Genomic DNA, 72089 nt, shown 5'->3' on the forward strand with positions numbered 1-72089 from the left:
TTTCTATAAGCAATAGACACAAGTACATTACAAAAAAAACCATAGAACTGAAGTAATTGTATGTTATATATTGTTTTAATAACAAATAAGACATCTAAATTATTAGTGTTGGTGGCAAACAAAAGGAACCACTCTTTATTGACCAATCAATACGATAAGCGTTGCAGCACATTTCGTCCGTTGCTCCAACAACGACTGGTGGGTCTTGATTTTTATTTCGACATTGTTAATTTTTAAAATATAGTTAAACTTTTCCTATTATGTATTGTATTGTAATTAGTTAAAGGGTTGTAGATACTGTAATGACCAAGCGATGCGACAGCGACGCGATAACGATGCAGATTCACATGTGAAAGGATTGAGAAGTCTTTGTTGTAAATTGAATTGCTTTCATTAATGAAGATAATGCAAATGAAATGAGTCTCCGGAGCTTGTCTAAGCGTTACGACGGATTGTAGATATTATCCGACTTCAAGGGTTTAATCGGTAAAACTATTATATATACACTTAACTGTGTTTAAAGATATTTTACATTTTCATTTGTTCTATTTATTATATTAATCTCATTAAAAGCACTTATGCTTTAATTCAATGTTTAAGGAAAGGAAACGACGCTCATTGCTCTTATGAGAGCCATCTATATCCATATCCATAGCAAGTCAGCTGGGTGATGTATTCGCGATATCAAAGCGAATGGGCAGAGCCGTTCTCTGGATTTAACGAGAAGGCGAACCATAGTTTTTTTATGATTGTTCATTATGAGAAATATTTTTTTAATATTTTAACTAAATAATTTAAGAAACAATTTAATTAAAAGTATTGAATACTCATAATTTCATTTGAAATGCATTTATGTAAAACCTAAAATTAAACTAGAAATATCAATCACTTTATCTTCTAAAAAGCATTATACATTACAACCTCTTATATTATTATACGTGTTTGATTTTAAAAACTCATCAGGGTCCATTAATTCCAAGATCTCTATCACCTTACGCTGCAAACAAACAGACTAATGTACTCGTATGTAACGCTAAGAACTACTCAATAAACCGTTTCGACAACAAACTGGTGGACGAGGTTTGTTATGAGAATTATTACTCATATGCTAATAAGTTACCTATAATAATAACAAGTAAAGAAAGTACACCCCTAATTTTCCTTCAGTCTAGTGCAACATGCTACCTATTTTTACCTTTTGGTTCCTGTTTTAATCTATAAGCTTATAAATACTTGGACCTGAAGATCTTTTAATTCGTTTATATTTTTAATAATACTTTTTTTCCTGAACCATAACGCGATAATAAACAGATAACAAAAGAGTATGAGACAGAGGATGATACTGATGACGTTAATTCATAGATTTCAGTCATGAAATGTAATTCAGTGGGTTTGGTGATGCGGCTATCGCGTTTATTTGGGATAGCGCCCTATGTTCATGGTTCCGAATATGACGTGTCTCGAGCAATTGACATCTGTGGAAAAATAGTTTTGACATGCGCCAGTAAGAAACTATTATTAATTTAATCATATTAAATCAAATTTTCTATTTAAAAATACTTTTTTTTTCTATTATTATTGAACTCTAGCACCGCCTGTTTTGACACATTACTAAGATTTGTTGAAAGCAGATATCTGATGATGGAAAGTTAAAACCAAACGATATATTGGTATAGCATAGTGTTGTGATATGATTCTAAGCTCTGGGAGTTTTAATATTGCCGTCCTAACTCTTTTTACAAGCTTCACTATTTAGTGAAGTGGAAAATACGAATACTTTTTCCTTGATTTCATCTGTAACTCCTGGCAATTTGCATCAACATGTCATGGTTTACTATAAATAACATTTAAGGTATTCTCTCGCCCGCTGGTGTGATTTATAACAAATTTTATAACTTCGAACATCTGGGTCTGACCTTGGATATAACTCACGTCGCTTCTCGAGTTCTGGTTGGTATTATAGTTCTCACGGGGACATTCACCGCAGCGGGTAGAATAACACGCATAAGTCAGATCCTGAAACAACTCGAGCAGGTAAGGGCGTAAGGGTACGCACCATTAAACTGTAAGGCGGACGTGTCTTGGTTTAAATTTTTTGTATGAATTATGTAGAAAGCACTTTGTTATAAGATTTGATTAAGATTGATTCAATTACACAACATTTAAACATAATGTTTTTTTGATAGAAAACGAGTGAAAATAAAAGTTGAATTAGAATTTTTTTGTATCTTTTCAGATCGACTTAAATGTTTGTCTTCGTCGAAAAACGTCGATCAATCGAAAAATGTATTTTGTAGTATGGATATATATGACATCTGCATTCGTTTTACGATTCATATACATGTTACATATTATGGCAATCGATTACTCCAGTACGTATCGAAAGCTTAAATATAGATGAAATGGAACGCTTGAATTTCTAACGTGCTAGAGAAGGATAGCACGTATTCTTTACATCAGATTTATCTCCAAAATATTGTAAGCTGTGATGATCAAGTCACGGATGCATCGAATATCATTAATATTGTTTGTTAAAGAACTCAAAATAAAATGTCGCTGATTAAGATTGACGTGGATAATTTTTCACATATGTTCAGAATTAGTATATGAATATTTTGATGATGAAGTACTTACTGAGACAACAGTGCAATTAAATTTATCAGGATTAGATAGTTAATTAACAAATCATGTTTCCTGATATAGTAATGAATTCTTATGTAAACCGGACAATATAAAGTATACGAGAAGTGGTCAACACTTTGAAATAGGAACGTTCGATTGATAATTCCATACTCAACAGTTTGTTGCTTTCGTTTTTGATAAACAGGCTCCCTCATTTAGTTTCCTTTAAAATTTTGGCGTACCTTTCCTTTCTAACGAGTTAATTTGTAAATCTGATCGCTTAGCATTGTTGCGAGTGAATATGACCATAAACAAACATTTGTGACCAACATTGGCATTTCAACTAATTGAAATTCTTTTTAAATATCTTCTACATTTCAGATTATTTCTGGCCAGTACTTAATCTATTCGTATACCAGATTGAAAACTTTTTGGAAATGCAATTAATAACATTAGCTGCAAGAGTGCTGTTGACATTGGAGACGATCAACGTAAACTTGGAAGTTTTAATCCCGGCAAAATATTCAATCTGTCAGTAACTGTTCGATGGCTTTATATATCCACCAATTTTAATATACTATGAATAATTAGCAATTTGAGTCATAATTATCAACATACAGACTTGCTTATAATATACATCGTAACAATATATATTATCGTACAAGTGAACTGCAAAAATTCGTCACATAAAATTAAAACGGCTTTCGGCTTCATGAAAGACCTTTCATTATATACACAACTAAATTTTAGGAATACATTCAGTATTTGCTCACAAACGACATTGTAATAAAATAAATCATCGTCAAAAAATAATTAAAGTCATATACCAAATTTCTTTTAGCCATGCCGGATATAAGGCCCACTGTCCCAAGAGTTGCGTGGGAAAATATAGGTGATTTTAAAATGAATACCATGAAATTTGACAAGAAATCAAAAATATATCGCACAGGCGCCAAAGATAAATTTAATGCTGGTAAGATATATAGTGAAATACTAATACATTGTGTTATTTAAATAATTAAATCACATTATATGAAAGATTAATACCATATAAAGAGGTCATATGGCTATTCATGGCAATACTTATGATGTAGCTTTTCAAGCCGAATATAAAATCAAACCTAAGTAATGTTAATTGATACGACTTGAATCTTAACAGAATTTTTTAGTCAGTGCTGAATATACAAATGAGCCGAGATGTATCAGTGGTTCAAACCCGTGAATCTGAATGCAAGAACATATAATTTTATACAGTAGCAATGCAACCTACATTTGTGAGTTGCATTGCTTCTCCAATTATGGTGTAAAAAGCTAAAAAACTCCTCCTTGAAGACTCCCTCTAGGCTGTTACTTTACCTTTTTTCTTTTGAAGCCACAGAATGTTGTGGCTATTTGTAATCACAACTTTTCAGTTAAAATCAGCTGGAATTAATTTATTAATGTTATTAAAATTCGTTTTATTTTTACAGATTTATTAAATGCGAATGTTGCATTGACGATTCGTCAGTTGGCTACAAATTATTTCAAAATATGTGAAATAGTGAGAGCGATCACAAAAAAAGAGGGATACCTGATAATTTTGTTGTTTTTATATCATATGCTGCACTTGGAAGATAGCTGGTATAAAATTATAATTGGAATTTCAGCTTTTGAAGGTAATCGTATTCCTATTTATTGAGATAATTTTGGTATTTGGTATTGACTTAGTCTGTTTTGTGTCTCCTGGTATGATCAAAGCGACCGCTGGAAGTCATCACTTTGAAATTCTTGAAAATGTGCGAAGTCAGGCCATATATCTATTAAATGTCGATTCACTCCATCTCCTAAGTTCCTACTGATATTAAAGCCTTCTCATACATCTGAACACGTTTTATGAAGTTTCGCTTCCCCCGATTCAAGTTATCTTGCTTTTAAGTTGCATTTACAGTCTTAATCGGCGTTTCAAAGTCAACTTCATGCCGAGTAGTTCAAATTGTGTTTGATGAGATTATGTGACCCCAAAACCATGTGATTATGTTAATATCCTAAATATTATACTTATCTTTCTCCAAAACATTCGTTACTAAAGTTCACTCTCATAGCAATCATATGATGTAGAATTTATTTTGCGGCCGTTGATTGTGTTTATGACTTATTGACCAATATGTTTTATTCTTTCAGGTAAATATTATATGGTGATACCTTCTATCAGTCGTGGTATCATTGAAATGATTGCATTGATACTTTGCACGGAGCCATTTCATCAGACACATGTGCAGGTATCCCAATTACTTATAGAAACATATTTTCCAGTTTCATGAGGATTCCGTTTAGTTGTGTGGCTATTGCATTACCATAATCATTTTGTATTTATATTATATATATTGTTTTTATTAGAGAACGTAGTAATTTTGTTTATTTTTAGGTAAGAATCGATGGTAATGATAATATTAATTCATTGCCTTATATTTTGTTCTGTTTAACATTTTGAACAGATGGATCGAACACATCTGACTATAAATTATCTAAAATGTCGAAACCGTGATAACGAAGAAGTCAGCAACGAGCTGGAGACGTTCCTACGTCTGTTATTGCTGAACAAAACGACGTATTCGCCGCTGAGTGTGTGCACTTTGGCCAGGCCGCTGGTTGTTAAGGTTACTAGTAATTTTTTTCTCATACAAACCATTCATCAAATAAAATAAAAGTAATGACAAATTTATTCTAAAATCATGTTCACTTTGACATACGTATTATTCTGTACGTTTAACTCAGGTTATAGTAATAATATTTTGTTGCCGATTGTTTCCCTTTTTGGCTCAAGGACAAGCCAATTGTGCGAAAGTAATTATACTGCACAAGTGTGTGTGGTTCGGAAACGAGTGAAATATAATATTTCGCAAACACCATATCTAACGTCCATAGCCTGAGGGCACTCCATTAAGACCGTGAGCATTAGGACCGTGGCGTAGTCGATACGAAAATTTCGTCTTTCCTACCAACACCTTCAGCCTTTTTCCAATTCCGTGGAGCCTGCCGTTGAAGCAGGAGAATTGATATTTTATTTCAATTATATATTTTATTTGTCATAAAACAGGCTAAAACGAGCATCGGGCCGAAGCTCATCAACGCCGCTGCCGCCCTGGGACGCCTCCTACCAAATGTGGGAGGGCCGGGATCGCTATGTCGGCGACTATATGCCGGTGTAGTGAGGTCAATGGCGCTGTACGGTGCCCCGATTTGGATAGACGCCCTCACCGCTGGCAATCGGGCCCTCTTGCGGAAACCGCAGAGGGTCATAGCAGTGAGAGGTATAAGAGGGTACCGTACGGTGTCATGGACTGCGGCGACACTTCTCGCGGGTGATCCACCTTGGGAACTCCAAGCGGAGGTGCTCGCAGAGGTGTACCGGTTCCGGGCGGAGGCGAGGAACGGCGGCGACCGTCCAGGGTTGGCGGAGGTCGGGCGGATCAGGGCCATAGCCCAGCAAGCCCTGATCGCCCGATGGGAGGAGGATCTGGGGTCACCCGCGGCAGGCCTGGCGACAGTGGAGGCGGTTCGTCCCCACTTGAGTAGCTGGGTCAAGAGAAAGCGTGGCACGCTCACGTTCAGGATGACGCAGGTACTTACCGGGCACGGATGCTTCGGTAAGTACCTGCACGGGATAGCGCGGCGGGAGGTGTCACCCTCCTGCCATCAGTGTGGCGCGTCAGTGGACACGGCGTACCACAACCTGACTGAGTGTGCTGCGTGGGGGCCCCAGAGGCATTCCCTGGTGGCGTCTTTGGGCGGAGACCTCTCGCTGCCGAGCGTCATCAACGCAATGCTCGGTAGCGAGGCGTGCTGGTCAGAAATGCGCTCCTTCTGCGAAAACGTTATGTCGCAGAAGGAGGCAGCGGAACGGGAGCGGGAGGTGGACGCTGCTGCAGACCCGATCCGCCGAAGAAGACCGGGGAGGAGGAAACAACGCTACGCGCACCTTCTCCCCCCGCCTCAATAGGCGCCACAGGAGCTAGGAGGGTTCTCAGTACCCCGGGAATCCCCCCTAGGAATTGGAGGCCCGCATAGGTGGGCCGACCGTCAGGGCGTCACGGTAGTATGCGAAAGCGATCCCGTGGCGCCTACCGATGAGACGGAGAGGGTACCGCTGGTTTTTTAGTGGGTATTCCGGTGTGCCGCTAACATCTTGGGCCCACATACCCCCCCACTTCCACGTGGGGGAAACGCGTAACGCGTTTTTCCAGCGAAAAAAAAAAAAAAAAAGGCTAAAACGAGCATGATATTCTATAAATAGAAACTTTTCAACGTTTTCGCTAGAGATTATATTTTTATTGGATTTGATAATAATTTTTCAGTTGTATATTATTATTTACAGATTTTTGGCAGTCTCGTGACGTATCTTGTTATAATATTGACGTACGGGCCTGAAATGATCCACCCTACACTTGCAATTGCTAACGAGAAAGCATTCGCTTAGTTATATTATTATTTATTTAAAATGAAATAAATAATAGTTGACACTATTCATAATTTTATTGATATAAAAGTTCTGATATCACACCATTTTGAATGAGCACATTAAATTGATACGAATATTAAATGATTTGAGTGACGTGCTGTTTTTTATTTTCTAACCCAATGTAAGCCTATGAATGTCACATTTTATATTACAATTACCGTTAAATATTACAGTAATTCCTGGACGATACTAATATTATTAATGCAAAATATCTCTATCTGTCTGTCTGCCTTTTTTTCGCAGCCAAACCATTGAAGAGAATATGATAATTAATGGTATAAAGCAAACTTAAACGACCAACCCTTAAAACGCGAGCGAAACGAAGCATTAGACGATGTATTAATTTCTGGCTATAATGCTTGGAAAGGGTTATTATTGTCGTGTTTAATGCAAAATATATATGTACATAAATTGAGTGAGTATTTGGTTACAGCAAACGGTTATCAGATACATGTTAGATGCTAGCATGTGTGTGTAGCTTTATGCATAAAAAAAATATTTGCGCATTGATCAATAAAATGCACTACAAATAAAATTCAACCTAATATTGTTCCCTGCGAACGATCTTTATGACAATACTTAATTTGAAATAGTAACTATGATTATATTGTTAGTAAAATCATGTTTTTGTTCTTTTAAATCACATCAATTTAAGATAATTATTGTGATTAAATTAGAAGTTTTTTAAGAATAAAGTCAAAAATCAAATGAATCTTGCGATATCAAGCACTTGATCTGAAAAAAAAATTTAATGGCCACCATTTTTTTTCTCCCTATAATTATACGGCTCTGATGTTATACGAACGTGATCCTGTAATCAGTCTTATAATACATGGGTATTGACATTGCATTACATTTACATTAGTGCCTCCATTAATTCAGATCTGTATCAAATACCATTACCACCTAATGTGGTTTATTCTAAGCACGTATTCCAACTACCGGACTATTATTTTTTTAAATAACATACTTAGCTAGCTCCACGGGAAAATGGAGCACGTGATAGGTCACCACCGCCCACAGACGATGGTGTAGTGAGAAATCTTAACCTTCACCGCCAATGCACAACCAGCCTTATCTTACCTATGTAAATACCTATATTTTATTCTTAATTACAATTCTTGAATATGTACCCACACGTATACATGAATTTTGTGTATGTATATGGATAAGAGAAAGGGAAGCCAGACTGACTGGTGCGGTAACGCGTTACGTAACGAAGCGGTGTACCCTCTCATAAGAAGTTGTCAATTTATGGTAACACAATGGATATATACCATCTTAACACTTCTTCAAAAATAAAATTTGTGACAATAATAAGCAACATTCAATAAATATTTGACATATAGTTATTCTTTAATTAAACAAGGTATTCAAATTTATTGACTAACGATACTAAAAAAAACCTACCTGGTTTATATTTCAGTTAAATAAAATATCTTTAATGTTTTTCTATATTTCAAATTTTGTCTTACCAGTGATATTTGTTATCGGGTACCAGATTGCAATTTTGTTGGAAACGCAATAATAATATTAGCTGGAAGAGTCCCATTGACATTAGAGATGATCAATGACAATATTGAGGATGTGATCCCGGGAAAATATCCGATATATTAGTAACTGTTAGATGGTGTTCGATCGTTTTTTTATTTTTTATTACCTATTTACCTTTCAACAAAACAATTCTTATTGATTGTACTCAAGTAGTCGTAGTAAGTAAGTAGTAGTCAAGAAAGGTCTAATAATTAAGATGGTTTAATAATCTTGGCAAAGGACTCTCTTTGGTCTTTGGTGGATAAACAAATCTCAGAAATTACATTGACTCCAATATAATTTACTTAAAACGGTACGGTGGGAGATTAATTATTGCAAAAAAAAGCAGATAGCTCAGTTGATTTTGATTCGAGTTTGGCTCCGAAATCATCAGATAAAATCCACCTGGGTACCAATTCTAGGAATTTATCTTAGTTACGATACGTTTCCGATTTTATTTCGATTAAACTTCGCATTGATTATGCGAACTGAGGACCAATTCTAATTAGTTAAATCGCTTATGATATGATTCCCATTATATGCCGATCCAACTTCGACCAAACCGCAACTGGATCTTTGCATTAGTAGAATTGGCAAACGGCTGAACGGCAACGATAACGTTTCCATTCGCTTGCGATGTGCTATTTGAATTAGCGCCCTATTTGACAATAATATCGGTTAAGATAATGCGGTACTGTGTATCGTAACCTAAATAAAGCTAATTAAAAAAAATGTATTTAGTAATTATGTAAGGAAATTGTTTGTTCCTGCTTGGAGTGGAAAATTTGACAGTGTTACACCTTCGAAATCGTTGAAACTTATTAGTCCGAATCGGGAACCCCTTGCGGTCGAAGCGGATTGCCGTTCTATTGAATCATGAGGATGAGAAATTATAAAGTATTTGCGGATACATTTGCGCAATGCAATATTTTTTATGCAGTGAGCAACATCATCATCTTGAAAGAAAAATGTTTTTTTCTAACTTTAATGTTTTAACTATCATCTTCTTCTGCTGAATATAGTTATTACACTTTATATGAACTATCTTCTTAAATTCACCGCACAGAAAAAAATATTCTTGTTAAACTTATTTTAATTCCGATCTTTTAGAGAAATACTCATAATAAATTTCTTGTCCCCGAACACAATAATTTGCAGGATCAGATCAAATTTCTCAATTTACGAATGTTTCGTTTTTTTCGCAGTAGAAGTAGTTTGTAATGGCATAATTAGGCGGGCAACCAAATGGAGGATCTGATGGCAAGTGGTTACCACTACCTAGGGACCTAAAAATGTTACCTATTTTTAACATCACCATCGCTCTATCAATCATAGGAACTACTTTAGGTCCTTTGTACTTGTAGTTACATTTATGGTTATCATGTAGTAATATTTATGGGTTATCATTAGACCCCGGTCACATGAAAGTTTTTTTCTTCATCCAATATATTTTAAAGTTGCACATAAACTTTCTCTTACCACCTCCTACACTCTCTTTTATGAACAATAATATATAACGTTAACAACTAAAGTCCCACTTAACGTTAACTGACATTTGGGTAAAACCGACAAATTTATTACATATACTTTCATACTTTATTCATTACAAAGGCTTATAAGAGATGACAGACTAGATTAGATTGGTTTAGGAAAAGCGCTTTTTTTGTTAGTCGACCATTTCATTTTCTCTTCTAAATAACTCTTCGTCGAGAGAGACCAATACCGGATGGGATAATAAAATAAGAAAAGTAGAACTTTTTGGAGGTCATATTGACCTGAATGGGAAATGGGTCTGATGTTAAGTGGTCACCAGATTGACGCGGTAAGAATTATCAATCATTCCTGACAACACCAATGCGTCACCGACATTGGGAACTAAGATGTTAGATTCAAATCTATCACTTCCACTTTAAGTATTGCACTCATTGATCTATTGTCATTTATGAGATTAAAATTCAACTTAATAGTGTACCTCACAAAACTTTTTCTTTGAAAGATTCGTCCGATACCAAACACTGCATTAACGATTTTTCGATTGGCTATAAACTATTTCAATATCTGTGAAATAGTAGGAACGGTCACGACACGCGAGAAGTTTCTGATGATCCTGCTTATCTCACACCACATTCTGCACTTGGTTTTAGCTGCTTTAAAATAATAATCAGGGTTACAAGTTTTAAGAGTAACGTTATTGTTTTGTATAGTATATTGTGAATTTCCTTGTGTATATTGGAGCCTTGATACACGCGATAGAATAACTCAGAATCTTAAAAAAATCGATATTTGATCACGTTTTATTATGATGACAATTCGATGTTTTAGAATTTGTAAAAAAGAGTGACAACCCCTAATTATTTTGTTTTTCATGATATGACTAGTGGTCACCATCGCTCATACACATTGGTGCTGTAAAAAAATTACCTATCCTTACATCTTCAATACGCTACTAACCCCAGGAACTGAGATGTTATTTACCATGTGCCTGTAGTAGCCATTGCTTGGGTATAGACGTCCAACTCCAAGAGTATATTGCTTTGAACTATCATGGCACCATAACTACGTAATAACTTTTAAAACAGTAATAGAAATAGCCAGCCTACAAAGTTCTTAGAAAGCTATAAATAAAACAAAACATTTTTCAAAATAGGTATTCAGTTTTTGTTCCGACCGAAACAATATTTTTATCCTATAGTAAGTTATTTTTTGCAAGTCAATTTTATTATTATGCTCTTGTATTTACTGTATTCAGTTTTGTTTAAATTGTGTGTGTTTATAAGTACTTTAGATATATCAAATAAACATGTTAGACGTTCTGTAAGGAGCTCTGGATTAGTCACAAAAATCATGAGAGGTGGAGCACTATGCAAGCCCTTCTAGGTATGCATCATCACAGATGTCTTTCGACTTCAAATAGTGATTCTGTTGCATACGTTTGAAAGGTATAAGATCTTAGTTACTAAGGTTAGCAAAGCTTTGACACATAGTACATATCACAAATAAAATCGGTCCTAGTACACTGATCATTGTGGACTAACATTTGAATTTGATCTGTGATTGTATATTGTCTCCTGTCGTTATTATTAATCAATGTCGTTATTGTGTCTGTAAAAATACTGTTCTTATGATTAGGATAGAATCAAATAAAAGTATGTTTAAATTTGAAGGTTTCTATTTTATGATAATTTATTCTTCTTGAAATATCTAGAAAGTTTGAGAATCATAAATTTGCTTCAATTACATTCTTAGAAAATTAATCCTATAATGCCAAGCCATCTAATATCTTAAAAAGATTTAGTGGTTAATACTAATATGATATAATGATATAATGATATAGCTCTTTTTTTAGTATGATTGATTATGAAGGATGCAATGTGTAATAATTCATAAAGGTTTTGTGTAAATTAGCTCAAATTATTGAGCCAATTTACATGAAGATTTCGAAGTGAAAATCATTCAAACTGTGATTAACCAATATAGTTATTATATGGAATTTTAATGTAGATCTAATTCTACCCGTGGGAAGCCGGACGGGTAGTATTGAGTTACGACAAATTATAAAATTTAATATTGAATCGACGTAATATCATTGATTGACATCTTGAATGAAGCGTATGTTACTCATATGGTATTAATGAAATAATATGTTTTGTAAGTCGGTAAAGCTGTTATCGATAGTTTGGAAGTACAGTTAATTTATATGTTTAGTATTGTAAATCAAGATATAATGTCAATCAAGAACTGTTTCTAGTGCATAGTATAGCAGCTATTATCAAACCGCATATGTAAATCTAAGGCTTGAATAAGCCATAGATTGGACAACGACCTCTCATTATCTGCAGAAAATCGTACGAAAAATGTTAAAGTCAGCAGCTTGGCAGCTAAATGTACATCAAACATAGCCTTAAATATATGTATATAGTAATGAATGACTATTTATAAAGCCTAATTGCAAAAATAACTTATAGCAAAAGATTCATAATCAGTCCACTGCTGGAGTTAAACCTTCCCCAAGGCGTTCCACTGAGACCGATCTTCGGCCCTTCTCATTCACTTCCTACCAGCCACCTTCCGTACATCATTCCTCCACCGTGCAGGCCGTCCTACACTACACTTGCCGATTCGCAGTCTCCACATGACATATACAGATTTCTTTAGGATTTTCTTAATCCTTAACCATAAAAAAATCTTAATAACCCTTCTTAAACTTTCTTAACAAATTTTAAAAACAAATTAAATACATGAAATCTCTGTGGTGCTTGCGCGGGTTTGAACCTGCAATGCTTAGCTTAGTTTTTCGTTTTCTAGCCAGTGACCCAAGAAATCACTCAATTTAAGTTCTATTTTAAAAAGTGACACTCCCAATTGTGAAATATGTGGTGTATTAGAAGATGTTTCACAATAATTGTAATTGACAAGTGTTCGTAACTACAGTCTGAGAGAAACATTAAAATATGAATTTTTTTTTTAACATTGTTGCTTTTAATTTTATTTTTTAGTAAGCCTTCGAGTATTTCAGCACTAAAAAAAATATGAATTTGTTAGTAATTCTCTCAAACTAATTTAGTCTTAATTTTTGAAACATTTTTGATTTAAGTAAGCGTGTAACGATGGAGCTGACATATAGGCTGCCTATAAAAGCCCCTTAAAAATACAAGAATAAAAAAAATAAAAAAAGAAGTTCTATTTTAGGTACTTATTGCTTTTCTAAACGAATATTTTGTTAGTTATTGCAAAATAAACAGATAAATCTTACAAATTAAATATCAGACAGCCGAAAGATAAAACACAAAATACCCTTGATAAAATTTTAGTTAAATCATTTTAATATAAATTACGTTTAAAATTTAAGTTACAAAACAATACTATGTTTATACATACTTTAACCAAAGTATGTGAAAGCGCCATCTATGTTTTCTTTCTGGAACTTAAACGTTACAACTAACTGCCGCCGCGAACAAGAGGGAAGAGTTCGTGCTCCAATATATAGCTGGCCTAGCTGTCGTTTTATTAATATAAATTACTAATAATCCCTTTCCAATATGAGAAATTATAGTCATGAGTTCTGAGTTCAATCCCGTGTAAACAAATACAAAAAATAAGAAGAAATAAAATCTATACATATAATAAAATTAAAGTGTCTGTTTGTAATATTAAAATAACTTTTTACGAAATGCATATGTATGTACGGTACATATATCAAAATAACATCTTTTTCAATTTTTGTCTGTCTGTCTGTTTGTTCCGGCTCATCTCTGGAACGGCTAGACCGATTTTAATGGGACTTTCACTGGCAGATAGCTGATGTAATAAGGAGTAACTTAGGTTACAACAATAACTTTTTTGTTAAATTGAAACGCGAACGTAGTCGCGGGCACAGCTAGTCTTAAATAAAGGAAGGAGTCCGGATAAAAGCGAAATAAAGAGAATGATCGCAGGGAGGGCATAACGTTTTTTCTTTACGTGATGATTTCTGCCAGTTGACTCTACTGTAAGTCGCGCAAAAGAACTTTATAAAAAACGTGGACACAGTGATCGTTAATTTTCATTTAATAGACATACATTTAATTGTACCTGTATAATGAACTATGTATTTCTATTTAATAAAAAGCGAAACAATTTTTTTTTTGTCAGCTTTTGACGGTTCGAAATCATCACGTAAGGTTGGCTAGTATTTAGTCTTTTCCTACAATGAAATAACATAGGTTTTATTTTTTCCAACTCGGATTTTGGTCTTCGGATGCTGCAGCTTTAGAAGCCGTCAAATACCTATTTGTCCTCAGTTGTCGTGGCTTCATTCGCATTCATTCATTCAATACAGAGTACTGTTATTTGGCGGTTACTTTCGAATTGATAATATTAGTATAGTGTAAGAAATTTATATGTACCCACAAATTTTTACTAAAATATTGTTATGTTAAGTGTATAAAAAGAGCGGTCAAATCATTGTTAGGCAGTCGGTCGTTATGCTGCTTGTCGTAAGGTTCGATCCGTGAGAACCGTACATGTAAAAACGCGAATATAAAGTTGTTAAAAATTGTAGTTGTGAAGCGTAAGAGTGGAAACTATGTCCAATTTGTGAATTGTGTAAAACTACGTATTGTGTAATATAGTGTATTGTGGAAGTTTATTGTATTCAGTGAGTGATAATTTATGGAATGATTAAAAAGTGTTAAAGTGCAGTTGGTGTTTTTATTATAACCGCTACCCTTCTGAGATTATTTATCAATAGATTTAACATAATAACATTTCAGAACACCTATAGCTTAAATAATTTAATTTAACAATGGCACATGACTTATGTCTATTGTTGTCGAATAATCTATTCGTATTGTGATCAATTTAATATTTGAACTTGGAGTTAATCCTGGTTTCCGTTTCAACTTTATAATCGCCCCAGATCTGTATCAAACAATCGTAAGCTTGCATTAAGTTGTTTTGCGAATTGCTAAGTCTTGGTACTTAATCATTGTTAATCTCCTTGGTTATTGATTGCATTTAGCACTGGCAAGAAAGTTTCTTTTCCGTTCTTCTCGGTAGAAACTATGTTCTGATCGGTAATTTCACTTAGTGATGATTGTTGAGCAGAAAATTGCTTGCAAGAGCCTACCTGAATAAATAATATTTTGAGGTTATGTAATTATTATAATTAGTCGTTATTCCTTCCTTTTAAAACTCAAAGAGTTGGTTTGAAAACGCTAATCTCAGGATCTTAAGTCCGATTTGAAACAAACAGCAATACGCTGTATTGTTGTGTTCCGGTTTAAAGGTTGAACGAGTGTAAATACTGCCCGTTTGCAAGGGACATGACATCTTACTCCCAAATGTGACATACAAAAAAATATTTTATGTTAGACTGCCGTAGATCACTTTTTTTACGAGAGATGTGTATATTATTTACCAAAACGGGAAGTGTTGTCAAAAAAACAGAATCCCTCATCATTAGTTATTATTAGACTCAACTTATAACAATTAATACATTCGTTGCTATATCATAATTGAAACTTATTTGACAATAATTGAAACCTGAAACATTTTTATAATTTATATCAATTAAAGTATGTAACGTTACGGTGACATATGATACGCCATTTCAGGATCATGTTCGGTAGTGCGAGTTTATTGTTTCAGATGAGCTCTTCAGAGTTCCATCGTCGCTTTTCGATCGATAAAAGTGAAAGTATTTACACATAACAAATTCCAAAACATATTACAAATCGATATATCATAAGAAATTGTGTCAGAATTTTTTCCTAAGTTACGCGGTTCGTCCCCAGTGGGAAATCTTCGGAGGCACATCGGCGCGTAATATTATTTATCAAGGTGTAAATTGAGAATGTACCAATATTTCGTCATGTACCATTTAGTTTCGTTTTGGATAAAATACGTTGACTGCTCATGGAAGTTTGAACTCTTTTGCATTTCTTAGCCCACATCAAAATCGGTTTGTTCAATTGTTTCGTACTGCCCTCTATCGTCGGCTTTACTAATTAGATAATCATTGAAGAGTAATTCGAGACGTGTACGTGCTTATGTACTTATGTAATGTATCTAATGTATCATTACAGAGTATTGTTCAGTTGTGTTCCAGTTTCCAGTTTCCGGTGAGTGCGCCGGTAATTATAAAGAAGTTGCGTAATTCGTTTTTAGGATTGGTGACGCATAACCGTCCTTATAAGTGGTCACCACTTTCTATCAGGTGATACACTTGTCAGTTAAACACCATACTTTTAATCAGCTTAACCTAATCACATAAAAATCTTTATTATTCGAATAATTTTAAAGTTAAACAAAGAGCTACATTTGCATTGACGAATATTTTTTTGATTTTAAGTAAATTATGAGTATAAATACTATTTGTCTTTGTTTTACGTGGTAATTGTAACAAAATACTACCTTTTACACGGTGAAAACGAGATCCTATATAAGCTCCACCGAACTAAAGGTTAGCGTGATTCAGCATTATGTATGTTTCTTGATAAAAAAAATTAGTACAAAACCGTATTCTCTAAAATTCTAACGTGTCAGTAGATACTTTTGTAAGTTTCTATAACAAACGAACATTGTTATTTTTTATTAATATCCTGTAATTTCGTATTGAGTATGAAAACATTGCACCAAGTTATATATTTAATGTAGAAATTTCCTAAGACTACCTAAGTAATATTTCTTTTTTTCAACAACAAAAGACGACTATTAATATCTTTAAAAGTCAATAATTTGTATTTTGGTATCATTGGCAAAACATTAAACAACAAAAAACCAGCAACGTTTCATAATTTCCGAACTCGAACAGATGAAGTTCCATTGCATGTGTGCAAACTACAAATTCTTGACGTATTACTCGTTTCCATAATGTTATATATAAAAAGAAAACTCTTCGAAGTTTTCCTCGAGTTACGAGTATCATATTATTGAACATGTGAAAGAAAGTAAGCAAATATTACCAAGTTTTAATATCAGTATGTGACAAGTTATAAACACGAGCTCACGTGGTACCACATTTGGCCGTCAGCCAAAACTTCGCTACAATAATATTCTAAGCCAAGCCTTAGCTTGCCATAACGCGCTACATAATAACCAAAGTATTGCTCAATTTGAACCCTATATTGCCTTTCGTTTTATTCACAGGATTAGCTGACAGAGAAAACTCATTCGGTTTAAATATGTTTAGGTGATATTTATAATATTACTAGCAAAAATAATAAAGAAAAAATTCCTAGGGGATAATGTTGTAGCTAAAAGTACTACAACATAGTATAAAACAAAGACGGTTTCCGCCATCTTTATATACCCTTAGGTCTTTTAAACTACGCAACGTATTTTAATGAGGTTTTTATAAATAAGCGGAGTGGTTCAAGTGGAAGGTTTATATGTATTATAGATCCTATACAGATATTACAGTAGAGAAAAGGCCACAATCAACTTAGGAAGTTAAAAAAAAAACACAATAAAATTCTGAGAAAATCTTAGCTGGGACTAAGATTTAAGACTAAGACACTTTGAGTGTTTACAATCCCGTGCTCCGGGACCACGTGCAGCCGTTGCATCCAGCAACTGTCAACAACAAGTGTGAACTGTCCTGTGAACTCTTTCCGGTCATAGTGAATGTTATGGGAGTGAGAAAATATAGAGTCCTGTGTTTGAGCGCTATGATATGTCTCAAGAGAGAGAAGATAACTGCCCAAGATAAGAAGGTCATGGTCATCATCATCATAATCATTATAATAAAAACTCATCATTATTATGCGTATCACACATGCTTTTGGTTGAAGAATAATTTAGATAAGTAATATATATATATTTATATTTAAATCTACAATGCATAACTAATGTAAGCATTAAGCATTAGCATTAGCAGCCTGTAAATTTTCCCACTGCTGGGCTAAAAGCCTCCTCTCCCTTGAAGGAGAAGGTTTGGAGCATATTCCACCACGCTGCTTCAATGCGGGTTGGAGGAATACACATGTGGCAGATTTTTTTTTTTTTTGTTGGAATTAGACACATGCAGGTTTCCTCACAATGTTTTCCTTCACCGCCGAGCACGAGATGATTATAAACACAAATTAAGCACATGAAAATTCAGTGGTGCCTGCCTGGGTTTGAACCCGAAATCATCGGTTAAGATGCACGCGTTCTAACCACTGGGCCATCTCGGCTCAATTAAAAATTTTAACTAATGTAATAAGGAATAAAAATTAAACCAACATATATTTCATATTTTATTTTCTTAATTATTAACTGAATTATTAATTATTATAGTTACAAAAACTTAGTATAATTCAGATAACAACAATATTTTCATGTAAGGAAACATTTAATTATTTCATTTAAAAAAATATCATTTTCTGAGTGTATATTAAAATTAATTATAAAATAAAATTATATAAATTAATTTAAAAAAATAAATTATATACATAATTATTATTTACATTTACATCACATGTCTTTGGTGACGTGGATTTAATATTAATATATCAAGAGCATAAATTAAATTAAATTGTATTTAAATAATAAGCTGTAAAGTACAATAAATAAAAACTTTCACTTTAAAATAAAAGCCTCAATGAATGTCCTACTTTGCTAATCGGACATTTCGTGTTACAATCTTGACGTTTACCTTTGAGGAAAGTAGCCCTATTACATCGTATTACCTTAAAATTACTAATTTTATTTTGGATATAATAATTAGTTAGCAATTCCTGAACAAATCACTCCGTTTTGCACTTATAAAATGTTGACTTACGTTGATTCCTTGACATCCTCTTCAATGCGGTTTTCTATTTATTATAGTCGTAATTGACGCTCTGGTTTTTTAGAAACGCTTTTATTTTTTCTCACAGAATACAGATCCGCTCTTATTTTACGCCGTGATTGTGTACCTAAATCATCACAAAGGACTATCTTATGGATTTTTTTTAATCGGACTCACAGTTTCTGATATTAGCGTTTTCAATTATACAAAGTCTCCTGTTTTGTAATAATATAAGTATTGATATAAGTTAAATTATATATAGATATATATATATATATATATATATTCCAATGGCAGAAGAAGTTAAGATAAGCTAACTTTAAACTTGCTAATAGCTGTGCTATATATACTACAAAAAGTATTTAATGATTCATCTTTATTGATAATATAACGCTATTCCAGTTAACTAGTTATAACCAGTTTAATTTGATTTGCAAAATTTAACACCTTATAAAACTGCCATGGCTTATTTTAGACCTCAATTAATTATGTCATGTTAATTCAAAGTCAAAGTGTTCACGTATCTTCCATCCTTCTCTAATTGGAATAAGCTATAATTATGGTAATATTTGATAATTTATCACTAACACTGAATTATCACAATAGTCTAAGCACGCATGCTGAAAAAAGATGACTAGTTTTTTCTTAATGTTCGCAGCACGATGTTTCCTCGACACTCAGAATTTGTGTTCTCCTGTCGTTTCCTTCTTATTACTTTTCTTATCGGACTTAAATCCATCCTCTGTAATAAAGTATATAAATATTGAATTTCATTATTATGCAATAAAATCGGTTCTCGCTTTTAATAAATTACTTTTAATATAAGTACTATGTCTGAAATTTTAACTTGTCATATTTATAGTTTTATATTTCCCAGAATTTTGAAGGTTGACTGACACAGAATGCCTTCTGGAAGTCCGCCTTTTGTTCCATTTAATTTGTGGTGGTCAATAAAGTCTTTAAATAAATATGTATTGTTGGTAGGTTACTAGATTTTTTTATTACTAGCTCAATTTGTCTTTATATTTCTCTTACTTTTACGATTGATTTATTTACTGGATATTTACCTAGTGTAGCTTTGGGTTTGGGCTCGTTCCAATCCTGAACTTTTCCAGACATGAAGAGAATAAAGAACAGGTTACTTAAGAAATAAAACGCGACTGATATGAAGAACACTTTCCTCCAGTCCGCTGCGTTTGTCTGTAATATAGAATTAGTAGTTGTTAATGAGGTGACTTGTAACTTTATAGATTATAAAATGATTAAATAAACTGACGTCATTTAATTAGTTGAGTATTTATTTGAACGTAATTATTTAATAGACTGCTATTATAAATATGGTCAAATCAGCCATATTGAACTAGACAGACAAGGTTATAGCAATATCATACTTATCATTTAGCTATAAAAGTGATTTACATGCAAATTTTACAAGAACTTTCTTGTCGATACTTCTCAGTGCATATTCCACATAAAAGAGCTTTACGCTTAACTAATCTTTTAATTTTTATTTAAGAGTACTTCTAATAAACTACGTGTGTATAAAGTTTGTTTTGATTTTAGATTTATCGTGATCACTCTTGCGCTGTTTCCGATTCAATTTGTTTAATGGATTTTACATTTAGCTGGAATCGGCGTTAAATGATAATACCGATATATAAAATTCTCTGAGGTTATTTAATCTATAAAATAATTGCTATAACCTACCTCATCTTGAACAACAGCAGATACACTCAAGGGTGCCATGATAGAGAAGATGTTACCGCAGCCGTTAGTGATGCCCATCAAAGTGCTGGCAAAGTTTGGTGACAAGTCGATATGTGAGATCTAAAAAAAATAATTTCCATATTCAATATGATGCATTTTTTTGTTCTATATAATATTATTATGATATGTGTAATTTACGTTTAGCAGGACGCGTGTTGTGATGAATGTCACATTACACCTAACCATTTAAATAGATATAAATTTAAATACATTCGTTAAATCATATAAAAATAGCAAAAAAATGTAGGTATATTGCAAATAGTCCAACCATTACTGTAAGTAATAACATAATAAGGTCATAATAAATTAAATTTTTGCACATAAATGTCATAATATTAGGAAGTAAGTCCAGATCATATATCCTCATAGGGATATCATTATTGGAGTCTATTATATTAATTTTATAAATATATCTAATGTGCACTTACCAAGAAACCAACGTAATGAGCACCATTGAGTCCAACTGTGACGCAAAGTAATGCCACAGCCAAAGGTATATTACCAGTTGGAATGTATGACAGGCCCAATAGAGATATAGCAGGACCCCAAAACGCTACAACAAAGAAAAACTGTCAATCGAACTGGAATAGACACAGAATTGAAATAGAATATACTAATTCCAAAGACTTTGGTCAATTTATTTTTTATAATATATGGAGGTAGGATAGACTAGAATTTTACCAATAGTATTGAAGATTTTCCTCGTCGTGGCAAGAGTAGCAAGGTTTCTATTTACGAGGAAATCGGCGGTCCAACTGAATATAAAACTGAGGATGTACATCGCGACGTATGGCAGTGCTGATAGATAACCGCTCTGTAAGATAAAAAAAAAACTTAATGACAGTTATCACTGATACTATTTTACACGAACATCATCAGGTTACTGCAAAGTGTAAGATGCATGAAAGAAGTGCAATAATATCCCTCTTTGGGACTACAGGTGGGTTTTTATCCTGCCTCCTAACGGATTGAATCGGAGTGAGCATATATCACATACTCAATTGATAAATGTATTTTTTCGATATTCTAGTGAATCATCGCTAATGCAAATTTGAATTAGAATTGCCGACGCAATTCTTGTAATAATACTCATTTTATATTTTAGAATTAAGATTTAAAAATAAGTTTATTTTGTTACTAATAATACTCACACTCTTTATATCGACTCCTAAAACTTTGTCCATGTATGAGGGCATCTCAGTTAGTAACGTCCAGAAACCAAGACTTTGTCCGCTGTGAGCGAGCAGAATAGACCAGAAAGGTAAAGACGTCCAAATACCTTTCCACGGGACGGGCATTTTCTGAAATTTAGACAATTTTTCCGGTACAAAATTTTAGTCAAGCGATCATTTGTATTTTGATGGATTTTATAACCCTTGAATTATTCAACGTAGTTACCATTTTTTATTTAAGATTTTAAATTATTTATAAAACATTAACAAGAAGTTGTACCTAACAATATTTTATACAATATAATATTGCAGATAATGATGCGTATTATACAAAGTGGGTACACTGTTATTAATCCTAAATAGACAGGTATTTATCTTAAAAATATATTCCAAGTCTCGTAGTTCGTACAATATAAATGGACAATAACACTGAAATATGGGATAGTAATATCACATTAAAATAGAAAACAACAATTAACCTTATGTTTATACTCTTTAATTAGGTAATGGTAATTATTACCTTTTGTTCGTTTGCGTCTGTGGGCCCGGTGTTACATTGGACGTATTTCATTTCTTCCTTTGTGATCCATCTGCTTTCACCGGGATTTGAAGCGCCAAATATGAACCAGAGAATGGACCAGCCCAGACAGGTCACCCCGGCGACATAGAACACCGAAGGCCAGCCCCACTGACTTTCAGATAACACTCCAGCAATCGTCATTTCGATAATCGTACCCAATATTGCACCTGATGACAAAACATAAAATGATTATTAGAAAATATAATTACTTGCGTTTTTGTTGTAAGTATATTAGTAAACAAGTGCATCTTGTTGATGGTTAGTTTTTAATGTTATAAAGGGTTCGTAGAAAAACATAAATCCAAATGAATTATTTACAAATTACATTTTAATACAATATGTAACACAATGAGTTTATCAAACTTCCTAGGAAACCTCAGCTGATGATGTAAGATATTACCTGAATATACGATGGTGCCCATTCGACTTCTTTCTGTGATCGGTGCCCATTGACCTAACAGACCGTGTAGACTTGGGTAAAGCAAACCCTGAAATAATCCCATTGCTATTCTGCACCCGATGACTGCCTTCCAATCTCCCTAAAAAATAAACAAAGTCAATAGGACACTCATTACTTGCCGTAAGCGTGTATATAAAAAATGGATCGTATTTGTTGTAAGAATAGAATAGAAGTCTCCATATATTAATTTTTATCATTGAAATAAGAATATTCGTCAACCTTTTGAAATTTTCAATGAAATAATTTCCATGTAAACCTCTCTGGCTTTTATTCGTGAATCAGTGAACAGCGAGGATGTAGTTCTTGTAGCAGGTAAAGCCTTAAATATAACATTTTACTGATTCAAGATAATAGTATTTTCGGGATTTTTAAAAGTCCTTCAGAAAATCTTATTGCTGTCTTTTACTGTTTTAAGTTAAAGGATTGATTGCGTATAACAAGAAGGGTAGTAATTTAAAAGGGTTGATGGAAAGTCTATTTAACAAATTATACGAATTTGTCTTGATCACTCGCTGCTACGTCTAATGGTATTAAATGTTTTTTTTTCCACGATTAAATTGATTGGAGTTTTAAATGAAGGTTTAAAGAATAAGTCTTCCAATAAACTTTATTCAGGATATAATAAATATCGTAGATGCAATGTTATTACTGAATACTTGGACTAAATAATTTTTTCAATTCAAGGTTTAAAGTCTAGCTATTTTTAATATTACATCTCATTCAGACGCAGTCTATATTATGTTTTAATTATTTATTCAATAAATTGAGCAGATAAGACGAAACGAATGCCTTAAGGCAATGGATAAGACTTATAGTATTCAAGTTCTTAGTTATTTTCGGTATCACATCATCCTCGCCATGATCTATAACCATCGAAGCTAATTGTCAGGGTATAAAAGTTATGCGTTGCCTATTATGTATGATTGCAAATTCAGTATCGATTTTGTGTTGCAATAATACGATTTTACAACAATAGGAGCAGCTGATGATGTTCTGATTTATACTGGGTTTGCGTTAATTCTGTGGGTCATAGAGTTCCAAGTTCAACAGATCTTCACGTTTAATAGTCCGACAATGAGAAGCCAAATGTTAAGTAAATAAATATGTAAAATTGTATTCGTTGCTTTTAATGCTTATAATAACTAATTATTTTTAATGTATAATTTAATTCTTCTTTTAAAATCATACGTGATAAAATTCAAACATCAAGAACTCGTTATTGTCAAAATGGGAATTCCCTAACAAAATTAAGATCAATTAGGGTTTCGTGAGCAACGAAAATAGGAACCGTTGTCTCAAAACAAATAACTGGAAAAGTGCGAATCGAACTCGCCCACTAAGGGTTCTGTACAATTTGCATATGGATTTAATATAATATCATAAAAATAATTATCATAAAAATAGATATCATAAAAATAGATATCTGTTTAAGCTTATGCCAATGAAGCACCTTCATACGATACTCTACATGACACGGTTAACAATATTCTAAATTGGGACCGCCATTCCTGGTAAAAAACCCTGTTTTTTATGATTTAGACGGTATTACTTGCCTAGAGGTACGGTACCTTAAAAATATAAAAATATCCATTTGTTTGGTAATGAACAATATTATTATTTAGTACAGATATAGTTAAGTATTGTACAGTATGACCATGAACTTCAAATAATATTTCGTCGGTTTTTAAGAGTCTAGATATTTTCTCTTCCAAACCGATGACATTTTAATTCAATAGATATTCGTCTTCCATGTTGAATAAAAAAAAATACTATAGTTTTAACATAAATCAGCAAGAAAATTAAACCAAAAAAGACTATATTTTTAAAAGTAAAAAAAGGAAAGTAAACAACTTGTAAATGACCCATGGCTGGGCTTAGATCTCCTCTCCTCTTAAGAAGATGGTTTGGCTAATTCCACCACGCTTCTCTAATGAAGGTTGATTAAGCACATGCAAGTGTCCTCACGATGTTTTCTTCCACCACCGAAATCGATATAATTTATATATTAAATTGAGTGGTCCTTGTCTGGGTTTAAACCTGCAATCCTCGGTTATGTTGCACGCGTTATAACCACTCTACCATCTCTGCTCACGGTATAATCTCGACAGGTGTGATGCTTCATTAATTATTATTTAATCAAAGATTTTGAATTTTTAAAACGTGCACAGTAAACATTCCATAAAGGTGTGTAGTAAAGATACATAAACAAATATTTAAAAGAATGAATCATAATTTGTAATGCGCGATATTAAGCAAATATACACAACCTCTGATCATCCAAACAAATTAAGTCAATATTAGTAGTGTTAATGTTAAGGTCAAGAATTTTTTAAATGCATGTTTAGCAAAAGTCAAGCACTCGTTAGATAGAACACGTAGATCTAAACCGAATGTCGTGGTTTTAAAGCCGGGTAAGTACCGCTGAGTTTTTATAAGTTTAATTTGTTTATTCACAATATATCGTGATCGGTGATTAATAAAAAAAACTTAGGAAGAGGCAATACATGTTGAATATTAAATCGATGTTAATATTGTAAATGTAAATTCTACGCCCACGATCTGAATATTTATGAACGCTAAAATCAAACCATTTTGATGAACTGCATCCTGTATCCCAATTAAAAAAGTAAAATATCTTTTTAAAAGCGAATATTAGGCTAGAATGAATAAAACATTATCAGCCATAATAATATATGTGAAGGTACTTTTCATTATATTGTTTAAAAAACCTCCCTACGTAACCAATATACATAATACCTATAACAGAAGACGCAGCGCATTTTGGACAAGATTTAGGTTTGATCCGCTTTAAAATTAAACGAATCTCGTGACAGGCCTGTAGTCCTGGTTATTGTAATTTAATGTACAAATTGTCCATAATACGTAGTACACTTTGAAACATTACATATTTTAAATAAGATAGATAATAACTAAATAATGTAACGTAGTAAAAAACTCGCAACGGTAGTTGACTTTAGTAGTCTTACTAACCTCGAAACCATAGAAAGTAAAACTTTGTCCCATAATTGTATAATTTATTTAAATTGAAAATTGTTTAGGTTACAGTATCAATATGTACTTTATTCAAGTACGCTCTATATGTTATATACAATTTTAAAACTTCATTTCTCAAGAATACACATAACACTATCACCATAACGTAGATTAATAATTACCACAAGAAATTATTTTCTAAATCGTTGTCCTTTTGATTACAGTATTTTAATCAAGTAGGCCTTTACAGAATTGTATTAGACGTAGCCACCGGTTCGAATTAATTAGTTTTGCCGAGTTATAGAAATCAATCAATTATAGATATCAATTTATTAATTATTATAAGTTATTACTCCCTTCGGGTTGCAGAAGGTTCACCTTAATAGGCAAAGCATCTAATCCTATATTATTAAAACAAAATATTAACGTTTACTTGGTATCATTACTTCTAACGAATCTAGGTAAAAAAAATAAAAAAAAACAGATAGTTTCACAGTTTAGGTTATACCAAGTAAACAGGCAAGAAACTCAGAAGATACATTTTTTTTGCTAATCAAATAAAATAGTTATTTTAACAAAATACAAACAACAATTATATTTATGTATATATCCGCTTGAAACCAACAGTTACTAAGTTCACAACTTACCACATTCGCAGTAAATGGTACGATAAGGTTAAGGAGACCGGTCGCAGCCATGGAAACGAAGATAAGCAGCCTTCCACCGAAACGTCCAGTCAGCATACCAGCTGGTATCTGCAGCATTATGTATCCCCAGAAGAAGGACGAGAGTATCATATCCCTGATACTTTGACTCCAGTCGAAGACCTGGAAATAGACATGTTTTTATGATTATTCCTTATTATAAAAAGTTCTTCTGAGCCGTTGTATTTCGAGTACTACCGAGAAGCGATCGAATTTTTTTTTATTAATTTAAAGATTATCTTAAGTATATATGCATGTACGTGTCTAATTTTGATACATACGAGTGTATATATTTATATTACGATATGCAGTGGGGCAGCACGGTGAAATAAAAGCTTCAAACGTTTTTGTTGACAAAGGAGGTCTTTACAGGAAACTTATTTCGACGATAACGAGATCAATGTTACCAAAAGATTGATTGAAGATACCAATATTGTTGTGCAAAAACCGAAATGAACCACCAAATAACTTACATTTTATTTGAAATTGGTGAAGTTAACGAAACACATTTTTTTTTTTATTTAAACCAAAAATATATAAAAATCTACGTGAATATTAATAAGTAAAGTTTATGTGAATTTATTGATTTTCCCAATATTAATAACACTCGCGAGATTGCCCTTTTCGACTGCTATGGATTAAAGTTCAGCCAATGGTAAAGATATTGATTGTTTCCAAAAAATACAAGAGCGAGTAATATTATGGATACTATTGTTGGCGATTAAAACATCAACCTTTATTTACTCTTCATTTTGCTTTTAAGAATACGTATCATGAAACATATAATTATTACGAATAAATGGATAGATTTATTCAACGGTAATCGTGTTAATTTTGTATCGAAAACATTGAATAATAATGCTAAGGTTTTTTTATGGCATTGGTTGGCGGACGAGCATATGGGCCACCTGATGGTAAGTGGTCACCACCGCCCATAGACAAAGGCGCTGTAAGAAATATTAACCATTCCATACATCACCTATGCGCCACCAACCTTGGGAACTAAGATGTTATGTCCCTTGTACCTGTGATTACACTGGCTCACTCACCCTTCTAACCGGAACACAACAATACAGAGTACTGTTATTTGGCGGTAGAATATCTGATGAGTGGGTGGAACCTACCCAAACAGGCTTGCACAAAGCCCTACCACCAAGTAAATATTACCAAGGTTGCAATAATTCTTTGAATTTTCTTTTATGCGATTCAAATATTCATAATGAAATTGGTATTTATGAATTTGTCACGTTAATTTAATTAATTGTGCTACAATTTATAATTCATAGCATGACCGATGAAATACTGCGACGTGTATACTTTTGGAGTATCGTGGTGGAATAGGCTCCAAACCAAATACCTCCACCCCAAAGGAAACATGCACAGAAATGGAAATATTAACATAATTCTAAATAATTTGTACTCAGATCCAATAACAATAGGGAGATGGTGCACACGGGATATTGTTTCGTTGTTTGAATTTGTATTTACTTGCTGCGTATTTCGTGCGGCCCATATTTTTTTTATAGTATGAAAAAATAATAGTTTAAAAAAAGTAAAAAACACGGTTTTAGCACGCACTGAAAATTACAAAAGCAAACTCTTTCATTTAATATCCATATAATGGGGGTGGATTTCAAACAGCCAGTCCGACATCTAGGAGATATTGGATTTGTAACGACGTTTCTTAGCTAGTCATGTATTGTCATCAGAACTCAGAGCGTGTGCAAAATTACATCCTAATCGAAGACCGGAAAGTGGGTCAAATTAAGATTTCAAGATTTTCTTACATACACAGTTACAAGTGAAGCTAATATAAGCGTGTTAATAAGTACAATAAAGATACCAAATTTATTTGATCCAGTAATTTTACCAAGAAACAAACACGTATTGTTTCAGTTTGTCCCGAAATTGTTGTTATGCAAAGTTTCATTTCACTCGTGTCATTTTATTGGCGATCGCTTATTTTGTTCGGAGAGCGAAAAAATTCAAATATTGTATCAGTTTCGCTGCAATACTTGCTATTCGGTCGCCTTTATTGTCCGGGGCTTGATTCAGATTATTTCGAGCCATTTTTTTTAAAGCAAACGTTCTAAATTTTATTTTTTTTAATTCCATTTGTATTTTACCGTCATATCTGTGCGCTTTTATATTGTAAATTAAGTGAATACTTCAAATTTTTTTTAAATTATAGCTTTAATGTACAATAACAACACACTTATTTAAACATAATTTATTTTTCCACCTTAAGCACGCACGTTTCATCAAGATGTATCATCGTCGCCGAACAAGTGATGAATTCTAAACACGTACTCGTATATAACACACGAAATTTACTTCAATGGGTTGAAGCCTGTATCATTAAACATCCCTTAAACATTAACACTAGGTAATGGCTCGTCTTTTCGGTTTGAAGGGTATTAACCTAAAGTTATTACAAATATAATGGAGATCTTAGATCACACAGTTAACGGGGCATTGAAGTTCTAAAAAGTAGATTTTTCAACTTTCACCTTCGACCTTTCGACCTTTAAACTATTTATAAATATGAAAAAACATATAACATACGCATGATATAAGATAAGCGGGTATAATTGAAACGGCTATAACATGAAATGTATACTCACAGGAAAACCGTATTGATTGGGTTTAGTCATTCCAAGGATGGTCACACTCATGCTAACCCTTGTAGCGTAGGAGATTGTCGTTGCCAAGAAAAGGAGGAACACTACGATGTGACGCATCCCGATAATTCTCTCTGAAACGAAATATATTAATTATAAAAATATATTATTAAATTATTTGTTATCGTAATAAAGTCTAGGCGGTGTTAACTCTAGCTTTTGATTCAGGTTAAACCTATAAATATATGTATATATAATTTAATTACGCGGAACTTGTTGTTAAAGGCATTAGAATTTTACGGGAAAATGGATTTGAAACGAATCAATCTCTTTGTTTTAAAAATAGTACGGAATATACAGCGAATGGATTAGCCGAGATGGCCCAGTGGTTAGAACGCGTGCATCTTAACCGATGATTTCGGGTTCAAACCCAGGCAGGCACCACTGAAATTTCATGTGCTTAATTTGTGTTTATAATTCATCTCGTGCTCGGCGGTGAAGGAAAACATCGTGAGGAAACCTGCATGTGTCTAATTTCAACGAAATTCAGCCACATGTGTATTCCGCCAACCCGCATTGGAGCAGCGTGGTGGAATATGCTCCAAACCTTCTCCTCAAAGGGAGAGGAGGCCTTTATCCCAGCAGTGGGACATTTACGGGCTGCTTATGTTATGTTTATGTTATACAGCGAATTCATAAGACATAAATCTAACATTAACACTGTGGAGTAATTAAGTTGACTCAAAAAATCAATAACATTAACGCCGATAAAAATTCATCAAACATTTTCAATGTACACTTAACGTGCGTCAAATGGATATTGAAAGTCGTAACCAAACCAGTCACGTACCCACGACCCATTACTGACGTATCGGCCACATGCACTACAACGCCCATTCATCTTGTATCTGTTACGAACATTAAACAGCGCTGTTATGACAGGAATTCGCTTATATTATTTGTTTCAGTAATCCTAACATATAATATAAACTCGAAAGTCAGTTTTTGTTGTCATTTACGTCTTTACTCATAGAGGCGTTCATAGAGGTACATCGCCTCTATGAATTTGAAATATTAAATGTCTGTTATTATGAATTTAAAATAAATTACAAAACGGACACCGGTTTACTTAAATTATTCGTTGTTTCCCCGGATTAACGTTCTGCTATGAGTCAAAGTCCAGTTGCTATAATACGTTGATCTAAACCTTAGACTATGGGTCCAAATCAGGGAAAAAAACCAATTAAATTTGCTCTTGTAAACAACGCTGAATCGTTATTAAACAATTATTCTTTAGTGATTTTTAAAGTTAAGTCAGAATGTATTGTTGATTCCGAGTAGAACCGGTCAGTAACTCAATAATTACTCTTTTATCAATCAATACTAATTATCTCAGATAAATAGCAATTAATCATTATCATTACATTGTATAAAACAAAGTCGCTAACCGCTGTTTGTCTGTCCCTGTGTATGCTTAGATCTTTAAAATTGCACAACGGACTTTGATGCGGTTTTTTTAACAGATAAGTGATTTAAGATGAAGGTTTTTTATGGATAATACAAGCACAATTTAGTAGAGAAACAGTGATCATTTTAGAGGTTTTTTTTGCACTTACACTGCAAACGCTGGCTGCTAGATAGATCAAAATAACGTGTGACCGTATTGTACACCTTAAAAAGTTCTACAAAAAAGTCCGTAAGAGATATAATGGCTTAGATTCGAAGCGATTTTAAGCAATACAGCATAATCTTTATAAAATTAAGTATCTTTAATTCATCATTCATTGTGCATTTAATAAAGATCAATATTACCCTTACCCTTTAAGGCATGTAATTTAAATGAACATTTTCGATTCGAACGCAGGGACATAGCGGTCTGTATAGTCTAATTTCCCAAAAGCTGTGAACTTTGTATATAAAGACATACTGTAATATATATAGTATTAGCATTGCACCTATGCGAAGCCGGGAAGATATTATTTTTTAGTTATATTTTTACTTTTAAGCCAGGTTGAGTAGTGGCAAAAATTAGCTATTATTTACTATATAGCTATTATTAGGTAAGGCTTTTTGCAACACATCAACAATTTTTATAACATCTGTATACCGTCTACTCAAAAAATATTCCAACACCAAACATAGTAATAAATAAATGAGTATTGCTGTGTTCCAGTTTGAAGAGTGAGTGAGCCAGTGTTGTCCCAAAAGTTTCTTAAAGTACCAATGTTAATGGTACTGCCCACCTGCCCCCTACTGTACCAATAACAGTAATGAACAAGTGTGTACATTGTACGTGTAATGTCAACTCCAGTTCTCAGTTATAAAACGAAATGAGATGTTAAACGTTAATGACTACATGAACCGAGCGAGGCGAAATTGTCTGTCGTATGTAACATATCTAACACATTTTTATAACGAAGTGTTCTTATCTACTTAAACGTCCTTGTGCTCGATGAATATGTACCACATCTGTGGCCATAATTCACATTCAATTTCTAAAACTATTCAAAAGAACAAAATACATTTGTGAAGCACTTTGTCAAATTTACAGGCTGTTGCTAAGATAAGTACATAATTATTTATTCATAGTTTAACCAAGAAGTATAGACGGTATATGTAATAGTCTTCTCAAGATAATAATAGTATATACGGTCTTTCATTAAGAAAAGTAAAGAAATATAACGTGAGATCACTTTTAATTTATTTTTTTGCACGCTGACAGTATAAAAGCGATCATTCAATTCGAGTAATTTTAATACTTGTGATTTTTTTCTACTGTAATTAGATATAAAGAAATTGTTACATAATTGCAGATGTACGCGTTTCCATATAATGAAAACTTCTCACGAACTAAACAATGCGGATAAACTTTATATAACATAAAATTACAATTATTCGAACAAAAACAATGTAATGATGATTCCGTTTCAATTAATCATGACGTACGTTATTCTGTAAGAAACTCAATTCTAAATACAATCGTGAAACGTCAGAATATGATATGACATTTTGGGAAATCTTTATAACATTTAAAAGCACAGTGTACATTTCAGGAATAAAATAAGAAGTTAGGTGAAGTTTTGTAATACAGATTCACCCTGACTGAACACAGAGAATCAAACAAACTTGGAGATACACAAGAGATATATACTGAGCACAAGTATGCACGCTATACACACACACATATGCACTAGACTTTCACTCTCATAATCCGATAGGATCGAGTCGATAAAGCGAAGTACCAACAGTGTTATGTGCTTTCCAAGGATATAAACATTGTCATCCTACTAACTTACTAACTCCAATCAGTCACTAAGAATATTCAGTCGGATAAACCCAAGAACTCACTAACAGTCCGATAAAGTATCAAAGTATAACCCTCATGAAAAGATCCGTACCTAATATGTTATATCTCTTGTGCCTGTACACTGACTCACTCACTCTTCAAACCGGAACACAACAATACTCAGTATCGCTGTTTGGCGGAAGAATATCTGATATATAGGTACCTATTCAGACGGGCATGCCCAAAGCCCTACCACCGAGTATATATTTACATATGGTATATAATATATTGTATTTAAATGGTATGGTATGGTACATACTTGTATTTAAATAAAGTTCAATAAATAAACAATCACACTGTTTTGGCGTTTGTTGTCAAAACATGGTGTTCCTAATATTTCAAACAGTGACAATAAAGAGAAATTGGTTGACCTTCAAGACTCTTAAAACTCAATAAATGTAATAAATAAAAACAATAATTAATTTATTATAAAATAAGAGCCGAGACGGTATCTCGGTAGACGGTAGATAGGATATGTAGAATCATAAAATAGGACCATGGATTCAAATCTGGGCCACAATTGTTGGTAGCGTTTGCAATCACCTAAAGGAGAACCGTAATGGGTTAAACCTTTTAAAAGAGAGGGCCTATTCTTAGTAAGATATTTTAGAGTTAAGGAATTATCTTTACCGTCAAAATTACTCTTCGGTTGATGTTTTCCTTTCAGTGTGTCATCCTCTTGAACTTTAATATTGTCATGTTTATGCCTATGTTTCGTTGTATACACCATATTTAAACTTTTAAAGACGAACAACGTGTCACGCAAACGAGTACCAAAATAATTACTGACTGAAATTGATAACAAAATTAACATTGCTATCTACAACATATTTTAATCCGTATCAATATACTATACTATCAATTGAATAGCGTCTGTATATTGTGAATTCATCAAAAAAATTAAGAGTGCAAATTCTAGTTTTAGAGTGAAATTTCTTTGAGTGCGCCGTTCTGTAACTTTTAAATATGAGGTTTCTGACGCATATATTTATCGTTGAAAAATAAACCGACTTTTATCTTAATGGTAATTGGTTAATGGCAACCGATGACGTAACTAACGACCAATCGGCGTTCAAAATTTAGTTAAATAGTGCAGCATTTCAGAAAATTTATGTTAGTTTTGTTAGTTTGTAGTCTTTCTGATTTACTTTTGGTCGTTTCAGATTTGCCGTTGACTCAGGTTATAAGAATGTGAGAACGGAGTACACGTATGTCCAGCACAATTATATGTCCAGCACAGTCAGCTAGTCTTCCTTAAGATTATTCCCTTGGCCGGAATCAGTCAGGACAGCACCATCATCGTCATCAGTTTACCGTTTGATTATATTTCAAGATATTAAAATTTTAACGTGAAAATTACACAGTTGAATATATATTTTTTGTAATAGTACTGATACAGGAAAGCGGTACAATAAAACATGTTTATCAAAAGATGACGTCACACAGAACATTGCAATATAATAAAGATTAGAACGATAAGAATCTGAATATATTATTTGGTAGTCAGTTTATCAGCATATACATTTCGCGGAAATTAAGCGATAGTGATAACATTTCGTTATCCCACTGCTGGGAATAATGGGACTGCACTACCAAGCTAATCGAATCCGGTTTAGGTGTAAATACGGTAGAATTTCAACTTATACCAACAACAACATAAACGGCCTGTAAATTTCCCACAGCTGGGCTAAGGCCTCCTCTCCCTTTGAGGAGAAGGTTAGGATCATATTCCACCACGCTGCTCGAATATTGGTTGATGGATTCAGACGTGGCACAATTTCGTTGAAATTAGACACATGCAGGTTTCCTCACGATGTTTTCCTTCAACGCCAAGCACGAGATGAATTATAAACACAAATTAAGCACGTAAAAATTCAGTGGTGCTTGCTTGGGTTTGAACCCGCAATCATTGGTTAGGATGTACGTGTTCCAACCACTAGGCCATCCCGGCTCTTCTTATACTTACTTATACTTACGTGTAGGTTTTATTCGAGATATTTTTTATCACCACCAATAATAAAATGTTTTTAATATAAACACAAATGAGGCACATGGAAAAAACAGTGGTTGCAGATACTCACTCATCTTGTACATTCAAGGCGATCGACTATTTTAGTTCAGAAAGATTTTATGAATTTAAGTATTTGTAAGCATTATAATCAATTTTAGAAAACTAATAAAAAAAAGGTCACAGAACAAATTATTGACATCACTTGCGTAGTTTTACTTACCTAAAAAATTATGACAACATTGTTGTAGACTATTACATATTGAATTACAACAATTACCTTATTTGAATTTAGTGTTTATATATTTATAATAAAAAACATAATTTTATTACATACGAGTAAAATAAAGAACACACTAATTAGAGGCATATAACATTATGTTTATGTCATTAAATATATAAAAATGTTTTAGGAAAACTCTCTTGGAACTTGTCCAATAGCTTTATAGTATATGAGATTTATTACCTCTTAATTATATTTAATGAATTACTAATAGAATTACGAAGTAACTTGACTTCGTTTGATGAATCTAACAGCTACGAAACATCAAATACTCTTAAATTATCAAATAGGTTATTTATACGATATCCTGTAGTATATTTTAACTTAACGATATATATAAACTTAACAGAGTAAGTTCAGTTTTGAATTTCACCATGGTTTTGTTAATTGGTGCAGTACCCAGCATTGGGGTCAGTTACCTTTCATAATATATAAAAAAAAAAAACAGTAACGTTTTAGTAGAATATAACAAAGCTAATAATTTAAATAATATATATCACTCAAAGTCGGATGCAAGTGTGCAATTAAAAATAATTAATTTATGTAAAATTAAGTTGAATATATTCGATATGTTTTTGGGAGACGACAGGAAGTCTTAGCCAGAAAGGCTAAGATAGTCACATGCTTCAATCGATATTGATGGAGACACACGTAAGCCATTCCTAATATCGTTAATGTGTTCGCTAACATGGAATCTAAGTGATCAACTCCATTGTTTTTGTTATTATTATTAGACATTCAATATCACAACGCAGACATTTTTACAATCATTTAGGCACTGCATTCAAATTTATTAATTAGGTTAATTAATATAAGTAAAATATTGTTGCATATCGATAGTCTACTATCAATACACTATACAGTATCGACAGTCTATCGATAGTATTGTCACGTGTCAATAATATCGATAGTATCGATAGTATTGTTTTCGAGGTCCCCTATCGATGGTCAAGCTATCGGTATCTCTGCAACGCTGAAGTAAAAGATATTCGCAAATAATATTTAAGTTTTGTTAGAATTAAGAGCAATTATTATATTATTTGATGGTAAACCGTGGTACAAAATCGGAATGGATATATAACACACACATATTAGGAGTGAGTGTGTGGTTTGAAGTGTGGAGAAAATGGAGCAGCTGTATAATCTATATGACTACATATTATACAGGCTGCTTGATTACTCAATCAACGCATCTAAACTTACTGATGATATAATTAATAACCGAGATCTTCTGTTAAGATTGAAGTAATCTCTCCAACGAGCGAGTTTATTTTTACAAATGTACGTCGGTCCTTGATTCTATTGATGTTGAAAATGAATTTATATTTCTTTGCTCTTCAATTGTTCGTTATCGTAAACGATATCTGCTCATCTAATACTCTGAACATTATAAACGATGCAATAACACTTGATTTTATCGAGATCGGCTTAATAGCAATTAACAAAACAAATAGCTCATATAATTTCACAAGATTGTAATCTTATGTTTTGTAAAGCTAATGCTAACCCGAAACCGAAAAAATGATATCGCGCTTGATTTCGACGCGAGAAACGCTAGTGAAGAGTTAGTTCCTAGAAATTCGGATATTCACTGATTATTCGTGATTGTTGTAAAGATTTAAGGAGTATAATTATGTTTGCGTATCGATACCAAACATTGTTTGTTTACCAGTCAACGTATGTCTTTCGTATTTTTCGAAACAAAACGGGACCGCGCAACATGAATACCACATACAATGTTGACAATGTCGCACTAAAAATACTTTTCCAACGAAAGTGATAGGATCTCATTTGCTAGTGGCGCCAATTGGTTCGACTAGAAACGATAACTCTTATTGTCAACAACAGACATCGAATAATTTCGGAAGTTATGCCAATGTCTTTTTGACATCATTCTCTATCGTCGTATCACAAACTTTAATATTTATAGTACTCGCTAATTTAAATTGTTCATTATTTTAATTTCCTGTTTGATTCTTTCGTCAAACTATCATTAATATTTCGTGACGGAAGGTCAATTGGTTCTAGCGTTCAATTGATATACACTTACAATTTATATTCAATTAAAATATTTTAAAATATTCTAGTCACTGAATTCGACCCTGACGCTTCGTATTAGAGCACTCGCAGCTTCGCATGCTGTCCGACGGGACATTGCTTTTTAATTTGTCCAGTCTATAAGTTGATAGTAAACGACCATAGTTCCTTAACTTCCGATTTTAGTGATATATAACCCAAGGTACTTGCGAGTGTGATTATTGTAATACCATGAATGTGTAGATATATTTTTAACCGATTGCCTAAGAGATGTTTAATATATAGATAAAAAATAAAACGAATTTCAAAATTAAGAGAAAATGCTCTAACAGTAAAAAATTATCATATTTATGTACTGCAAATCTTTATGAAATGAATAATATATGTTGATTTAAAACTGCATGGATCACGACTCTATTTCTCAAAATGAAACCTCAGAGGAATCGTAACAGGGAAATTTACAACGATTACTATGTGTTGTGTACACGATTCTAATTCAAATGATATCGATATCGGTTTTAGTTTGATTGCGATAAAGTGAAATTTTATTGTAGATTTGGTATCCGGCTACTCTTACTATAATCCATACAGTGTTAGTAAAAAACTTCATAATTTTAAGAAAGTAATATCATCAAATAAGGAGGAGAGACTAGTGTTTTTGAGCTAAGTAATAATTATGTCAAAATTGTTTTAAGTCAAGGAGGCTATCGTAGTAAATTCATAGATAAAGAGGTAAGGACAATTCTTTATTTTAGTATGTCTGCTGGATATACAGAGTATGCCTTTAAAATAAATATTATTAGTTGTAAAATGACTGTAGGAAAAAATATTACATCTTATTATTTTTTACGATTTTTAAACACTAGGTAGCAAATCATCCATATATCTATGTGATTATAATTTTTGTATCGCAATGTGCATATTAAATATGGGGAAGACTTCAACGCGCTCCTGAATTAAATCACTGCAAAATTTCTATCACGTGATACATAACGTAATAATTTATTCTTACACACACAGAAAGACACAAAAACATACCGGTGGTAGTTTTACGTTTAATAGAGTTAAAATGACGAATTAAAAGTGCTTGTAAAAACCAAGCCTAGTTGAATAAAGTACATTTTGATTTTGTTAGACCCACGAGAAAAATATCATATATTGAAAAGACGAAAAGTTATTTTTGTAGACCAGGGCTTGTTTTTAGAAAATAGATAGGAGGACAGGTATCAATGGTAAATATTTCTGATGACGTCATATAGACAATTGTCACCAGTCAGTATCAGGAATTCCATTTGCTAGTCCGCTGTAGTCAATTATAAAAAAAAAAAAAAACATACGTATTATCGTAGTTTTACAGACGGTTCTTATATAAAGTGTCTATATGTATTTATTATATAAAAAAATCACCAGACTGCATTGATATATAATTGTTACGAGCATGCCGTGTACACATGCTTAGGAATGTAATCTACCTGAAAATTGTGTAAGTCTGTATTTTTAATGTATGTTCTGATTGTATTCTGTTTGTGTACACATGAATAAATAAATAAATAAATATTCTGTAGTGCAAAAGTGTGTCTGAACTATTTGCAAAACTAACACATTTTATAGAGCAATGTTGCACTAATGATCTTATGCTCACTACCGAGTCAAGATAGATAATGTACTTGTAACTACGTATATATTTTTATTCTGACGTCTACAGGCGTGCACCTCTTGAACTTGTTAATCACCGCTTCACCTAATCTCGTAGTTAACAGAAACTGACCATAACCTATTTTGATATAACAGAGCAATGTATGCAATCAGAGCGATCGAGTGATCTAATCTGGATAAAAACACTCGAGATAGATTCTGTTCCTTATCTAATCTATATTTTACCGTTTAAGTGGTATGTTTGTCATTGTTAATATATGGCGCTAATCTTAGCGCTGAATAATTAAAATCCAGAAAAAATATCACTAGAACTAATATATATGCCGGTTCGAAATAGCTCAGATCTGAGCAGATGCCAGTCCGGAAAGCTGGGACCTGAGAGGAATCGGCGATCGAAACACAATACGATTATATTAGACAAGCAAAACTCAGCAGGCGTTGCTCTGTCTGTGTATACTAATTGAAAAATTACCTCCGTGTGCCTAAATTCATTCATGAAGCGAGGTCGAAGCCTAATAATCTTAAATAGCCTAATAATACCAACATTTATTTTTATATATTAATAATTGTAGCTCTGTTCTGCTCTCTGGCAACCAAGAGACGGCAAAAAAAGTGGAGGTCGTCAAGTTAGGAGATGGGAAGATGATTTGAAACAGATAGCGGGACCATTCTGGATGAGAATAGCAAAGGATAGGTCACATTGGAATGAATTGGAAGAGGCCTATGCCAAAAGGCACAAACTTAGGGACCTCTTCTAACCCCATACTTAGGAAGAAAAGGCTATTATTATTATTATAGTTGTAGCCCGTATCCTCCCCTGGAAATAAAGATTGTTTTATACCTAATTTAATAAACTTCAGTTCAGTGGTTTGGCTGTGAAAGAGCAACAGCACAAACAGACATTATAGATAGTCTAACTTGAGATTGAATGTTTCAAGAAATATATATACACAGACAAACCTGTCATATGTCTTTAGTATTAGATGATTTCCAATTTAATCGCTAAGCAGTTACGTTGACACGGCGACCGTGACACTGTCAAGGTTGGTCCGCACAATGCTGTGTTCATCCGAACAGAAATAAAACATCGTTACTACCGCGCTATAATCACGCAACATATTATTTTTATAAAACCTATTAATATATATTAATTGTAAAAAAATAATTGTTATTTATCAATTAAAAAAAAACATAATTTTTACATCAAATAAAAAAAAATTGAATTGAATTTCTCGTGTAGCATAAAAATTAACAATAATATTCAACAATAATAAACAATACAATAGATAAAAACTGCATGCACTCCATTACAGAAGTAACAAGTAGTATGACATTAATAGGCAATAAAATTGCATGCAATGTCAGCTTTGACATTAATAGTGATCTCCTACTTCAACCTCGGGTGTAGTGAGATTTAACTTACAGAGATAGTGCAAGTACGTATTATATATATGTTACTGTAAAAGCTCGTACTACGGTAAATATTAAGATTTTTCAGTAAGATTTACCGATTATGAATGGTAAATGTCCATAAAACTTTGAGATTCGAACTTTTACCATCATTCACTTGGTAGACCTTAGGATTTACATGTTAGGTTAGATTGGAATGGTAAAAGTCCGAAAAAATAGTCCCTTTATAATAAATACTTACATTTACCAACTCATGTCGAAAAATCTTAGGTTTTACTGGAAAATCAAAGTCAAAGTCAAGTCAAAGTCAAAGTCAAATTGACTTTGACTTTGATTTTGACATGTCGAAAAATTTTAGGTTTTACTGGAAAATCTTAAGATTTACCTTAGTTCGAGCTTTTACAGTATCATATATACACTGTTTATCTTGTGGAAATATACTTGGTCATCACCGCCCTTATATCCCGCAGGATCAGCCAACTCATGTGCTTACAACATTAATAAACAGAATGTTCAAAAGGAATAAACTAGTGGAACGAAGTTCATTAACGCGTCTTACATTAGAGTGCACGAAGGATTCGTCGAGGAGCAGCCGTTTACCTTTCCTTTATTGTCTTTTTTTATTTTACATTTAGACTTTACATAAATTTATTAAAAAAAAAAATTTATTCACACAAGATTTGTAATAAAAAATATTTCTTGTCATTGTGTTATTTTTAAACGTTCTTTATTTATTTCAGCGTGTCTCTCATTTAATATATAATATTAAAATGCACGCTTAACGCTTGTTGATTTCCAGGCAGGATATATAACATACACATATAATTGTATTTAACTAACATGACTGTATTTTTAGATGTCGAAAAAGAATAAAGTAAAGTAAGTCGGTAGAATCTACATTTCGAACCGGTGGTAGTTTTACTTAATATAGTTTGTTAAATGACCATTCGAAAGCGTACTTGAATAAAGTATATTTTGATTTTGATTTCGAGTCCGTCCCGGGAGTCCCGAGGCACGTATCTTTTTATTTTTTATTTAAGTATTGCACCTCATTTTTTAAACATTTACACATTACATTTACAGCCTGATTTCATATAATTCATCTCACAGATTTGTTAAGGATTTTAGTGTTTTTTTTTTTAAAGAAAATAATGACATGAAAACCTAAAAGATATTTTCATATTCTATATCAGATAAGTTTTATTATTTATGTTGACCTGATTTGTTGATTGATCGATTGATTCATCTGTAAAAAACTGTTTCGACATCACTGAAAGTGTTCAAGGTCACACGATTACAAATACTTTATAATAAAAATAACATAGACCATGTCGTAATTAAATAATGACAATTTAAATTTACAACGTTTTTAAATAGAGTTCATTTAATAGCTAATATACGATTTTAAGCGAACCTAAAAAGCATAACATCTTGTCCCAATAACATTCCTTCGATTTTTGAAGTCGGTTAACAAATAAATTCAAAAAGGTCCGCAAGGATAGATGAATCCGTAAAATCATTTTCGATACATCAAAATATACAAATACACGAAAAATGCTCAATGGAAATCATCTATTCCTAAATAAATTCGAGAGTGAGTTCTTGAATGGGCTCAAATCGTGCATATCGAATGCATTGTGTTTTATCACAATGAGATCTAACCACCTGTGTTGTCGATTGTTTGCTCCACGAGGTTCAGCGGCTTTCGTTATGAATTGAACGGAAATACGCACGTTGTAAATAAGTACATCATTTATTATGTAAACTGCTCGCTATATCTGTGAATAGGAGATAATATTTGAGTATTTTATCATCTTTAAAAATTCAGTGACCGGTTAACTTGTAATCCCAAGTTAAAATTCCACTAACCATCGGCCAACACGGCTCAAAAATTACGACAATTTTTATGCATCATTAAATTCGATGTTGTGATCTTGACTCGCGGGACTTTCAGACTCATTTTAATAATAAGTTAGTCTTTTAGTATATAAACGAAACTCAATAGCCAATCCATATCTAAAACTGTGTCACGAAGATACAATCTAAAATTATTTTAAAAAGGTTTGTGGTCGAGAGTGTTTGAAGGACAGTTTTAAAGTATTTGTTTTAAATAATAGTAATATGATAGTTTGGTTAGATATTTAGGCTGATAGCAGAGCTTATGTATGTTTGTAAAACATATTAGTGATCGAACATCCTGAGAAGGACCCGCGAAAGCAAACTCGCAGGATCGTTTTTTATTTATTTTTTAAAAAAATATATTGTTGATGTAATTTTTCATAATTCTATTCCCCTGGACGCGAACGTTTCATTCCCAAGGCGTGTTATCATTTAAAAAGTTAATCGTTTTATAATCTCATTTAACGGAAAAATGTTTATTAAGGTTTTTTTTTTGTAATTTTGAACGTACGAGTAAAATCATCATCAGATGTTTACTTTGATATTCTGGTCAATTATTCCTGGTAGAATCTATAATTTAAGCCAGATTATTTATTTTTTTATTATAAATTGATATTCTTGTAAGAATACATTGTAGAATGTTCGATTTTAAAGTTGGCCAATTAAATTCAATGGATAAATAATACCATCTTATACTTCGTGTTGTTTGTGGACTAGACTGACTATTTACCATTAGATGGTAATTTGATCTTTAGATAATACATTAGCTCGTCTTAAAAGTAAAAAAATGCCAACGCAAAAAATTTAAAAACTAGGTTTCCATATAAGCGTGGTTCCTTTTTACTTTGCGGTTGCTATTGATAGACGCAGTTTTTGTTGTCGAACCTAATTGCCATTGTTGTTTAAGTTTTTGCGTTATTGATTGATGCTCGTATTGTGTTTTATTGTTTTGACTCTGTTTAAAGAGTACTTAATGTATTAAACGTGCGGTCTTTATACGACAGTTTTTATTGTATTTTTTTTAATGAAGTCTATTATATTTTGTAACGTTAGGCTTAATTCACACTGTGTGCCGTTTTGTAGTATATGTTTTTTTCCGGAAATAGCGTATTTATATGTACATGCGAGTTCACAGTATGCAGGTACCAGGTCTAGAAAAACGTATCAGCCCACAGTACACAGGTTACAGGATCCACATAACCTCCAAAAGCTTAGCACTGGATCCTATGGATCGTTTTTATCAGATCTGCACCTTCTTTGTGATTAAGTTTGGACTACGAGGTATTATTTATTTCAAATTTATCTGTAGATATAGCAATTTAAAAGTGATTCAGATAAAATTATCTTTAAATATTTATTTTCTTATAATCTATTACAAATATCACTTATAGATAAATAATATAAATATATCTACATGCATATTATGTACGTACAAAGAAATATCTAAGACGGAGTGAGTTGGTGGTCTTACATTTCTCGCGATAATTTTCGGGACTGGCGAGCGTCAGATGAATTTTGAAACATCGTGAGGAAACATGCATGTGTCCTATTTCAATGAAACCTGTCACATGTCACATCAAACCGCCTTGGAGTAGCGTGGTGAAATTAGCTCTGAACTTTCTTTTCATCGAAAGAACAGGCCTTAGCCCATCAGTGGAAAATTTACAACCTGTTCATTTAATTTTTTCATTATATATTTTTTTTAATCAGATGTAGATACAGATACGTAACGTCTTTTAATTGTACCTAATAATTTTCATTTGATTATCTACAATAAACAGAGAAAAGTTTATCGATCTAATTTGTCAGTAAGACAGTAAAAATTGCATTTTGTTAACTAAATAACAAATATTTCGTAAGTAATCGATCGCAAGACGCCAATTTTAGTTTTCATCATCGACGTAATTAAAATTGGAGATTAATTGAAGTTTTTCATACAGATTCATTTAAATTATAATCAGATACCAAAATATATATAAAAGGTCTTTCTATTAATCTATTCCATAGTGATATGGCAGTGAGGGTTCAGAGAGGTAATAGTGTCAGGTCAGTAGTTAGGTCATTCAGTCAGTTAGGTACAATGAAGGTCTATTTTTTGGATGATATGTATACCGGTCTAGTTTTTTTTCTATTGCAAAATTTAATATTTAGAGATTACCAATTAAATATTTTATGCATTTTAATTAATGCATATTTAATTTGCTTCTTGTACATATTTATAACTTTTATTTACATAAAAAAATATTTATATTATGACCTTAATTATGTACAAATATAATTTAAAAGTAATTACTCTACAAATCATGACCACGTGAAACTGTAGCTTATGAGGTTTGTTTTGTTTACGAAGTAGTTACAAATGGGCCACATAGATACTGACGCTATAAGAAAAATAAACCATTCCTTAGATAGCAACCAACCTTGGTAGCTAAGACATTATGTCCCTTGTGCATGTAGTTACACTGGCTCACTCGAGTACACCTAATGGTGGCTTAAATTCACTTTACCTTCGTTTTATCGTCTCTTTATCGAAATAGCAGTCTTGTTATCAGTGGGAAAAATAATTAAAACCGAATTGGATTTTAATTCTGTCACGTTCCAAAACAATTATTGCATTGCTAAATAATTGAAAAGGTTTTTTTTTTTTGGTATTCATTTTTATAAATAATGTACGCAACATTCAGAATGTCAGGAAATTAACGAAAAAATGTCAACATTGAAATAATTACTTTTTACGTCTAAATAAATATATAATTTTATTTAGTATTCGTTTTTAAATAAAAAATAAAATAGAATGTGTTCGAATTTTGAATTCTAGTTAATTTTACACAGAACTAAAAAAAATATTTTCAATAAAACATTGAACAGCCACTTCCTTGAGAATAGTTAGAGTGGACTTAATTAAAATGAAATATTCGTCGTTTTAACACTGTACAGGATTAAAGGCCAACCAATGCTTTCGTTCGCTTATAATTTCATTCTGAGGTTAAATAGTGTGCTAGGTAAGTTTTGAACACGCGAACGAGAATGCTTGCAGCATTTCTTGTGTGATCAAACGAATAGCTTTGCTTTACCATAACAATGGATTTTTCAAACACCTATAAACCTACAATATGAATATTATACATTTAAAATGATTTATACAATACATGAATATTGGTCGTGATTAATATTGACGATTCAAAAACGCTTCATTGTAAAGTTTACTTGAATTAAATACATTTTATTTGATTTGACAACGGGCGGACTTAAGGCTAATTAGGCATCCCTTACGGTCAACCCGATCTGAGAGAGATTAAAATCGTAATCTAGGTAGGTTACTTGCATAAAATTACACACAAATAATATAATTACGCTTATAATTTGTCTTAAAAGAGTATCTTGATTTTATTATTTTAGTTTAAAATAAATAATAAATAAATATTGGACAACATCACATACATTACTCTGATCCCAATGTAAGTAGCTAAAGCACTTGTGTTATGGAAAAAACACGAAAAATTATGTTTAAATTCGTTTTTTTTTAACGGTTGTTCAGTTAACTGCACGTAGTAAGTCCGGAAGTACACACGACAAATAAGTTTGTGGTATGACCTATAATATTAGCTACGTCTATTTCTAACATTAAATAGATATTTGCGGTAGTTCACACAGACTCACCAGGCTTAGGCGCCGATATCTCCTGTTCGATGACACCCATTTTTAACACTGTATTAAAGTGTTCTTTTTAATTATAATTAAATTATAATATATTAAAAATCACAGTCCACACGCTTTGAAGTCGTTCGTTCGTTTGGTGCGATAGTAGTACGCGCAAGGGCAGCGCCTTGGTAGTACAGGAAGCCGAGTCTGAGTGCGCTTGCGCCGGTCACGGCATATTTATATATTGTCGCGTGTATGTCCGTTCTGACCGCGGGTTTCCTTGCAATTTTAGATACAAATTCTATGACAACTTAATAATATTTTTTTAATCATTTCACTAAAAATAATGTTGATTTTACTGTAGTAGTGTCATAGGATACTCAAATTATAACCGGCATAATATTATGAATATATATATAATTAAAATGAATCAAAGTGTCAAGGCCCGTTCAAATTCATCTTTCTTTCCAATAAGGTTTTGAAGATTTGATCTCGACTGTTAGTTTGAATTCACATACTTACAGAATTATTATTTAATTATTTAATTATTTAAATCGGGGAAGACTTCCTTGTGATGTTCATGCATTTAAAAAAAAAAACATATTTTACATTTATACGTATTTATTTAAAATATATATTTATTTGGAAATTTTAAAAACACTATAATTCAGAAACAACTCTTATTTCATATGTGTAATTATTTGATTAATGGTATGTTACACCATCTGAACAAACTCCGACATCCACGCACGTCACTTCAAACACAGAGTCACAATGAGACCAATGCTCCAAGACGAACATTCTATTGCAGGCTTATACATACATTTATATAAAACAATATATCTTCTATATAACTCAATAAACCACATAATAGCGTGATTCAACTTACTACTAACGCCATCTATAATCATGTGAAAAAATTCAACAATATTTTTTTACTAAATATAGTTAAACAGCGCTTTGACACCATACGTACGTTGATAAAACTATAGCAAAAAAACCTTGACACATCTATCAATAATAACTTCAAAGTTTCAACCCAATCGTTTAAATGGTTTGAAACGTAAACAAACAAACAAGCGTTCACATTTGTATATAGATAAAATCGTTCGTATAGTTGAATTTTCTAAGTCGATATATTGATTTCAATGATATAATTTAATATTTAATTGTAATTTCGTGAGGTCGTTTACCTTTCATTTATTTGTGCTCCTTATGTATCATTGACTGTCTTCAATGACGATGGATTGTTTTGCATCTTACGAGCCATTCCGTCCGTCTGTTTACGTGGACAGCGCTCATTGAGATGCAATTTCCTGATCATCTCCTGGGAATTGATGTTTATCTTGGGAAATGATCGTTTTCGACGAACGTTCCACGTTGATATGAGCTGTACCCTATGTTGCCTTTCAATTTACCAAGTAGCTATTGTTTTATTTACGTATATAAAGGCACTTTTGTAAAATTATTACTTGGCGGTAAGTCTGGATACGTACCACTCAACATATTATGTCACGAAACAGCAATACTGAATTATTTTGTTCTGTTTTGAAGAGTGAGTGAGCGAAGGTTTCATAGTTTCAAGTCAATTGTAAAAATTACATTGGTAAAGAAGGCATATTATCCGATACAAGATTATATTGATGATAAAAAAACGTAGAGTTAATGCTTGTTGACTTCCAGGCAGGAGACATGACCTAAATATATATTTGTATATAAATAGCGTGACTGTATTTTTAGATGTCGAAAAAGAGTAACTACTTAGTTTCTTGCCGGTTCTTCTCGATAGAATCTACAATCCGATGGTAGCTTTCCTTTAAATAGTTTGTTAAATGACGATTCAAAAGTGCCTATAAAAGCCTACATATTTTGATTTGATTTGATTGGAAGGCTCGTAACGTCTAATCTCTGAAGGTTATTGGCACATCGACGATGTAAGGAATGGTTAATATTTCTGTCGACGTCAATGAGTAGTGTACACTTTGATAGGTGGCCCATTTGACAGTCCGCCTGTCTATTCGTATTTGAAATAATGTTCGTCAAAGAAATATTCTGTGTATCTTTGTAACAGTAATAAATCAAATCAAATGTATTTTATTCAAGTAAAATTTACAAGAAAGTCTTTTTTATCTTCATTATGTCAACTCTCCAACAATATAAGAAGATTTCACCAGGCTATTCTATGTAGGTTATAAATGTGTCAAAAATCGACCGATGAACGCAAGTTTATTCATTCATTCATTTTCCTTAAACGAATACACGATGAATTACAATCACAACTTAACATAATATTTAAAAATTGATGTCATGCATGACATGACAGCGATGCAAGTGTGTATTCCTCTATTCGATTGAGGTCCAAATGTTCCATTCCGTGAACCATCTTGACTAAAATATCATACACAATAGTAAATAACTATTATAGTTCTAATAAAACCTGGTGTAGTATTAGTTTGAGAGCTGAGACGGTTCGGACCTTAGCCGAAGATATCGTATTCAAATCCAGGCAAGCACTGTTCAAACCCATACAATTAATTAATAAATTATACTGCGCTTGGCGGTAAAAAAAAAGTCTCTATTAAATGCATACTTTTTTATTCACCTATCCATTTACTTTCTTTAGAGTAGCGCGGTGAAATAATCTCCAAGGCTAGAAAGGAGACTTCAATATCGGTCTTTAACTAGCAGGTTCACGTGTACAGGCTGTTACGAGTACTTACTTTAGTATTAGATTATATTCTAAAAGCAACTCGTTATCTTTGTCTCTGCACATGACGGGATTGCGATACCACAAAGGATACCGTTGAAAATCCGTGTTAGGTTTTCAGACACAACGAACTAGCTAATGCAATACCTAGTTGGGACAGCAAACAGCAGACTTTGAAATATGTATTGCTTTAAAATTGGGCGTTTTGAATATGGTTTGAAATGAATACTCGCATATATTTTTTACTTGTTGATATTAAAACTAAAATAATTATTATTGTTCAGGCAAAAAAATTCCTAAAGTAAAAGTAACATGTAAAATGTCCCATCGCTCTTCTCCGTGTGAGGTGAAGGTTTGGAGCTAACACCGCTGTTCCAGTGAGAGTTGGTGACACGTGGATAGGTTAAAATTCAGTGGTGAAATCAAAATTCACGTCACCTAACTACTGAACCATTAGTGCTCTAAAAAAAATCTATGTACTTCATGGATTAAAATACCAACACTACCAAAATATAAAGGAAATGAAAATTTAATAAAAGTAAAACTTAAAGTAACTTAATATCACAATGCTGGGCTTAGATTTCCTATCTGTATGAGAAGAAGAATGGAGAGAAGAGAAGAGTTTCACGTAAAACTCATATTACTCCACGATGTTTTCTTCACAGCGACTACGAGATGATTTCTTTGAGAGATCTAAACTTAAGAATTTAATTTTATGTTACAGATTAGAAGCATAAAAATTAAGTGGCGTATTTATGGACTTGAACCCGCAATCTTTGCTTAAAATTGAGACCCAACCATCAGAGCCATCTCTTTAGAAGCTCATATATGTAATAAAATGGTCCAGTCGTTCTTAAGAAAACATCAAAGGACCTTTTTCAAGGATTCTTACTATAGAAAGAGGAAAAAGTCAACCATATATTATCTTCTTGTGCCAAAGACTGTAAAAAAATCATGACTTTACAAAGTCAACTTTAATACTGTAAAGCCGACCAAGCGACCAGAATCTAATATTTTTCAAAATGTATAGTATCTTACATACGACCTCGTTACAGATTCATTACATACACAGATAAGAAAAGCGGTCAAACATCATTCATTCAACGGTCATTTGATTAAAACATCAGAAAATGACTTATCAATGTATAGAATTGTGCGTGATTTTCAACTGATTTGATACCGATTCAGGATCTAGGGATTAGCTTGTACTTTGCATCTGATTTTCTTTTAAGAACTTACAAGTTGGGGAGTTTACTTGGTGGGCTGGATAAGTACCCGCTCATCATAATTCTACCGAGAAGCAGCATTACTTAGTATTTTTGTGTTCCTGCTTGAAGAAGGGACATAAAATCTTAGCTCAAAAAGTTTGTGGCGAATAGACTAAGGAATGGTGAGCACTTACCGTCAAGTGGCCCATTTACCTCGTCTAGAAATACTTTAAAAATTAGGTACTAATCGGTGATACTATGTGTACTGGACAATGAGGACAATGGTTTTCTTATAAAATAGGTAGGAGGACGAACAAATGCCAACAAGGCCACCTAATGGCAAGTGTTCTGTACCATCTAAAAGAAACTAAGATTTAGTTCTTTTTCCTGCAAACACTGGCTCGTGCGAATTTCTACCAACAAGTACAATAGATATAAATAGAAAAAGTTAAAATAAGGGTAAATTAAAATTTAGGAATTCAATCTCAAACTTTTTCACACAATTAGACACATGCAGGTTTCCTCACGATATTTTCCTTCACCACCGATTACGAGATGAATTATAAACATAAATTAAGCACATGAAAATTCAGTGGTGCTTGCCTGGGTATGAACCCGCAATCATCGGTTAAGATGCTCGCGTTCTAACCACTGGGCCATCTCGGTTTTTTTCGGGCCATTTTGTTCACGCTATTGTTTAACACTAAAGTATCTCATCTACCCAAGATAAAAGGTTCTGTCGTTGAAGATATAAATTACATTCAATATTTTACAAAATATATTTCGCCAATGAATTTAGTTATATATCTTATATAGTACTATATTAACAATAGACATGGCTGTCCATACTAATATTATATAACATGTGAAATGGAGGGCGTTGTAAATGTATTGTAATAAAAAAAAAAACAATTGTAACTCTCCAAAATATCTTTAAAGAACGTATGTGTGCTAAAGTTTATTTTAAAATGAAATATTTCATTGGTCTATCACCTACTCGCTTTGGAAATGAAACGATCGCCTCCAGGCTGATTCAAAAATAATTTATGATTGTAAACAAGAATATCTGACAACAAAAAATTCATCCTGCTGAGTTTCTTTCGTTCAGAGATGTTTCTTCATGAATCGGTGGTAGAATTTAAACAATCAGAAAAAAAAAATGTGATTCAGTTTTATGTTAAATAAATATATTTAAATTCAAATTTGATATTAGAGTTTTCATACATATTGCTCTTAAAATGCGTATGTAACTTATTATCTCAGATTATAAAACAAAACGCTGAAAGAGCGCGGATACATTACATTACAAACCCAAATGCGGTATGTTATAGTTACTGGTCTTCAAGATCTAAAACTATTGATGTTGATTGAAGCAAACAAAATATCTCATCTTTTTGTTTATGTTTAAGGGATCAAATCAATGGCGTTAGATAGAGATAGAATAAGAAAACAAGGTTTTAATAAATATCTAAACTAATAATGTAAATGCGGAAGCAACTCCGTCTGTCTGTTGCTTTTTCCGAATTTAATATGAAGACAACTTAAACCTCAAGGAAGAATATAGGATAATTTTTCATGCTTAAACCCTGACGACCTTTAAAATACAAGCGAAGCCGCGGGCGAACAACTCGTAGTTTATAAATATTAACAGTCTTCGGGAAACAAAGTCTTAAATGATGATTTAAGTAGGTTAGATTAAGTAACGTGTGAAAGTATGTAGACAGGAAGTACCGTTTTACCAATTTACGCGACAAACGCCAAGATGTTCACCTCACCTAGACTACACATAGAGTTTACATCATTGGATACAATTTACTTTTTAATTTATGGATTTTAATATCATAATTTTTAATGGAAAATAGTGTCTGTATTTTTTATTAGTATTTATTTTTCATCAAATTATTTTCCTCCTTATTTTAGAATCAAATAATGAATCAATCAAAATCAAAAATCATGCAGAATACGGTAAATATAAAAATATATCATGATATCGACATACACGCTTCAATCGGCTTTCAAAATCCGAATGAATTTATGTAGTTTAGTATTGTGTAGTTGGAATGCGCTAGGTTGATAAGTTTGTGGTACGTAGTCGAATAATCTTGCTACTTGATACTTACAGCAGAAACTATCATTTCAGGAGTATGATCTTGATAACCCAAAGGAAAACCATGATCCTATCGCTATGGAACTACTCTATTTCTACATAAGATTTTAAATTAACATGGTTATTTTTATTACTAACAGTATTTAAAACGGTATATTTACCATGTTTTTTATTTTTATTTGTTGGAGCTCGATATTTCGACATTATCTACGAATGTCTTGTTCACGAGACTGACGTTTGGGGGTAGATGTTGACGGCATTAGAAGTGTCCATATCGGACTACCTCCTTTCTCGTACGTTTGCTGCGTAAACACTGGCTACCACTACCACTGTCACTTTCACCCTTACTATATGTTTTATTTGCACTCGAAACTCAATCCCATCTTTTACAAACGAAACTCACCGTATCGATCTCCAACAAATAAAAATAAAAAACATGGTAAATATCCCGTTTTAAATACTGTTTGTAATACTCTATTTCTATCTCTATCAGTCAGTCCGCCATTTTAATTATTAATAGCCACACGTCCGATGCCATTTTTCGTTATGTGTTTTTGAACAAATACAAGCTCATCCATTAACTTTTCATTTATTTTACTTAAGGGAAACCTTGAGTTCCGGGCTTCTGGTTTAAGTAGGATTGTGTTGTCACCCACATAAATCCGTCGGAGGCTAAAAGATAATTTCCATATATCTCATACGCAGTACCTCCCGTGCAAATTAATTACATGAAAATTTAGTAGTGCTTGTCTGAGTTTAAGCCCGTAATCAACGTTTAACTTTCACGTGACGTAAGCATTGGAACATCTCAGTTAAGGAATATATATATAAATATAAATCAGTATATCCGTTAATCATGTTAAACATTAATAAAATTGTTATACGTATATTAGAGTAAGAAATTTACTGGAAATTTAATATTACATACAAATTGTTTTGTACGAGTGTTTGTAATTCATTTAGCAGTGATCGCTTGCAATACGTACGGTCCGACAATTTTCTCTCAGTCGACGTATTGTTTAATCTCAGACGGGTTAACATAATCTTACAAAAATCCCGTCAGCATTATTTTTACTCTAACCTTAAGCGGAAGTCACTGGGATTCCAAATTCAATATAGCGACCAATTCCCGCCGATACGCTGCTTATTTGGAGTTTAAGCTACCTGTAATCCATTGCCTTACCAATAGCCTTTACCATAAAAGCCATAAAATTTATGACGGGATTTTGTCATGGTGTTTTTTTTTTATTATATCGGTCTGCGGACGAGCAAATGGGTCACCTGATGGTAAGTGGTCACTACCGCCCATAGACTGTCCTGCCCATGGTGCTGTCAGAAATATTAACCATTCCTTACATCACCAATGCGCCACCAACCTTGGAAAGTAAGACGCTATGTCCCTTGTGCCTATAATTACACTGGCTCACTCACCCTTCAAACCGCAATACAACAATGCTGAGTACTGCTGCTTGGCGGTAGAATATCTAATGAGTGAGTAGTACCTACCCAGACGGGCTTGCACAAATCCCTACCACCGAGAAAAACTTGACACTTTTAACACTTCTTATTATGTTACAAAATTACTGACTACTTATTTAATAACACAAGAGTTATTAGTTTGAGGTCTTTTTATAAGTTTCAATCATTATTTTGTTTAAGTGGGTATTTTGCGTGTAATTTTCTATAGAGGAGTGGTGCTTGGAATATTTTATCCATCTATAAACGAATGATGAGTAATACTAAAACATTACATAGAGATGTGTTAAAACAATTGAACAATTATAAGGAATTAATTTATAGGAGGAAGTTCGATGCACGTTTATCTTGCAAGAAATAGCGAAACAATTTCAAAACTGATCTTCAATTACAAGCAATAAAATTTAATTAATTGGTATAGGAAATCATAAACGGTATATCCAGTAAATTTTTCCTCATTATATTAAATATAAGTTAATTAAGATATTGCTTAGTAAAAATAATCATATTTTTAATTGAATTAACATTTATGATGAAAAGCCTCACTTGATAGCCGGGCTTCGTGCGGGCCCCTTTTGGTTAGGTACCATTTGGCATCTACTCATTACCAGTCAGTGGACACACACGAAGGACATAACAGCTTAGTTCTCAAGGTTGGTGGCGCATGATATGCTTAATATAATATTTAATTCAATGCAATGATAAACAGTGGAAACAACTGACTATCAGCCAGCAGTATATGACAAACGCCTGACAATTCTAATTTTTTTTTTTGATAAACAATCAAACAAAAGGGACAGAATTCATATTCCCACGATTGAGTGATGTAAGAAATGGTCAATATTGTATTTAACAGAGCCATTGTCTATGGGCGGTGGTGACCACTTTTTTATATTTATCGAGTAGCCACACGACTCTTCTCCATCTAATAGAAAGTAGAAGTGAAGTTCAACCGTGAATACGACCACTACAGTCAGGAAGAATAAGCCGCACTAGACCCCCCCCCCTGCTAGTTCGCAAGGTACTTCTTCACGCCTCGTTAGAAGGAACCCATGTTATAAGAGGATTTATTACCATGATGTGACACATGACACATTATATCATAAAAAAAAACCTGAATAAAAAAAATATATAAAATAGGGAGTTTTGTAAAAACACCCAAATCAATCTCCAAATCATTTTGAATATAGTTAAGAGTATCGACTTTTTTTGTCTTTCCTTTTCAAGGTTTTTGTTTTTCAATTGTTTTTTTTTAATTGCATGTTGTGATATTCTTTAAATAATATCTTCAACGAGATAATAAGTTCGTATTAAATTATTCTTTAAATGTGTGAGTTTAAGTGAATGTAAGTTGAACTAAAGTAGAATACAATCATAATATAACATTCCAAATGATTTTAATGATTTTGTCCAATGTCGCGTGTTTATTATATTTCATTAGTGCGGTGAATGATGAAATTCGTATTTGATTATAATATTCTGACGTCCTCGCTTTGAAACTTTAATTGTCTGTACTGTGTATGTAGCATAGATTTTGTAGACAAATATTTGGTGACAAAGACTACGAGATACGTCTTGTTTGATTTTAATAATATCACTAACTATTATACTCATTCTCAAAGCTTTAATACATAGACAAATATTGTCTATTATGAAATAATCTGGGCGTAATTTAGCGATATAAAATTGCCTTGGAAAATAAAAAAGGTTCCGCTCAAAATATTTTGTTTTTCTTTTGACATCGTCTTTCCAAGGTCATGAGTTACACAAATAAAATTAAAGAAACCATAAATTTAATGCGTGATTTTATAAATATAGACCATGTTTTTAGCTTGACCCTTCATTTCATACCTATTATATATACTGCTAATGGGCAGGTTATGCGGAGGAATGAGGACCATGTTGTGAGAAAGGTTTTGAGAATGGATGTGGATGGTAATAGAGGTAGGGGACCCAAGAAACGATGGATGGATTGTGTGAAAGACGATATCGTTAGAAAGAGTGTTACTTGTGAGTCCGACAGAGAAGTATGAAAGAAGAAGACATGCTGCGCCGACCCCGAGTAAAATTGGGATAAGGGCAGGAGGATGATGATGATGATATATATACTGCTAAAAGCATTACTCTCATTTTAGCTTCAAAGTAGTCAGGTAAAAACAAAACGGTATAAAATCTTCATTAGATCCGTGGGTGACTGATATTAATAATTATATCCTTAAAATGTTTTTTTTTTTTTATTTCTAACGTGAAGCATATTTACGTTTCATAAATATGTGTTTATCTATATTACTCAAATAAATTGTTAATGTAGGCTAATTACAAATAAATAAAAAATAAATGTATACTATTCTGAAAATAGAAAATTCTTATGACAAATAACACCCTGGGTATCGCCTTGGAAATAAAAGAATAAGTGCCGAGTCCAGACTATCTTATGTAATTTTTTGTCACGAGATTCATTTGAAATTTGATATATTGTGGCACGTAAACTCACTCATTAATGACTGGTGTAAGAAAAAAAAAGACACATCGCCGACAACGTACACTACGATAAAAAGGCAAGATGTTTTAATTTTTTAACGTTGATATTATTGTTATCAGGTTGTTAGTATTTAATGATGATTCGATAGCCGCTCCTCCTGCAATAGGATCTACCACAGTAGTAATACGTACTCATATAGAATACTCGAGTGCAGTTGCTCATATTCCGGCACCATTATGTTCAAAGTTCAAAACGTTACGTTTATCAAACAATATACGTGACAAACATTTACAAATGGCTCGAAGGCTAAAAATAAGGAAAATCTATCTAGAGTTAAGGTAAACATTTTCTAAATCTACTTATATTCGGACGCTAAGCAAGGCTCGCGTGACATTGATATCACTTCCCGGTCGCCATATGCATCGCGTCTGTCTGTCTGACTTAGGCCCGATGGTATAGAACTGATTCGATCATTATTATTTTATTTGACTATATTTGAAATTGGAACAGTAACAACCTTCAAATATCCCACTGCTGGGCTAAAGCCTTCTCCCCTTCGAGAATTGCGCTGCTCCAATGCGGATTGGTGGCAAACCAGCAGCAGATTTTTACTGAATTAGGTTGCCTCACGATGTTTTCCACACACCAACACAAATTAAGTATACAATAATTTAACAATGCTTACCTAGGTTAAACCCACAATCGTCGGTTAAGATGCGCGCATTCTAACCACTGGACCATCTCGGCTCAAATATAATGAAAGTTAATTACCTTTTTTAATAATATTTAGCAGCAGCTTTACTTCTCCATCCAGTCCTGTCAGGTTATGAATGTGACTCATGATGGTGTGAACGTGTTTTGTGCACACATCATTGTGCATAAAAAGACTGCTTTCAATAAATAACAAATATTACTTTTCCCATAAATATTTTGTTAGACAATATTGACTCAACCAAAAATGGAATATTAAATATAACCGTGTCAGCGTTGATATTTTAAATATAATTACAGACAAGAAGTAACATCTCAGATCTCAAGGTCGGTGATATTGTACATTGGCTATTTAAGAGATGGTTAATTTTCTTACGACACCAATATATAGAGATTGATGGCCATTTACTACCAGATGGTATATTTGCACGTCCGCCTATCTATATAAAAAAAAACTTCGATAATTTGATTAACAGTACATTGAAGGTGTAACAGATATTTCCTGCATCACTAGAAATTTAATTCATTACAAAATAGTAAGTAACAAGATTGGATCGTCATGAACAAGATTGGTATAACTATATAAATATTTAATAAATAATTAATAAGCGTGTTATATTTATTTATTAAATAGAGTATTGTTAAAAAAATTGTTATTGGAGGCTAACGTAACTATTAATGCTGTATATACCTATTAAGTGTTTGAAATTGTATCTGTCATTTTATCGAATTCTTGTCTTAAGTGCTATATTTCAAATACTGTGGTGTATCGATTAAATAAATAAATAAATAAATATTAGACAGTTATTAAAAAATCTTCATACGTTTTGACGTCTAGCGGAAATAATGAGGACCTCTTTCCGACGCTATTACAATTCATTTGAGGTTATAACTATGGGAAAGGAAGCGCTCGTCATTGTGAGGAAAATCAATACACACACAATAGACGCTCTCGTACCGGGAGGAATTTCCTGATGATTATTAAAATAGGAAATGCAAAACGACAATTTGTCGAACATTAACAACACTTAGTACAATTTATCGCCGGTGCTGAAACATCTTAAATAGATTATTCATAATATCTGTTTATTGAGTTATTATTCCCTTTACTTATCAACGATGAAAAACCGTACAATTTTCTGGATACTTATTTAAATAGACGTGTCAGAGTTTCTTAGATTATTTCTTCTTGATATGAGTCATTACAATTAGTGATGCGTTCCGAGATTGTGTTTTGTTTCTGTTAATAGATTATATATAAATCAACAATAAATTTTCAATCATAGTAATAAATGTAAACAAACTTTGGATTTACATATCATTCCAGGCCATATGTTAAAAGCTCTGATGTATTATACACTACACGGTCGAAGGTCAAGGAAGTCGGCCGCAGTCCAGCAGTAGGTTGTTCAGAGGATGCTTGGGACTCTCTACGTAGATATTATTTGTTAGTGCAGTCATTTAATAATGTATATTTTTAAGCAAATATCACCTGCGACAGTAAAAAATTAATTAGAATGTTATTAGTCATATTTCAACCCCCTAAAGGCGATATAGAGCCGAGATGGCCCAGTGGTTAGAACACGTGCTACTTATCCGATCATTGCGGGTTCAAACCCAGGCAAGCACTACTGAATTTACATGTGCTTAATTTGTGTTTATAATTCATCTCGTGCTCGGCGATTAAGGAAAACATCGTGAGGAAACCTGCATGCGTCTAATTTCACTAACCCGCTTGGAGCAGCGTGGTGGAATATGCTCCAAGCCTTCTTAAAAAGGAGAGGAAGCCTTAACACAGCAGTGGGAAAGTTACAGGCTGTTAATGTAATGTAAATGTAAAAAACAATCATTATTACTTCGTTTATTGTAACCTTTTTATTCAACTTATTTTACTATGATCAGGCAAATGTATGATGCTATTGTATCACAAATTATTTATAGCATATATTATCTAGGTGACAATTCTGTAAGCAACCTCTCTTACAGTGCTGCCTGTCGGTATTTACAATGATCGAAGATACTTATAGTAGAAATTGAAGTGGTGAGGGTTTTGCAGGCCAGCCAGTTGAGTACTTCGCTCTTATCTATTTTTACTAACCTGCCAAAAATCAATTAACTGTACCGATTTGTTTTGTTCTGAATGATGAGTGACATACAATCCTCTACATATAATCTCAATTTTGTAGCACATTCAAGGTATAATGGATGGGATATAAGAAAACACACGCACTCACACATAACAGAAACACACACAAACATACATGTAGTAAATATAATATGTGGAGGTGGAGGTGGAGCTTGAAGAAGCCGAGGCGGCCATATACAACAACGGCACATCCCAAGTTATCAAAGGGAAAATGTCGGGGCGGTACATGGCTGCTTACAGCGCTGCAGAAGGAGACTCAGTGGTAGTAGTGGCCAGATGCACGAGAGTAATGCTAGACGACAGGATACTCGCGATGGCAAAGTCCATCTCAGAAGGTCCGGGGGTCGACGCACTTCTCGTGGGTTGGGAACTGCCACAGATATCGTGGATGAACGGGGTACCAGGATGCGGAAAGACGACTTACATTGTCAGGAATTTCGATGAGTATTTGTGTTTATAATTCATTTCGTGCTTGGCGGTGAAGGAGAGGAAGCTTTAGCCCAGCAGTGGAAAATTTTCAGGCTGCTGATGTAATGTTCTAATGTAAAACTACATTTCATTTATTTTATTAACATATCTGGAGTTTTTAGCGCCGATAAAATATGAGTATTCCCAGTTCGTCACTTTAGTGATAAAACATATCTAATTAATTATATATTCAAGTGTATTACGTTTATTTCTTGATGATAATAATAGCATTCAATAAAATATTTGTGAATAATATAAATATATTATTAGCGATTATCTGTATACAATACGCCTGAGAGGACACTCGTCATAGCTGTCACGGTAAAGCAACGGCGGGTCGAGCAGCATCTTTCTTGAGCTCATTTCCTTTTAACTTTTATAGTAATTGCTCTAAATATTTATCAAGCAAAACCCACATCCAATGCAAAATCCATTCTTATATTCGCTTAGGCTTTGATAAGAGTGCTGCTATTATCAGCTATCTGGTTTGCTCGTGGGTATTTACAAGTGCAGTGGTTTTTAGATTTGAAGTGTTTGTTATCTTAGTACGTTTTCAATGTTGTTTGAAATACGCACTAGAATTGGTCTACTTATATTCATAGCTCACTGATAGTCAATACGATAGACGAATTAATAAAGTATATAAATAAAAGAATATATCCTATCTAATACATAAAAAAATGTTGATAGGATTTAAAATAAAAAAGAAAAAAACAAAATACATGATGACTTTCTGTGAGCCTGAAGGTACCAGTTTGTGATCATATATCCTAGCGCCAAGCAGCAATACTTAGTATTAGTATATAAAATCTCATCATCAGCATCTCTCTTGACGTAAAGATATAGTTACCATGACTAGAGGCACATTTGCGAGAAATGGTTAATAAATTCTCACGGTGTCAATGTCTGTGTGCCCGTCCATTAAATAAAAAAAATATATATATGGACTCAAATAAATAAAAACTAGGGTCTCGTTAATGGAATAAATAATTTTCTTATTATTATAATAGAATACGCGGCCCGCATACACAAGAGACTAGCAAACGGCGGAGAGTGGGGCATTACAGTACAATTTAATATGTAACATATAACAACTACATTATACATTAATTAACTACAGTGTATTAATATTAAGATCTTAATTGTAGACAAATAAAAATAATCACTGTGGAAATCTTGATCGCGTGGGTTGGTGACAAGAATAGCACCACTGAATTTTCATGTGCTTAATTTGTATTTATAATTCATCTCGTGCTCGGAGGTGAAGGAAAACATCGTGAGGAAACCTGTGAAATTGAAATGAAATTCTGCCACATGTGCTCTTAGCCTACTCCACAAAGGGAGAGGAGGCCTTAGCCCGACAGTGCGAAATTTACAGGTTCTTGTATATAGGGCCCTCGGTCTGTCACCTCACCAGTGGAGGCAATAAGGCGAGGTGTTATACCTTTAATTTAAAATTTAAATTGGTTTATGCACTTTAATTTAAACACCACGAAAACTTGTTGAATTGTAACAAGTACGAAAAAAATTAAAGACAGGATGATACGTATACCAACAATTATTGTTGTCAGCTCTTAATGACATCATTACTCACAACTTATTTCACTACTGGCCTTCAAATGAGTGCTGATCATTAATAAATATGACGTGTCGTCCGCAGCCGACGGAAGCTCCCTGGAGCGGTCACGTCCGAATTATCCTTTTACGATCTAATTACTATCGCTATACCTATACAGGCGGACAGCAGATGAATTTGATGATAATTTCTTTTTTGTTTACATCATTAAGATATTCAACCAATGCATATTATACAGATGACCTAGTTTCGATATGAAATTTTCAACTGTCCTATTTTTTCTGCATCTTGACATCATCAAAATCCAATTTGTCCAAATTGCAATCTGTGTATAGTCATTATACAAATCTAATTAATTTAAATATTATTATTCGAATGTAATTTATGTTAAACTGTTTATAATTTTCAAAATTTGATATAAATTTATTCGTACGCAGGATACGATTGTTTGACAACCAATGTGTGCTGCCATTCATCAATACGCAACCCGCACATATACATTAACAAACGTTTCTTTTTTTTTTATTTAGCAACTGTTGTAAAATCATATACAATTTTCACAATAGAGTTTTCCACTACACAGTTGCGTCATACTAGTAATAAATTTGTTCATATAAAACTCACTCATTGGGTCTGATATTAAAAGAGGGTCAATATTATACAATATTTACTCCCAATCGTGTTGACTTAGGGATTCACCCTTCCGATTCCGATTCTCTCGCGGTCCCCATGCCCGGGGCTTAAAGATAGGCCGTGACCCTAGAGCCTTTTTCCTGTGTGTCCTTTTTCTGATGGCCCTGAGGAGGAACCTTAGCTCACAGTAACCTAGTTCCTCTCAGGGACTCTTTCTGTAGGTTTCACCTGCGTGAAAAAAAAGAAGTTTCGCCCTTTTAAAATAATGAAAATCAGGTGTTTCTTCCTATTATTGGTCATTTCAATCTTCAAATTTAGCTTTAAATTATAATAATACGAAAGTTCGTCATTATTTTGTTCGCTTAAATAATTGGTTAAATATAAAAAGCTTAAAAAATCGTACATTTTAAATAGTCTCAATAATATAAAAGATTTTTTTATAAGTGTGTTATTATTAAAGACATTGTTCGCGGATTTATTTGAACGGTCGCTGTTCCAAATTAATCTGTTAAAATCGTGTTTCATTATATTCTGAATCACTACGCAAATCTTTACGCGAACGATGCCACCGGTAGAAACTACTCATATATACATATAATGATGTTGTCAACATCGACTTTACGGATCTTTTTTTTTGGGATGAGTCCGTAAATTTTACTTCCGTTGCTTCTGCAGTATTTACCTTTCACGTCACACAAATTCCACTCTGAAACTTACGAGATTTGAAGGTGTGTGATTTTGAAGGCGTGAAAACTCCCTTGCCCGATTGCTTGAAATCTTTCTGTTCATGCCGTATTGGCCGTCCCATCGGATTATGAGAGATGATGAAGAAGATGGAGTACAAAGTAAGAAGTTTAATTAAGTGTGGTTTTGAACAAATATGTAAGATGTATAGGTTGGTTGTCTGCTTTAAAATCAGCTCACAACGATCGACAAATATTCATTAGAACATTGAGAACACATTTATTAACGCTATATTGGCCGTTTATATCTAGTCTATTAGGTCTTTGCTCCTGCTCCAAACTCAAGGTTGGAGAGTGTATTGACGCCGTGATAGAGATCAATCTCTATCAAAGATGACAATGACAATGCCACAAATATTAAGATCCGCGCTGGTACTCTAAAAGGTATCTTCAAGTAAAAATATAAAATAATTTTAAAGACAGAGCATAGCACACATTTCATACTGATAATATCAGACCCTTTGCCCGGGGTTGGTAGGTTATAATTTGCCTAAATTGTTACCAGTTTAATGGCCTTCATTTTTCCCAGTGACACCTTTAGGTCTCTTTTATTATGATGGATATTTCAACTTGTTATTATGTGACTTTTTTAAGTATACTTTTGTGTATTATAATAAAATATTTAATATTTTTTTACATTTACTTTAATTTATATTTCAAAAGCATGTGATCCGTAAAAGATATTTTTTTTAATTGTAATTATCTTTCAACATTTCCAACGAGCTCTCGTCGCCATCTTGCAAATATAAGAAAATGTTTAAGTACTTCTTTAGGCTTTATATGTATATACAAATAATTACGAAAAAATATTTTTTAACAAAAATCTTTAAAAAAATATCGACTATACGAGACATGGCTATGATACACATATTATGTAAATGTCACAAAATTGTTTATTTAAACAAATGTGAACTATTGAAGAAACAAAAGATGTATTGAAAACTTATTGTTCAGTGACCTGCTTTCCTAAACACGCTTATGTTTTCGCATTTCAAAATGTATTGAATTGTATAACGTGTAATTAAGAAACGAACTTTCATTTTCAGGGTTCCGCATTCCATAATAGTAACGAAAAATTTAAGGTATTCCTTTTTTAGCATATTCCTTTCCGTTTTTATTTACTAGCGACCCGGCCGGCTTCGCACGAGTGCAAAGTTAATACTATAATATATACAACATAATGTCTTTAAATACAACTTTCACAATTTTTTTTGTCATTACCCGGCATTATAAATCTGTAATATTTTCGAAAATATTCATGTAAATGACATGCTGTAAAGAGCTATGTTGATCTAAATTAAATGTACAATTTACTTAAGGTATTTAATTGGATAAGGATTAATGCTTTATTGGTTCGTAAATAAGCCATTATTTCTCGTAAAAAGTAAAGAATAAAAAATTGTTATCGTGGGATATAGACGTACAATGTCATTATGCATGTATTATATATAAATCTTACTCTTGAAACACTATCTATTAAAAATCCGCATCAAAATCCGTTACGTAATTTTAAAGATCTAAGCATACACAGGGTCAGACAGGCAGCGAGAAGCGACTTGGTTTTATATACGTACGACGTATTATGTAGGTACGTATGTATGTACGACTATGTAGTGATAATTTCTAAGGGTTAATATATATGTATAGCAGGTATTATATATGTATAATTTAAAATAATTATTTAATAAAGAGGTATTATTCTTAATCTATCAACTATCATTATAAAAAAAAACATATCACTTGTAAAAATAAAAACTGAATTAGAAGGTTATTATTTATATTTCAACCCTCTAAAGGCGATACTTTAATTCCCGGTGTATGCGATGTCTAATTAACGGTACTATGTAATGATATTTGGTATAATTAAAGGTTTTCGACTAACATCCCATTAAAAACAAATTCCATACAAGTTACGTTTTAATCCGTCATAATTATATTTATATTCACATCACGTTAAATACAATTTACATAAATAATTAAACGAATTGAAACATTAAATCAATGTTAAGATCATCTTCTTGGGTCGAAATCTACCGTCTTAATCGATTCTTAGCCTTATTCACTCATCAAACACGTCACGTATCTGCACCAACATACACGACTAACTCCCAAGCTATTTACCAATCCATTTCGTTCAGGAATAACGTAGCGATGGAAACAAATACTTATCTGCCATAAGTTTTTTCGGACGTTTTGGTCTCGCTTAAAATAAAAGGAAAACCTTTCAATGCTTCAAGTAATGTAATAATTTAATAACAATTCTTGTATTTTTTCTATCATACGTAAACCTTTAAGATAAAAATATATTTTTTATTATAAGAGCTGCCGACGAATCATAACTAAAAGCAAATTTTTGGCCAAAAATTTGTAAAAAGAGAAGATGAGACCGGGACCGAAAAGACCGATGATTGTGAATTCATAACCAGGCAAGCACCACTGAATTGCTATATACTTAATTTGTTTTTATGACGAACTCTGTGGTCGAGTACTGTGTACACTGGTTTTCATGGGTACGCTACTCCGAGTTCCCGGGTTTGATTCCCGACCGAGTCGATTTAGAAGAAGTTCATTAATTTTCTATGTTGTCTTGGGTCTGGGTGTTTGTGGTACCGTCATTACTTCTGATTTTCCATAACACAAGTGCTTTAGGTACTTACATTGGGATCAGAGTAATGTATGTGATATTGTCCAATATTTATTTATTTATTTATTTATAACCAATCGTGTTTGTCATCCACCAATCCGGACTGGAGCAGGAGGAGAAGCGGCCTTAGCCCAGCAGTGTGACGTTTACTTTATTAAACTAAAACTCCTTGATACATTTTCCTCAGGGATTTTTCTTTGATAAATTACGACTTCAATTACTGAGCCATATGACCTCTCTAAAAGCCTATTACGAAACCGTTACCGACTTCATACATATGAAAGACACTTTTTCGGTAATTTTGTACATTCATGAGAACTGTAATGGTTTTTTATATTTTTTTCATTTCGCAACCTCGATATCCCATTACGGCATAACGTCCGATGAATCGTACGGAAGTAAAATATATATTTTTCATTAAAAATAAAAAATAAAAATTTGATGTTTGTTTTTTTTTTTAAAGAATTCTGTTTTAACTTATTTTCAACAACTGCAAAGCAAATGACGCCCATCATTTTGTAATTTCCGAAAACTGGACTTTTTTTTTGGCGTACTACACATTTTCAAAACATAGGATTTATGACTTTTATTAACCAATATTGAGCGCTCACCCACAAAATACGAATAACATAAACGACCCGAAAAATATCACGAATACAGATCTATCACCAGCAATCACTCCAGGACAACCTTTGGCCATGAAACGACATAGTAAGACATGTCAGAGCCAAGATCGAAGAATTTTAACAAATTGTGTAATCAGATTCAAAGTTCAGATAGTTATGGGGATGGAATTCGTTTATCTTGACTGATTATTGTAGTAGAAACCCTCATCTCTTTAGGAATTTTAAGTGCTATCACAAATCAAATCAAAATATATTTTATTTAAGTAGGCTTTTACAAGCACTTGAATCGAAATATCGTGGTATATTCGTGGTCACGGGCAGTCTGCCCGTGACCACGAACACTGCAAAGTGCTCGAAACGTCGGGATGTTAAAATAATTAATATACGCGATTAAATCCGTTAAAAACTAGTTTTATTTCAATGTGTAATAATCGCGAAAATCTAAGACAGCACTTGAATCGTCATTTAACAAACTATTTAAAGTAAAGCTACCACCGGAATGTTGCTTCTACAGAGAAGAACCGGCAAGAAACTCTGTAGTTGCTCTTTTTCAATATCTAAAAAAACAGTCATGTCAGTTAAATACAATAATATATGTATGTTATGTCTCCTGCCTGGAAGTCAACAAGCATTAACTCCACGCTTTCTTATCATCAATATAATCTTGTAAATAAATAAATATAATCAATACAATTAGCTCATCTAAATCCTGTGATTTGAAGCGACAGAGTTTACGGATAGGCGATGGTGATCGACTTACCAATAGGTAGACATTGTGGGCTAGCTTTGGAAATATGTGATATTAAAATAAAAACTAAACTTAAGTACGGTGGTAGGGTTTTTGAGTCGCGTAGATAAACTTGCAATATTGTTGTGATGATGTGTAACATCTTGAAAAGTATTAAATGACATTATATATAATATTGTACACTGGATTTTAAGCTCATAACGCAACATAAAACAAATGTAGTGTTATTACAGGCACAAGGAACATAACCATATAGCTTCCAAACTGGTAGAGGTGGCAGTCGCAGCTCCGAATTGAACTTAAATTATAATAATAAAGTCATAAATAGTGAATGGGAAGTTGCTTCAGTTTTTGAACAATTTTTTGCTGACATACCAGTTTCTACAACTAAGTTACTTATTTCTTCTCCAGCAGTTGCCGAATCATTGATGAAAGAAAATGTACGTGAATGCAAATCAAAATTTAATTTTACCCCTGTAAACACCAATGACATAATTTGTACATTTAGGTCATTAGACATTAAGAAAACTGCTGATCTATGGGGTATTTCTGTAAAGGTGATTAATTCAATTATTGATCTAATAGCACCTTATCTTGCAATAATATTCAATGATTGTGTTCAACGTGGTGTATTTCCTGACCTGATGAAACATAGTAAAGTCATTCCAATATTTAAATCTGGTAGCTCTTCAGATCCTAACAACTATAGGCCAATCTCGATACTACCAACCCTCAGCAAAATATTTGAAAAAATTATTTTAAATCAATTATTAGCATATTTCAATAGATACAATCTGCTTCATAGAAAACAATTTGGATTTACGAGGGGTCGCTCGACTACCGACGCAGATATCGAACTAATAAGAAATATCTATGAAGCCTGGGAGAGGTCGCAGGATGCCTTAGGGATATTCTGCGACTTATCCAAAGCCTTTGATTGTGTTCAACATGAAACTCTGGTCAGGAAACTATATCACTATGGAATTAGAGAATGTGCACTCGACCTTCTGACTTCTTATCTTAACAATAGAATTCAGAGGGTTGACGTTAAAGGGACAAGGTCTCCTGGGGTCTCAGTTGGTATGGGGGTCCCACAAGGATCAATTCTTGGACCTTTTCTATTCCTCATATATATTAATGACTTGCCCTTTCTTTTTGGGAACAAACATGATATAGTATTGTTTGCTGATGATACCTCTTTGGTTTTTAAAATTAATAGGAAACAGGTACAGTATGACGATGTAAACAATGCTATGTCTGATATAGTACACTGGTTTAGCGTAAATAATCTTAGGCTGAATAATAAAAAAACTAAAATTGTAAAATTTAGCACACCAAACGTGCAAAATGTAAAACCCGATGTACTTATCAATGGGGAATCGATGGATCCAGTTGAAACAACTGAATTTCTTGGCCTTACTCTTGATGCCAAATTACAGTGGCTCCCCCATATAAACGGATTGGCGGGTAGACTGAGTTCTGCGGCATTTGCGGTCAAAAAAATTAGATTATTTACCGATGTTGATACGGCTTGCCTAGTTTATTTCAGTTACTTTCACAGTATAATGTCGTACGGTATTATGCTTTGGGGTAACGCAGCCGCTATCCATACTATATTTGTGCTGCAGAAGAGGGCTATTCGCGCAATCTCTAACCTGGGAGCCAAGGAATCTTTGAGGTATAAATTTAAAGAAATTAAGATATTGACTGTTGCTTCTCAATATATATTCTGTAATGTTTTGTATGTACGGAAAAATATTAATGTTTTTATGAGAAAATGTGATTCTCATAACGTTGGTACAAGGAACAAACACAATCTTGTTACTCCTGTTACTCGACTGCATAGAGTCAGTAACTCTTTTGTGGGGCAATGTATACGCTTCTACAACAGGATCCCAGAAAGCGTTCAAAATGCTTCTGTTGCGAAATTTAAAAAAATTGTTAAGGAACGCTTGTGTGCGAAAGGTTACTATACAATTAGTGAGTTTATGTTTGATAGCACACCTTGGGAATGAAACGATCGCCTCCTGGCTGTTTCTACTCATATATAATTATGTATATAATTAATTTGACGTAAAAAAAAAAAAAGTCCCGCTGAGTTTCTTTCGCCGGTTCTTCTCAGGTCAGGGTGTTTTCTTTTCCGAACCGGTGGTAGTGTTTAACTTGACAATCAATAAGAAAGTGTAATACTTCTATATTGAATAAAGGAATTTGAGTTTGAGTTTGAGTTTGGTGGTGCATCGGTGTTGTAAGGAATGATTAATTTCACTGACAATGACAATGTCAATGATTGGTGGGCGAGGACCACTCACTATCAGTTGTCAGTGCTACCAAATTTTCCAGTCCGCCTATGTATGTACCTGTACTGTACAACAAAAATCTGAAATCTCTATACTAATAGAAAAAACTCGTACACAATGGTTAAATACATTAGTACCAACTGCGTAGAGTTAAAGCTTTTCCTTAAACAATAGATGTCGTATTTTCAACGCGTCCACTTCCTCGTAATGGGAACGAAGTCTTTCACATGTAGAATATTTCTAGATAAATAACACAAACCAAAATTAATCATTTAATCGAGAATTACAAAGTTAATGTTTTACAGAAAATAGAAAATAAAACTGCATGAAAAGTCCTTATCACTAATCAGCGTCGCTTACAGGCAACCTCGGGTGTAGTGAGATTAGACTTATTTGGTTTTTATTCATTCAATTTATCATTAATATAATTTATTTAAACAGTATTTCCAGCGACGAAGCCTGAAATATATTCTAGTAGACATTTTAGATTTATAATATAACTACATATAATTGGAAAACAAAGTCCACTCTGTCCGTCTTAACGCGATAAACTCAAAACCGTCGAACGGATTTTCACACAATTTCCAACAGCTTCTGTGAATTCGATCTAACATGCTTAAAAATAATATACGAAAAAGTTTGTAATTGTATTAGTGATACATTTGTAGTTAATCAATTAATTAGATATTTAGCCAATATTTTACTTTTTTATAATATTTATATTCATATATCTATGCTCTTACTAAAACCCCTGTTCAGGTTAAAGCTTCTACTTTTTTTCTTTTGGGCTTTTTAGCTGTCTTCATTATTATTTTTTCAAACTCAAACTCCTTTATCAAATATAGAAGCATTACACTTACTTATTGATAGTCAAATGAAACACTACCACCGGTTTGGAAAAGAAAACACCCTGACCTGAGAAGAACCGGCAAAAGAAATTCAGCGGGTCTTTTTTTTGTCTATTTTATTATTTACACAATTGAATATGAATCGAAATAGCCAGGAGGTTATCGTTTCATTCCCAGGGTGTGCTATCAATCATAAATTCACTAATCGTATAATAACCTTTCGCACACAAGCGTTCCTTAACATATTTTTTTTTTTAATTTGACAACAGAGATATTTCAATCGTCTTTCCATCTCCATTCCATTTCCTTTGTGGAGTTTTCCAGCAGGACCTTTCCACATAATGACATATTTTGTCCACCTTTCATGGACATATCGTATATATATATATATTACGGTATAAGCATTTTATGTACCTTCTATCTGTGCGAAGACAGGACGTCAAACTAGTAGAACTGTAAATGTGTCACTTTCAACGATGTCATATAATTGTAATCAGTAATCCAACTAAGTTCATCTCGTTCGCTATCAATATGCAAATCTAGCAATACATAAATTATCGAGAATCAATCGAAAGGTTCCTAGACCTTTGTCGAAACCTATTAGATAAAAGGCTTAGGGTATAAAAGGTTTACCTTTTACAGCTAAACGAGGGCCGTCCTCATCTAAATATATTTGCATAATCCTTATCGGGTATTTCGTCTTCAAATAATATACTCAGATTTCGTTTGGGATTTTATTCGGGATAACATGGTGTACTCGAACAATGATATTTTTATTACCTTATAACAATAATTAAACCTCATGTGTAACCGCAGTAATTATTCTACTGTTATTAATTTTAATTCTGTTATTTATGTAATTTTGTTGTTTTATTCTACTCAGAAAGATAAATTTAGATTTAATTATTGTCTTAACATAAACGTGATTGCGTCTTAAAAATAATAAGATCATGAATACTTAACAGTTGATTGTATTTAAAGTACTTGATTTTAGATGCTGGGCTAAAGGCCTCCTCTCCCTTTGAGGAGAAGGTTTGGAACATATTCCACCGCGCTGCTCCAATGCGGGTTGGCGGAATACACATGTGGCAGAATTTCGTTGAAATTAGACACATGCAGGTTTCCTCACGATGTTTTCCTTCACCGCCGAGCACGAGATGAATTATAAACACAAATTAAGCACATGAAAATTCAGTAGTGCCTGCCTGGGTTTGAACCCGAAATCATCGGTGAAGATGCACGCGTTCTAACCACTGGGCCATCTCGGCTCTTAGATTTTAGAACATTGATAGATAAACGTACTAAAATTAAAACAGCTATTGCAGGAGTATCTGTTATATAAATAACATGAGCGTTCTGTGACCAATGACGCTCTACCTGTGTTTTCGTCTTCAATAAGAATGACAGTAAATAAATTTTAGAATTCAAAATATTATACACTTTTTTCTGTTTTTGGAGAGGAAACATTGTCTGTAGAATTTTATTATATTACGATTCTAATTACTAATTCAGTTTACATTGCTGTAAACTTTAAATCGGTCATTCATTCATTCAGCCACTGCTGGACATAGGCCTCCCCCAAATATCGCCACAATGAACGGTCTTGTGCAGCCCGCAACCAGCGGCTTCCCGCGACCTTCACCAGGTCGTCGGACCACCTTGTGGGGGCCTACCCACGCTTGGTAAAAGACCAATTGAATTAATTATATTCCTTCTACTTTAAATATTGATTGTTTAGATTTTGTAATTATGAGGATTTTTTAAGGATTTAGGTTAAAATGTCTTTATTTAGTAAAACAATAGCAGTATGGATGCTGTATTTACATCTATAATATTTTTTCAGGTACAAAAATAAATAAAATTCTTATATATTATAGAATATTTTTTTTTCATATATGGGCGCTGGTAGCCTTCTCTGGGGTTTTCTTTTCTGAAATAAAAATAAAATCATAAATTAAAATAATACGATTTAATTTACAATTCACTCCTTGTTTTCTCTTCTAGCCTAAATGATAATCTCCTGGCAATAACTTTTTTTATTATATAGATAGTTGGACGAGAATATGGGCCACCTGATGTTAAATGTTCACCATGGCATATAGACATTTGCGTTGTAAAAGGTTCCTTATATCGTCAATGCGCCAATAACCTTGACAGCTAAGATGCTATGCTAAGAAGTACCTTTCGCCTTTAGTTACACAGGCTCACTCACCCTTCAAACCGGAACAGCACTAAGTACGGCTGTTTGGCGGTACAATATCTAATGAATAAGACCACCTATTCGTTAGATAATCGAGAACTTTAGGCTTTGACCGATGCGATAAAAACTAAGTTGTCAGATTATTGGTAGGGCTTTGTTGAAGCTCGTCTGGATAAGTAACAAACTAAAGTTAAACTCTCAAGTACTCGATCGAAGGATCTCATTCAAAAATATTCCCTTAATTCAGCACTTATGATCTCACAGTTTGAAAAAAGGCTGCTTGAATATACTACGCCGAAAACATAATATGGTTTTAATAAGAATTGATTTTATTTTCCAAGCCAGCGCTTGGAAAATAAAATCGCATTAGCTTTTAATTAAAAGTAATCTAATAAAATTACGAAGTACATGTAAGAGGCTATTTGGATAAAATCCCTTTCTATTTTGGTTATGGTATAAATATTGCACATCAAATTACTAGGTCGTATTCAGTTATTGGCAAAAAGTAATAATATATACACCATACTCCGCGTCAATATATTCAACTTTTTCTGTTAACGCATCACATAAAAACCTGATGGATCTCGATGAAATTCGACGGGTCATTGAAATTCTAGGTCAATATTTATATTTTCCATTCTGGGTGAATGAAACATTTAAAAAAATGTCAAATAAACTCCAGTTTATATTGGGATAATTGAAGGTATTTCTCAAGAATATAACATTAATTAGTGAAAATTTAATTAAAATGGGAATCAATTTCTATTTTGTTTGATACAAAATATTTAATATTCTAGCAAATAAATTTGAAATTGAATTCATCGAAAACAAATGAGATCTAGGCTGTTGATCTAAAAATATAATTCGAGATAAATCCTCTGATACAAATCTGCTCTACATTTTCTCAATGTCTTTCGTAATCATCTTTGTTACATATATTAGTGTCTTTCATGATTTTAAAACAAAACAACATTTTGTTAGT

At 33.0% G+C, this 72089-nt stretch overlaps 2 protein-coding genes across 3 annotated transcripts in view; both read right to left on the reverse strand.

Moving 5' to 3' along the window:
* Nucleotides 1–19178: 19178 nt before the first annotated feature.
* LOC125068071 (putative inorganic phosphate cotransporter) lies at nucleotides 19179–45686 on the reverse strand. The gene is made up of 11 exons (XM_047677062.1): nucleotides 45503–45686; nucleotides 29207–29337; nucleotides 26526–26705; nucleotides 22825–22963; nucleotides 22365–22591; nucleotides 21824–21973; nucleotides 21354–21486; nucleotides 21101–21225; nucleotides 20613–20732; nucleotides 19973–20105; nucleotides 19179–19647 (listed from the first exon to the last, which is right to left on the reverse strand). The coding sequence occupies exons 1-11, from the start codon at nucleotides 45540–45542 to the stop codon at nucleotides 19583–19585; spliced, it is 1443 nt and encodes a 480-aa protein (XP_047533018.1). The 5' UTR covers nucleotides 45543–45686; the 3' UTR covers nucleotides 19179–19582.
* A 20757-nt stretch (nucleotides 45687–66443) lies between these two features.
* LOC125068420 (putative inorganic phosphate cotransporter) overlaps nucleotides 66444–72089 on the reverse strand; it is an 18157-nt gene continuing 12511 nt past the window's right edge. Inside the window, exon 9 of one of the 2 annotated variants that reach the window (XM_047677531.1) lies at nucleotides 66444–66455. In XM_047677531.1, the coding sequence (XP_047533487.1) occupies nucleotides 66454–66455 (2 nt within the window). In that variant the 3' untranslated portion in view covers nucleotides 66444–66453. Of the gene's footprint in view, nucleotides 66456–70701; nucleotides 70838–72089 lie in introns of those variants that run through there. The other variant, XM_047677530.1, reaches the window with a different exon arrangement.

The sequence above is a fragment of the Vanessa atalanta genome, chromosome 13 (assembly GCF_905147765.1).
Source record: "Vanessa atalanta chromosome 13, ilVanAtal1.2, whole genome shotgun sequence".
In the NCBI taxonomy this organism is placed as follows: Eukaryota; Metazoa; Arthropoda; class Insecta; order Lepidoptera; family Nymphalidae; genus Vanessa; species Vanessa atalanta.

Coding starts and splice junctions, on each gene's coding strand:
- LOC125068071 (XM_047677062.1), bottom strand. CDS start 45,542: ATGGGTGTCATCGAACAGGAGATATCGGCGCCTAAGCCTG. Junction 26,706..29,206: donor CCAATCAATACGGTTTTCCT/GTGAGTATACAT, acceptor GTCTATTTCCAG/GTCTTCGACTGGAGTCAAAG. Junction 22,592..22,824: donor GGGCACCATCGTATATTCAG/GTAATATCTTAC, acceptor TTTTGTCATCAG/GTGCAATATTGGGTACGATT.